The following is a 67598-nucleotide window of genomic DNA, read 5'->3' on the forward strand; positions in this document are numbered from 1 at the left end:
CAACATTATTCTCTCTCAGCATCTCCATCTTCTATCCTCTCCAAAATCTCCTTCACTTCAGCCTTGGCATCATCTCCTTGCTGAGGTACCTCCTTCATCGTTTTCACACTCACAGGGTCCACACTCTCTCTCATCATCTCACCACTGCTACTGTAGGTATCCACGTCTCCTGCTTCCTCTAGTCAGGTATTAAGGTTAGCTACAACCTCAAACTCAGTCAATGGCTCCTTCAACTTCAACAATTAACAATATTCTATATCTTTCTCCTTGACACGAGTTATAACCAGTAAGTGGGTGATCTTGTTATATGATCAGAAAAACCTCAGAGAGTTCATTGTTAAGAGTGAATTACTATTGTTGAAATAAAATGAACAAAAGTAGACATCAACTATTTATATTAAAATATTGAAAGCATTCAAAATGAACAAACAAAAACCATTCATAATGAAGCAAGAGTAGTTATTCAGATTTCACAAAAAAGTTATAATTTTAACCTAATATATTGTCATAGTGATAAAATTTGAAGCATAAAAAAGGACACAGGATAACATCTAGTATAAATTTTTTCATAAAGGGTTTTATGAAAAAGTATAGGCTCATAAGCTTGAAGATGTTCTGAATCCATCGGTCACTTCTTAGAAAGAAATATATTCAACAAATTTAATGATCAAGAAAAATTAATGAACTAAATACAAATTTTCTCTAGTGTAAAGCTCATAATTACATAAGATAAATAACCACATGAAAATGAAGACATACCAAATTAAAGAAAGAAAGTGAGAAATAGCGACTCATATGAAAGTGAATTAAAGAAACAAAAAACATGGAGTAGGCTATTGAACATGCAAAGATAACTTCAGAACTATGCAATTTTTTCACAAAATAACTGATTCATGCCAATATTTCAAAAAATAACTTATTCATGCCAAAATTTTCAAACAATAACTTATTTGATTGTTAAAGATGTGCTTATCGAAATATCTCGCTATCGATGATGTCTTTGACACTTAAAAATTTGTCTATGAAGTACCATCGCATGACAAAGAACAAGCAATAGTACTAAAGAATTTTGCCAAAAAAAATTGTCAGGAAAACATGTTGGGAAAAAATGGGTTAGGACCACTAAGACCCTAGTTTATGAGAAAATAGCCCCAAAATATAAACCATCGCTTTTGAAAAAATGAAGCATCATATTTAATGCTCGTACAAAGATTCACAACAAAATGAAAAATTTCGCTTAGAGTATTGAGAAAATTTATAAATCTCATGTCCAATGTGTGAATGTTCAGCACGTCTGTAAATGTGGTTAAAAGATTATCATATACAAAGGATGTTCATGACTCATCTTGAGAACATAACGAGGACGTTTGTACATGAGTGGCAAAATTCGCAATAGGTATTTGTGAATGTCGACACACATTTTTAGGCATACGTGAGGATCATTTAGTTAAATGAGGTTTGCATGTCATATTATATTTGTGAAGGTCTTACTGTATTTGTGAAGCTCGAATCAGAGTGCGAACGTTGGAGACAATTGCAACAAGTGACTGCAAATGTTAACATACATTTGCGGAGCTCCTTGATGATTATTTGCATAAGAGAGGTTCACACAGCATCTTCGCAAAGGTCATATTATATTTGCGAAGGTCGTACTATATTTGTGAGGCTTCATAGACAATCTCCTTGTTATTGAAGGTTGAGAACTTTCTACAGCGTACCTATATATCGCGCAAACCTCAACAAGGTTTCATATGCGATGGTCAAATTTTTTTTTAAAAATCAAGAACAAGAGATTTTGGATATGCGGGGGATTTCGTTAAATTGGTAGGCATTTTGAGAAGTGTGCCATTTTGTAAGGACAATACAATCATTTTTTATTGTTTATTTTTTGGTTAGAGTAACTCCGCTTGTGTATAACTGTTTAGTTATACACTGCCGGTCCCAAGCTCGGATAAAGGAGGAGGGTTGTGGTAGGCCTGTGACAGCCAACATAAAAAACTTAGTCATACCTTATGAATATGAACCAATATGAGAATTTTGTTGGGGCGTTCCCTACTGAGCGACGCGCTGTACTCTCTAGGCCCGGAGGCAGTGATAAATGGGCAAGGGTTGCTAGGTCGTCTCCCAGAAGCGACGCGTCACACCGACGCCCGGGTGTGGTGTCAAATAAGCAAGGGTTCCCTCACTTTGTTGGATGGGTGGGGGTAAAGAAGTTAGTCCAAGACCATAAAATTAGGTTAGCCACTTGGAACATAGGGTCTTTAACTGGTAAGTTGGTAGAGTTAGTAGATGTTATGTGTAGGAGAAAATTTGATATTTTATGTCTACAAGAGACCAAATGGGTAGGTGAGAAAGCAAAAATGATAGAACCTTGGGGATATAAGATTTGGTATACAGGAATAAATAGGAATAAGAATGGAGTAGGGATTGTTATGAGTCGTGAGTTTATAGATAATGTAGTTGAGGTCCGTAGGAAGGGTGATAAGATTTTACTTATTAAATTAGTATTAGTTACGAATATTTTTAATATTATTAGTGTTTATGCACCTCAAGTAGGTTTAGATGATTCCATTAAGCATCAATTTTGGGAAGATTTAGATGGAGTAATACAAGTGATATCTTATGGAGAAAAGCTTTTCATCGGCGGTGACCTTATTGGACATGTAGGAATTAGTAGGGATGGATTTGAGAGTATCCATGGAGGCTATGGTATAGGAAAAAGAAATGAAAGTGGAGAAAGGATTTTAGATTTTGGTTTGTCCTATGATATGATCTTAGCAAACACTTGGTTTAGGAAGAGAGAGTCTCACCTAGTAACATTTAAAAGTGGGGTTAATACGAGTCAGATAGATTTTTTCCTACTTAGAAAGAAAGATAGGGGTTGTTGCATCGATTGTAAGGTTATACCGGGAGAAAGTGTAGCTACACAACATAGAGTCTTAATTTTAGATCTTAGAATTAGACAATGCCGCAAAAAGGATAGACATAGGATAGATCCTAGACTTAAGTGGTGGGCACTGAAAGGAGCTAAACAAGGAATGTTTGTAGAGCAGGTAGTTAAGTAAGCTGATTGGTGTCTCGAGGAGGATTCAGAATCAATGTGGAATAAGATAGCGGGTGGCATGAGAAAGGTGGCTAAAAAGGTATTGGGTGAGTCTAAAGGTGGTGCACCACTAGGTAAGGATACATCATGGTGGAACAAGGATATCAAATTAGCTATTAAGGTTAAAAGAGAGTGTTATAGAAATCTAAGTAAGAGTCGTGATAATGAAAATTTGGAGAAGTATATGATAGCAAAGAAGAAAGCTAAAAAAATAGTTTGAAACGCGAGGGCTAAGGTATATAAGAAGGTTTATGACAAGTTGGATACCAAAGAAGGCGAGAAGGATATTTATAGGCTTGCAAAGATGAGAGATAGGAAATCGAGGGATTTGGGTATGGTTAGATGTATCAAAGATGAAACGCAAAGGGTTTTAGTCAAAGATGGGGAGATTAAAGAGAGATGAAAAGATTATTTTGATAAACTATTTAATGCAAGTCATGCTCAAGATCTTGGAGACTTCTCCATTCATTTTCATGAGATAAATCATGACTTCATGCACAAGATTCAAAAGAAAGAAATTGTAGATACTTTGAAGAAAATGAAATCAAGAAGGACAGTTGGCCCAGATGGTATACCTATCGAGGCTTGGAAATGCTTGGGAGAGAAAGGTTTAGAATGGTTGACAAATCTTTTTAACAAGATTTAGCGGATAAATATGATGCCTAATGAGTGGAGGAAGAGTACTTTGGTGCCTCTATATAAGAATAAGGGTGATATACAAGATTGCAAAAAACTATCGTGGTATAAAACTCATGAGTCATACTATGAAACTTTGGGAGAGGGTAATTGAGTCTAGGTTGAGGAAGGTTGTCATGATATCGGAGAATCAATTTGGTTTTATGCTTGGAAAATCAACTATGGAAGCTATACATCTTCTTAGACAACTTATTGAAAGATATAGAGAGAGGAACAAGGATTTGCATATGGTTTTTATTGATTTGGAGAAGGCATACGATAGAGTACCTAGGGACGTTCTCTGGTGGACAATGATGAAGAAAGGTGTTTCTCTCAAGTACATTAGTATAATTAAAGATATGTATGAAGGAGTAGTAACCAATGTCCACACTTGTGGAGGGGTGAAAACCAATTTTTTGATAACGGTTGGGTTACATCAAGGATTTGCTTTAAGCCCTTTCCTATTTGCGATAGTGATGGATGAGCTTACGAGATCAATTCAAGAAAATGTACCGTGGTATATGTTGTTTGCTGAAGATATTGTTTTGATTGATGAGTCTAGAGCTGGGGTTAATGCTAAGTTAGAATTATGGAGACAAACATTGAAAGCTAGAGGTTTTAAGTTGAGTAAGAGTAAGACTGAATATATGGAATGTTGGTTTAGTAAGCAACGAAGTAATGATGAGAGTGTAGTGAAGCTTGGTGAACAAGAAATACCGGTGAATGATTATTTCAAATATTTGGGATCCATCATTCAAAAGTATGGAGAAATTGATGGAGATGTAAATCATAGGATAAAGGTTGGGTGGATGAAATGGAAAAGTGCATCTGGAGTGTTGTAAGATCGTAGAATGCCTTTGCGGTTGAAGGAAAAGTTTTATAGGACGACTATTAGACCCGCTTTACTATATGGTACAGAATGTTGGGCTGCCAAGAGACATCATATTAAAAAAATGAGTGTCGCTGAGATGCGAATGCTTAGATGGATGTGTGGAAATACAATAAAAGATAAGATTCGGAACGAGGAGATACGTAAGAAGGTAGGCGTTGCACCCATTGAAAATAAGATGAGAGAGAATCTTTTACGGTGGTTTGGACATATTCGGCGAAGGCCTAATGATGCTCCAGTCAGAAGGATGGAGAAATGAGAAAATATATTAGTTAAAAGAGGTCGAGTTAGGCCTAGGAAGACTTGGATGGAGATGATAGGAAAGGATATGAATGCTTTGAACCTCACCGAGGACATGGCATTGGATAGAAATGATTGGAGGAAAAGGACTCATGTGGAAGACCCAAAATGAATTTCTTTGTTGGTTCATATCGCCGACCCCAATTGTTTTGGGATGAAGGCGTAGTTGTTGTTGTTGTATTTTTTGATTAGAGTCTAATTTTCATGCTCTGATTGAAATTAAACTTTGTTTTGGGGACTTATAGCTGGGATGTAAGTTTATGCATTTGACAAAGAATTGGTCAAACTACTTTGGTGATGGCTGTTTGGGAAACTGGCAGCTAGGTTGGGAGTTTATGCATTTGAGAAAGAAGCGAGACTATCTCTTCTTTGTATTTGCACTAAATCTTGGATTTATTAATTGCTACCTTCTTGAGGTGCCCAAGTATAATAAAACCCAACTCAAACCGTGCAAAGTGACCCACTTGCACATAGGGGCAGAGCCGAAAATCTTAACTATGGTGGCCATAAATGCACGGTGAAAAGAAAAAACAATTATTAATAAACTATACTAACAACATGTTTCCAAAAAAAAATCATAGAAAAGCCCTAAAACCACAACTAAACATTTATGTCATTTTACAAAAAAGCAAACTAGAACCTTAAATCCTAACAAGCATCATTAATACATCGGCTAATTGAAAAAAAATCAAAGCCTCTAAAATTCTAAATAAAATCACACATGTAGAAACATGTTTAATGTTGATTTAAAAAATACAAAATTACCTAATCAAGTATTCATCCCATTTAAAAAATCTAAATGCTAAAAGGAAAAAATGTAGAAAAAACTCTTAAAACTTAATTAAATATTCATGCTATTAAAATAAATAAATAAAGCTCAATCATAACAAGCATCTTTCATATATTGGTTAATGTAAAAAAAACAAAACCCTTAAAATTCTAACTAAAATCAAGCATATGGAATCATGTTTAATGTTGATTAAAAAAACAAAAGTACCTAATCAATAATTTGTCTCATTTAAAAAACCTAAATGTTAATTGAAAAAAGAAAAACAAAACCACTAAAATTATAACTAAAAGAACACAAAAATACCTAATCAAATATTCATCTCATTTAAAAAAACTAAATGCAAATTGGAAAAAACACCAAAACCCCTAAAACCTAATTAAATGTTCTTGCTATTTAAAAAAATTAAATAAAAAAACCTCAATCCTAACAAACAACATTCATATATAAGCTAATTAAAAAAGCCATAAAATTCTAACTAAAATCAAGCACGTGGAATCATACTTAATGTTGATTAAAAAAAACATATAAACACCCAATTAAATATTAATCTCATTAAAAAAACCTAAATGCTAATGAAAAAAACACACAAAAAAAATCTAAAATCTAATTAAAAACTTTCAAATAGGAACCTTAGGTTAATGTTTGTCATCTAAACTGATGTTTCAGAATTTTTTGATATCTAAATGCTTGGGCTTGTGAGCTCATCACAAACCAGTGCTGTTAAAATCGTTTGACTAGGTGAATCGGATTAAAAAAAACCTAAGAATCAAATTCAATCAAATCGTTAGCAAATCGACAACTTTTTAGTTTTACTATCAGATGACACGTATCATTAAAAATAAAAAATATTAAACAATAGGTCTCTGTTTGGCATTTTCTCCAAGAAATGTGAAGCCCATATCAGAAAAAACTGTTTTTGGAATAACCCCAGAAAAATTGTCAACCCAAATGCAATTTTCTCAAAAAGAAAACAGTCTATAAGCTAAAGGAGAGGGTGGTGAAGGGGGAGTGGGGAAGTTTGGCAACTACTGGTCCAAGGGAAGCAAGCATGGTAGTTGATCACCCAACTGAGCTCCTCATCTCTCCCTCCTGTAGCTGGGTAGAAAACGACCCTTTTTCATTAATTTATTACCACCATCGTCCCATTTCCACTCTTTTTGTATTTCCCCTCCTTCGATTTCCTTGTTTGGAAGTCGGCAGCATGCGCCGGAGCCTCTCACATCCTCTAAACCTTTGGAGATGAAGGGCGTCACCGGATGGATTGGAACTCAACGGGTGGCACCCGGCCACAACGGCTAGCCCCATTGAGGAGAGCCTTGTTGAACGGCCAAGTTCAGAATCGAGCCATGGTGTCGGAGACGCGGTCGTGGGCTTCTTGGGGAGGCTTCTTCCTGGAAGTGAGTTCTTGAAGGATTGCATTTTTGCTGTTTTGGTTGATTGGGCTGGAACAGTTTTCTTATTTTTTCTTTCTTTTAGGCTCTGTTTGGAAACCCGTGGATGGTGGTGTTGGAGTTGGTTTTGGTTCACGGAGTTGCCATCACCGTCAGCCGTTTGGGTGCACTTGTATTTGCCAAAAATCCTGGAGAGAATGTAGTTGCCAAATGCGGTGGCTTAGGCATTAAATTTTTGGTCTTTCCATATCTCAAGATCATCTCATAATTAAATATTTGTTTCTCCCTACTTGGGTGCTCAATTTATTAGGGGTGTCAACGGGTCTGGTTTGGTTCGGGACCCAGATAAAATCAAACTTGGATCAAATTTTTGGGTATGATATCGGGTTTGAACTCGGATCTAATCAAGTTCACAATTAGAAAAGCCATGCCCGAACTGACAAGAACTACATGAACCAAACCCAGACCAAACTCGGTGAAACCATTTTTTTTATTATTTTTACAATGAAAATTTGAGGGTCTTAATCAGAACTCAGGTCAGGTTCAAGTCTGGTATAAAATTTCACAAACTATACTTGAGTCCAAATCAGACCTTTAGGTTCATATCGCCGACTCCAATTGTTTTGGGATGAAGGCGTAGTTGTTGTTGTTGTATACTTGAGTCCAAATCAGACCTTTAGGTTCATATCCGTGTCATAATCGGGTCTTCTTATTTATCACCGTACCCGGACCCTATAGGGTTTGGTTCAGGTTGGGTCTGGGTAAACCAGGCAGTTGACACCCCCTCAGTGTAACAACTGTACTTGGGAAGAATATGTTGAATGTACTCAAAATCCTAAAATTGTCTCCCTAAGACTGTGTTTGGGACATTGCATTTGCACGGACTTGCAAAGAGTTGGGAAAATTCAAATACTGAAATTTATGGAAAGTGGTACCACCTGGTGGCTGTTTGGAAACTGGTAGCTGAGATAGAAGTTAATGCATGAAATTGACTTCCCATCCCAGCCACTAGTTTCCAAACAGGGCCTCATTGTTTGAAAGACCTATCATGGATTTCGGCTTTCAATTCCTCTTTCTTCCTGATCTTCTTGTTTGAAGGAGGCAACGAGTTTTTTGGTGGTGGTGGTAATTTCTGGTGGCATGAATGTCATGAGAAGTACTGTGTGGTGGTGGCTGGTGGTATGGAGGCTATAGAGAGGCCTTGGTGGTCACCGGGAATGGTGGTGGTATAGAGGTTGTGTGAAAAGACGAACGTTAGGCCATCGGAATCGTCTAGAATCCAGGATTTGCAAATACCACCTCTATGAGAATGAGTTGAAACCAGAGCAAATCAGGGATTCCGAAGCAGCGGATTCCATGCCTATTTTCACGTTTCATTCATCTCCCTTCTCCCAAACAACTGTCAACTTCCTCAAACCCAAATAACCACCTAGGACGCCCTCTCACTTCCTCCGACACCCTCCTCCCAAAAGCAGCCTAACAGATGAAGGATTTGATCAATCCTGTAGCTTCCAAATCCTAGACTTGAAAAAATCCAGGATTTGACATCTCAGCACTAAATACAGGATTCCAAACAGAGCCAAGTTTTTGTGAGGTTGGTTTTTGGATTTTTGTGCGGTGAAATGTGTTTTTGGTTTTGGATTTTTGTGCGGTGAAATGTGTTTTTGGATTGTGTAGATAAATCCCTGATTGGGGGTGGACCGGAAGAGGAAGTGAAGGTGCACGCTTGGTTGAGGACTCTATCACTCACTGAGAGAGAGTTGGCTTTTGAGTATGTCAGTTCAACAGAAAGAGGTGTGGTCATGTTGGTTATCTATTTTTCTTTTCTTTTCTTTTTTTAGTTTGATTATGGTATTTAAGATTAAGATTGAGGAATGATTTTTTACATGAGCGTGTGTGAAACTTGACGGAGGATTACATCCTGTACTGAACTTTCAGCGTGTTTTTTTTTTCATGAAGTTCGGAGAAACCATCCTAGTGGTCAGAGACCTAGTCGCACCGGCTAAGCCTGCCATACTTACGGTCGCTGTCTTAATGGTGTAAACTCATGGCGTACCCCTTGCCTCCAAGGAGTCGCCAAGCTTCGGCTGAGCAAGGGCTTATTCCTTGCCCTCATTAATGCAAGGGGCTGATGCTTATGCGAATGAAACCCTGATCACCTGGCTGGTGGCCAAGGCCCCTCCTCTGCACCAAACTCCTTGGGGCTTAAACATATGGTGTGTTTGGTTTTTGCTCGTAAACATGAATGAATCAGTGGTGAAGTAATGATAAAACAGCAGACAAGATCTAATGATAAAGTAAAACAGAAAAAACTCAGTTGCTCTTAAGCTAGAAACTTTGATTTTATTGTCCAACAAGTTTGCTTTATGATTATGGAATTGATGGAATTGTGGTGGCAATTCAAAAGAGAGAAGTAAAATCTTTGCCTTGGTTGGGTGATGTTCAGTTAATGAAATTTCGTCCCAATCTTGAAGTAACGTAGAAAACAGATATTCTGCCCTTGAAGAAATTGTTATCTTTTGCTCATTGTTTCTGGGTCGCATGCCTGAGATTCAACTATGATTTTCTTATTCTTGCTGAATGACAGGTTTGAGCTTCAAAGAAGCTGCAAGGCGATTGAAAGAAAATGGCCCAAATATTGTGTTTGATTATACGTTTGCAAGTTGGTGGCAGCTCCTCTGTCATGCATTCTTTCATCCTTTCAATGCTATTCTATTAGTCTTGGCAGCTTTGTCATTCATAGCGGCTGATAATGGAGATGGGTTAATTATGCTTGTGCTGGTCTTCATTAGTGTTGGCATTCGGTTTTCCCAGGTATTCTTAGGTTCTTGTCTGACAAGTTTCATTCTTGCTGGTAATTCATCTTCGATTTGGCTACAATGTACCATTTCCTATGGAAGTCATTCATGGAAATGCATTGCATGTCAGGAGTTCGGCAGTTTGAAGGCTTGCATGAAGCTTTCGGAACTCTTAAAAACACCCGTTAAAGTTCAGAGATGTGCTGGAAGAGTTGTTCAGACAGAATTAATAGTTCAAATAGATCAGAGAGATGTAGTGCCTGGTGACATTATCCATTTCAGTGAGGGAGATCTTTTCCCAGGCGATGTTCGGTTGATAACATCCAAGGATCTTGTTGTAAGGTTCGATGAGCATATGTGTGAAATTGCCAGGTGTTTCCTTTGTCTTAATTAGCATGCAATTGCTTACCATCTGATAACCTGCTTGCTTCTTTCCAGTCAGTCATCACTTACAGGAGAGTCTGGTACAATGAAAAAAATAGCAGATATCAAGGAAGGTCTAACCACTCCTCTACTAGAGTTGAGGAACATCTGCCTCATGGTAAATTTCTTATATGGTTTACTTATTGAATCTAAACATTCAAGTTTTCTGTGTTTTTTATCATCTCAGAATATATGCATATTCATATTATTTGTATGTTTTTTTTATATCCCTGTTTGTCTTCCAGGGAACAAGTGTTGCTTCTGGCTCCGGGACTGGGTTAGTTGTTTCCACTGGATCTAAAACTTATATAAGTACCATATTTTCCACACTGGGGAAATGGAAAACACCAGATGCCTTTGAGAAGGGTGTGCGACATGTCTCTATTGCACTTGTTTGCTTTATGCTGGTTGTAGTCCCTATTGAGGTGTTTGTAGATTATTGCTCATCACATAAGATAAGTGAAAGTATCATATTTGGTATCTCCGTTGCTGTTGGGCTTACACCGCAGATGCTTCCTCTTATTGTGAATACAAATCTAGCCAAAGGAGCCGTTGCCATGGCTAAAGACAGGTGCATAGTCAAAAGCACAGTCGCAATCCAAAATATGGGAGCCATGTAAGTTTCAGATTTTCTTTTCTACACTATTGTTGTTCACATTACTTCTCCACTGCTTTCCATGAAATTAATGTTGCTGGATGTTCATATCATGATCCCAATATGGTCAATCCTTCCATGGCATTACCACTCCAATCATTAATTCTATCAATCTCATGAATGCTCAGACTGTTTTGTCATCACTGGCTGCTCAGTTTATAAGATTAACCATCATTAATTTTGTCAATCTCATGAATTCTCAGTCTGTTTTGTCTTCACTGGCTGCTTAGTTTTTAAGATTTACCACAATATGTAATCACTTCATTTAAATTATCTTTTCTATAAAACATAAAAAATTTATTGACTTCAGTAATTGAACTCCTGGTGTTATAACTATTGTCAGCTCCTTGAAATTAACATTCTATGTTCTATCATGAAAAAAGTTCCACCATATGATGCTGGACAATCTAAGAAATGCCTTGCTTGGAGTATGATTGACCATTACCTAAGAAACACTAGTGCCAAATATCAATTCTAAATAATTGAAACTTTTTCTCTTATCCTAAAAATGTTGGTTTGTATTTCATTTGATTGGATTTGTAGTTTGAAGTTTATTATATCCTCTTATGGATGTTCTTTGTTCTCAGGGATATCCTATGCATGGATAAGACTGGAACTCTGACAGTGGACTGTGCTATACTGTGTGACCATATAGATGGTTGGGGAGTATCTAGGGAAAGGATTTTGCATTTTGCATTCCTCAGTTCCTACTTCAAGACAGTACAGAAGAACCCCATAGATGAGGCCATTTTGGCATATGCTTACACAGGAGGATACAGGTTTGAATCATCAAAGTGGACAAAGATAGATGAGATCCCATTTAATTTTGCACGGCGAAGATCATCTGTTATATTAGAGGCAAATGAGAGAAATACACTTGCTATTGATGTTCTAGGTTTACAAGTTAAACGGCTCATGATAACAAAGGGGGCTCTTGATGAATTATTAAGTGTTTGTACTTTTATTGAGCATATTGATAGTGGCATGACAATTTCACTCCATCCAATGGAGCATCAAAGAATCCTACATATGAGTGAAGGGCTGGGTAATGAAGGATTAAGAGTTCTTGGGATAGCAATAAAAAGCTTAAGATTGGTAAGATTTCATCCCTATCTGATGTTTATATGCCAATAACTTTATCATTATGCATGACTCATAGGTGGACTACCACTTGATCTTTTGTATGATATGCAGTTTGTTATCGTCGCCATGCACTCTACATTGATCTCTATTTACATTCTTGTGCTGAAAAAGTAACAGTGAATCACATAATTATAACATCAACATATGTGATTGAACTTGCTAGATAACATTATCCTGTGATTACATACAATCGTTATATCCATGTCTTCATCTGCTACAGCTATCTCTGATACTATAATTCATCACTCCATATTCAATCTATCCAAGCAGCTGTGCCTTTTGTGGATCTTATCATCAGCACCTGTGTAGAACAATAAGAGGGAAGTTAAAACAGGAAATACTTTATAAATTCCATGCTATTTTTCCCTCACAACAAAATATTACCACCTATAAGATCCAAAGCAGAAACACCTCTTGCAATGGTAGACTTTTGAAAGGTGTGTGTTTGAGATCTTCATGGTTACTAAACTCAGAATTGTGAGCTAATAGATCTGAGAACCAACAATTGTTGTTTTGTCTTGAATTCATCCGCAAAATCAGCTCCAATTTTACATCCTCAAGATGACATTGGAAACATAAGCATAACTTTATCTTAATTCCTATTTCCTACATCCTTGCAATCCTAATTTCTGAAGTTCAAAATCTTTGAATAATATTATAGCTAGTGTCATAAACACCTCAGATGTGTACATGACAATAAATGGTTCTGGCTCCAAAGATGCACTAGTTGATATAGTCACTTGATTTCATGCAGTAGACAGACACAGATCTGATCTTTGCGGCAAAGGTAAGATTGCAGTTTGCAGTTGTTCTCAAATGTCTATTAAGCAGTAACATCAGACTTGTTATTGTGATCCAGGCGTTCCATTTTCAGCATTTCTCACAGTTTTATCGTTCTCCAACAATCAGCACCATCTTGATATCAAAGTACTTTAGTGAACTTACTGTCAGAATCATATCCATGGAGTTGGAATCCAACATATTCAGGCTATATTAGCAATTGAAAGCTATGCATCACACACACACACATAAAGGGCAGGTTAGTTGGTGGTTTTAATCCTTTAAAGAATAATAATGTCCAAGATCTTTAAGTTAGCAAGAAATGCCAAGAAAATGTTAGTGATTATAAAAAAGCACTTCTTTTCTCAGGGTACGGTCAGGAGCAGTGTTGTTAAAAGCGTTGAGGCGTAGCGAGGTGCTCCACCGAAATCTGAGGCGAGGCGTAAGCCTCGAGGCACAAAGCGTAAGCCTAAAAAAAAAAAAATTTTAACTTAAAAAAAATTATAAAAATTATCTAAAATTATAAATAAATAAGAAATGCTTTATTGATGAAGCGCCAACCAACACGAAATAAAAAATCTCAAATAAATATGAAAAAAATATGAGATTAACATGTAAAAGTAACATTAATGCAACAACTTGATCTATATAAGTATCTAATTGCATAAATATGAGCATTCATTCAATAAAAAACTAACATTAACAACAAAATGCATATTAGCACTAACAACATCATGTCATAATTAAAAAATACATGTTAACATTAACAACCAAAGGGTGCGGTTGACATAATTAAAAAATGCATGGCATCAGCCTGCTCGTGGCCAGGCTATAACAACACACTTTCAATCCCTCTTTTCCTCCATTTAGTGAAGCAAGCATAGTGTTTTGCATGGCACCCATAACCACATTTAGGTTCCAGTCATCCATATCGCCATTCCTGTCATTAGGACCTCACTGATGCAAGTTGTTTTCATCAAATTGGACCCTGTGTATGTGATCTACATCATCCATTTAGTGAAGGTCGGCATTTGAATAGACAAAATCCGACTTATATGCAAGACTTTTTGCTGATTCAAAAATCAATAACCATTAATAAAAACATGGTTTTTTTGTTAAAGAACACTGTCAAAATAAATTGAAAATCATGTTTTTTTTTTTGTTAAAGAACACTATCAAAAAATTGATTTCTATTAAATCAACCGTGCTGAACCCATCGATAGGGCCAGATTGATCAAAATAACTTAGTACCAATGAGATCCCAGAGGGAGTTATGACCACAGAGGATGATATAGGGATGAGTGGAGCCGGGTTCCCCATAAGCGTAGGTTACACGGTTTCACAAAGAACAAATGACAAAAGAAGAAGCTGGGAAAAAACACACAGATCTTCGTCGACCCATCACGGAGAAGAAGAAGCAAAGAAGTTTACCTGTCACCGGAAAACGCAGAGGTCGCCGGAATGGACGGCGGTGGCGGTGAGTCGCTGGCCGATGGCGAGTGGTGGCGGGCGGGTCGCCGATGCCTTCTCAGCAGAGGAAAGAAGAAGGTGGAAGAGGCGATGACCGGCGACGGGTGGTGGCCGGCGACAGCAGTGGCGGGGGACGAGAGGGGATGGAGTGGAGAGAGAAGGAGTGAGGGCTTTCCCTCGCCCCGAAGCGCCTGTCTTTTTTAAAGACAGGTTCTCGATCTTTCGAGAATACGGGCCCGGATCTGGGTCGAACTCGGGTCCGGGCCATCCGATTTCTTAATGCGCGCCTCACTTTGAGGCGCGCCTCGCCTCAAGGCATACGCCGCCTTGAGGCGTACGTTTTTGCGTTTTTGCACTTTTTAAGTGCGCCTCAAGGCGAAAAGGCCCTCGCCTCGAGGTGAGGCGCGCTTTTTGCACCTTGAGGCGCGTTTTTAACAACACTCGTCAGGAGTATTATTCAATTCTGAATCATTGGAAAAATTCTGGCTGAAAACCATTCCATTGGTGAAAGAAACTCAGCTTCTTTTCTCATAACTAGCTTGTTCATTTGAAATCATCAGATAACTGCTTACTGAATTATCAGGTGACGGGATCTATGAATATGAGGATAAGCATTAGATACCCCTATGTTTAGCATTATACCAACCAAAAAGGGAACTTTCTTCCCACTCTTACAAAATTTAAAATAATAAGAATGAAAGAAGAAGCACCAATGACAGGTTTTGTGATGGTTCCTCTGCATATTTGATGTGTGTTTGCATAAGGAAAAATGAGAACAGGTAAAGCATAGATTACAGTCTTCTAATGGGTCCTATACCTATTTGATGTGTGCATGTGTCACCAGTCTCTTGCTTTCAGTTTTGCTTTGTGCAACATCTAAGCAGACAGACCAATACTCTGGTAAGTCTCATCAGGACATCAAATTCACAAACTTAGGCTACCCAAAACGTGTGTATAGTTTAAAAACCACCTCAAGACTTGTTCAGGACAACTGCATCTATAGCCCCTCTTACTGGATCAACCCGGTTGGCTGACCCTGTCCACATACGTATACCTTCATATTTTTTTTTAACATACATATGATTGATGTCATGCATAAGAATTATAATGATAGACATGGAGTATTATTTGTTCTGTGGTGCCTGAACTCATTCTTGTGTTAACTTTCCTTAAGGTACAGTCATAGTTTTTCTCAATTTTGAAATTCTTATAGCTATTCTAATGAATCTACAATCAAAACAATATCACAAGCATATCTCATATAATGGTAGTTGATTGTAGAACTGGGTAATTAGTTAACTGTGATGCACAGTAGTTATTAGTTAATTGTGATGCACAGTAGTTATTAGTTAATTGTGTTGCTTGATATATCAGTTTAATCATTCATAAATATGATTATCTACATTCTGTGATTATTTTGACAGTGAGATACTAGTTGCTAGTTACACCACTAAGTGCAACTTGATTGTTATTTTTTGTCAAAGATATTCTGCTATTGCACACATACATTTATATCTATAGAACATACTTCTTATTCTTTCATATAAAAGAAAAATTAACCGGCCCAGTAACTGGGTTGGGCCAGTTGAGTTCCAAATTGAGAATAAATGAGTAGAATAACGAACCATTTTGTTTCAAATTATGCATGCACATACTGTTTCTGTCAATTTAAGTTTCTGAAAGAACTAGGACATCTTTTTCAGGGTTCATGTTTTTGTTGTTGGTTTGATATTAGAATGATCACTTCTTGTGAGCTCAGTCTCTTCTGTATCTCCTTCCACAGGGGAAAAGCAATATTGATGCACATGAATCAAACATGGTCTTCCTGGGTTTTGTGTGCTTCTATGATCCACCTAAAGATACAGTTAAACAAGCTCTTTGGTGCCTGGCAGAGAAAGGTGTAAAGGCAAAAGTATTAACTGGTGATTCTCTCCCCCTTGCAATCCAGGTCTGCAAAGAAGTTGGCATCCGCACCTCCAATGTCATCACGGGGCCTGATCTGGAACTGCTTGATCAGGACACCTTCGATGAGACTGTTAAGAAAGTAACTGTTCTTGCCCGACTCACACCAACACAAAAACTCCGCATCGTCCAGTCTCTTAAGACATCAGGGAATCACATTGTTGGGTTTTTAGGAGATGGAATAAATGACTCCTTAGCATTGGAAGCTGCTGATGTGGGGATCTCAGTTGACTCCGGAGCATCAGTTGCTAAGGATATTGCAGACATAATTATGCTTGAGAAGGACCTCAATGTGCTTGTTGCAGGAGTTGAACGCGGAAGGGTCACTCATGGAAATACAGTGAAGTATATAAAAATGGCTGTGGTAGCAAACATTGGTAGTGTTGTATCACTACTCATCGCTACCATCTGGTTATCATTTGAACCGCTGAGTCCCACACAGCTTTTGACACAGACTCTTCTGTACACTGTGGGCCAGATCCTGATACCATGGGATAAGATGGATGAAGAGTATGTGACCAAACCTCACAGATGGTTGCCCAAGGGCATGTTTTCATTTATCATATGGAATGGACCTGTAAGTTCTATTTGTGATATTGGTACCTTTCTTTTCCTATGTTGGTATTATGAAGCGGACACCCTTCCCATGGAGAATTTTTTTCATTCTGCGTGGTTTGTTGAGGGCCTTCTTATGCAGACGCTTGTCATCCACCTGATCAGAACTGAGAAAATTCCTTTTGTACAAGAGACATCATCATGGCCTGTTATTTTATCAACTGTTTTAGTCTCTGCCATTGGGATTGCAATTCCATTTACTCCTCTACAAGAGGTGATGGGCTTTACCGCCCTTCCCTTGTCATATTTTGGTTTTCTTATCCTTATTTTATTCTTTTATTTTTCTTAGGACAGTTAGTAAAAAGGGCGTACATTCTGGTGTTTAAGAAATGGTTGTAGCTTAATTGGTGTACAAGATATTTTGCAGTGGAATGGTTCTTTTTCATATTTGCAACTTCAGATAAGAGGTACAATTTGGAAAAAAAAATGTTTATCCGCATTATATAATTTTTCCAACATCCTCAATTTCGAATCATCATCAGAAAATGAAAACTCTTGAAAATTTTATGTAGCATGCGTGGCAGCTTCATCATTGACGAGCCAAAATTCCTTTTGTTTCCGACTGTTACAAAATGCCAGTTTCGATGCTCTCCCCTTGCAATTCATGCTGAATGAGCAAACAAAGGCAAGCGAATGTGACTAGGAATGGTATCACACCGAGGTTTTTCCTTGAGCATGATCCTGCAGGAGGTATTCAAGAAAAGACCAAGTATATAAGAATAAGACCAGAATTCCTGGGGTAATAAGTGACAGAACAAATTAAATAGATTCACCCATCTTTTATCTAAATTTGCTATAACCGAATGTGTCTACTTTTCAAGATTGGTTAATTGATTCAAATGGACACAATTACTTGATAGATAGTACGGAATGGTCCCACAATATGTGTACCACTAATTTTCTTTTCTTTTCTTGTCTTTTTTGAAAGGCAAACTGGGGTTAGGCAGACCCCTACCAGTTATACAACTATACCATTGGGTTTTGAACCTGCAACGTCCCAAGACAAGGTGACGTGCACTAGCTCCTCCTACCAGACAAGCGGAGCCCCCGTTGGATAACAATAAGCTTCATTTTCATGACCAGTTTTGCCAACGTGATGCAAAACAAGCAACAGTTTTCAGGTTTATTATTTAATAGCCATTCTTTTTTCGTCTTGAATTACCACGGTTGGAGTTGGACCATGGGGATAATATGCTCCATTATTGGAAATCAAGATAGTTGATGTGTCTACACTTTTGATTAGATATAATATAGTCAACAAATATGGGCAATTAAAAGAAAGTATAGGACAAACATTCAAAATCAAAAGTGTATCTAAAGTTCTAAACTAAGCAAATAATAAGATGCTACCCTAATATTGTACCAATTTCAAGGTGACGGTTTTTGATGTTCCACTCAAAGTCCCCGTGCATTCTTTCATTCTTGAGAGCCCAATATGACCATCCAAATGAAGCTGTATTATATATCTGCAATTGAGCATTTCCATAGTCTTGGTACTGCTCCTTCTAACAATTAATTACATTCCACTCATTCACTCACTCCCCTGAAGAAACAGCGAGTTTGTTATTGTTCGTATCTTCAAGATGATGCAAAATGAATAATAAGATCTCCTTAGTGGGATAACAATGTTGAGGAAACAGGATGTCAGGAGCAACAAGAAAGCAGATACTGACATGCTACTTCATTTCACAGGATTAAAACCACGGCTTCATGTCAACTACTAAAGAAATTCATGCAGAACGCCGATGAAGGTCATGGACCTAAGCTTGTTATGCTTTAATCACCATGAAGCAATCTTATAGGCAGCTACTATGTGGGATATAATTTTAAAACAAATAGATGAAATCAACCTGATGCAACAGTTCAGTTATGCCACCATTTACCCCTTTGTCATTTCAAAACGTACGCATTGTTGAATTTTAAATTCATTGCTTGAATGTCAACCTTGTCACAGAAAAGTGTATGGGGAGTACTGGTCGTGGATATAAAATGTCATTTTGCTTAAAAAAAAGGAAAGTAACACCACTTGCATTTCTGAATGTTCAAAGTTTTAACATAAAACAGAACTATTGAAATTATTTGACATGATACAGAGCTGTTAGTTATTACCTGTTAAAAAACTCATCAGTGTTTTCATTTTTAAGGTTGATTTCTATCACCGAAATATTAAAAAAAAAAACTGGAGATACTGTTTTTCCCGCAAATAGTTTCCATGAGTCCTTGAATAGTAGGATCTCTACAAATCAAGGGTGCTTTCTATAATTTCTCCTACACATCAGGAAACATTGTACTCCTGTTTCCAAGTTAAGCTAGAGTACGTTACCAATAAAGACGAGAGGACAATTACTGTTGTTTAAAGCTTGCAGTTGAGTTTGTCTGCTCTGGTATATGTATCAAATGTTATCCTCAGCACTCATATTGTTAAAAAATTATCAAACAGATTGTAGAAGTGCAAATCCACCACAATATTTGAAAAACCAATATTAGCCTGATAAAGCTCAAGTGGATCAGCTTTGCCTATTCTCACAGAGTATAACATATGCGGTAGAAGAATAGTTGCGCACAATGTGATAGCCTTTTGCGTAGTATGAAACTAAGACATCAAGTGGAACTGAAGATGCAGAGGGTTCATTGAGAAGCTCAATGCCCAACAGAGCAGGATGGTTAGCATATCTGAAAAAAGTAGATATGTTAGTGGACTTCATATTCAATTGTTGATAAAACTAAATAACTCACAATGGCGGTTTAATAAGTATTGCACGTTGATGCTATAGATTAGTCATACATATTAAAGCTTGAAGAAGAAGATAGAAAGAAGAAGAGAATGAGAGAAGCCCGCACAGGGGAAAAGACTTCATTCATTAGAAAATGAGAATCAATGATGCAACACATAAGGGTCGACCCCCTTCTCCTAAAGCTATGACAATTCTGGACCAGCACAAATAAATAATAATGTACAAAAATACCCATATATTTACATGAAAATGCATGAATGGGTATTACCCACACTAGTAATACATCATAGCACATTCCTCAATAATACATTCCAGCAACTAAAAATTATTCCTATCATCTACAGGCAAGCTTTCCCGGTTTCCCCATCGCTATAGAACTTCATACTTGCATGTCAAGGCAATATTCTGCACGAACCAACTCTTTACAAAGATTTATGAGGAGGCTTCATAACAATGACAAAATCTATTTATGATGGAGGACATGGAAGAAATAATGAATTGCAGATAAGTAACGGGAGGTTAATGGTATATCCTAGTTTTGTCTCAAAATCATGTAACCAAGATCTAGCAGTTAATGTTTGTAAGTTAAGAGAAAAAAGACCATCACTGATTCTAGAAAGATCATCTATAAATCAAAATCAACTTATCTTTATGTATCAAAGAAGCATGAGATTGTTTATACCACCTGGTTTTAATGGGGCTGCAGATGACTAAAATTGTAGGTATATAAGAATACAATGACTAGCACCTTTTTAATTCCATTTCTGCCATGCGGATAGAATAACTCAGCTCTCCCACGCAAGAGGCTCGTTTCCAAAGCCAGGTTGAAGGGCACACTTGATTTAATTATCTCTAATATAAAATATAGCAACTGACATGATTCTAGGAAGATCACCAAATACAAATCAAAATCAGGATTTTATTGCAGTAGGCAGACATGATGTTTAGGATGTTCAATGCTTGGAACATTTATTTTCATCTTCTGATGTGTCCAGTTGAACTCAATTCTACATAGCAAGTTCACTTCCAAAACCAGGTGGAAGGGCCTGGATTAGAACGACTTCATATTTACTGATTTTGATTTAATAAATACTAGGTCTAAACTCATACGAACTGTGTCATGATATTAATCTTATTTCTCCCCACCCTTGAGAATATTTTCACTATCAGTTTTTATTTTCTATCCAGATTTCTCAACTTTCATTTCCTTTGATTGTTTATGTAGTTCATTATTTAACCTCTTTTGGCTTTGCAATTCCTTTGATTTTACAAAACTGCATTACCTCCACAGGACAAACAAAATCAATGAAATTGTTTTTTATCAGTCATATACTGGAATTTGATGAAGTTTTCAACTATCACGGTAAAATGCCTTTTAAATCATTTATCTCATGATAACACAATGATATTTTCAACAGATCAGAGATCCTTGTGGCTACAATTCATCTATACATGCTTATTTAACCATACCTTGAAGACAAAAAATCAATAACAACCAGAGTGTGAGATATATGAAGGGTTACTAGCCCAATCCGAAGAACCATTTCTACTAGCACTATGTTCCATCCCATTCTGGGAACCAGGCGCTGCATGAAGGTCAATTATGCACTTCAGTCCAAAGGCCCTGCATCCAAGATTTCCAAAATCTTCAATGATCAATACCCTGCATAAATAAGAATGCCCTACAAAGAATTATGCAATAAAATGCAGTACTTTTCTCCAGAATAGAAAATAAAATAAAGATAAAATGATTATCAAATCTTGGTTGAGGGAAAGGTGGAAACATGACCTACTGTGCCCATGAGTAGGCATTGTCAAGAGCAGCCAACGACCCACCAACAAAATGAGCTGGAGGGTTAGGACCTTGTGTTATTCACCATCCAACAGGAATTCTGACAGTATTAATACCATTTTGAGACAGAAATCTGAAATCCTTCTGTCTAACAAAGCTGTCACGATGTTTCTGCGGTTTTGAAAATGAAGAACCATGGCATAAGATGAAATTTGCATAAAGGATGCTGAAAAAGGTTATGGTCAAATTTTCTTTTTACAGAATTAATCAGAGCAGTTCACAGTTAAGACACGTAATTCACTTATCAACATCCGGTGCAACGTTTCCAAATGAATAATCTTTAATCTATTTTTATCTATCAATGAGACAAATAATATTTCAGTTCTTGGCCTTGAGGCTTTCCTTGGAATTCAAATAATGGCACAACAATTTGTGGCACTGTTCAAAAACTGCTAGATTCTCCTTGAAAAGTATGATAATGGTTAAGCCCCTTTCATTTTCATCTAGTTATAAGTTGAACCTAAAAATAGGTGAACTACATCATATTGATTGCTTTTGTAATATCGTGTATTTTGGTACTTAGTCATTTTATAATTTTGATGAGACAAAAATTTGGCTAAGTTTGAGAGAAAAATCGTTTGAGGCTCGATTTTTTAGACTGAAGTCTTTGAGTCTGGGCTTGACCCAGGTCTCATCGACAAGATCTAGAGCCAAACAAAACGTGAGAAAGAGTTTTATTTTCAACCTTTAAATTCAAGCGAAATTCAAGTTATTTTAAGAAGAAATTCGAAATTTGGTATTCGTGTAATATTTCGTTGGATGTGTCTTGAAATTCTGAGTGCAATGATATTTTACTTTTCTGAATTCGAGTCCCGATTTGCCCGAAAATCATGTTTTTTTGAAAATTAAGCAGTTTGTCGAAATGGATCTGGAGTTGGATTGGATCCAAGGCCTAAGATCCAAATTTTTATGGATTTGGGTTCTATTTAGGTCCTACTTAAATCTGAATTTAATCCAGGTCTTGATCCATTTTTGTTTTGGGTATAGGTTTAGATCTTGAATCCAGATCTGGATCCAGACCCAAATCCAAGTCTAATGTTTTTTCAGATTTGAATTCAATATAAAGCCTTAATTTGAAGTTTAATAAAGTTAAGAAGCCTTCGGGGTTAATTTGGTTATATTTGGAAGTTTTTAGATAATTTTAATTAATTAATAATTAGTAATTAATCAATTAATATTAATTCTGAATTTTATTTCAGGGGTGAGTAGGACTCCTTAAAAGAGTTCTTATTCCTACTCAAGAGAGAGTTTTAAAAAGAATTGAAAGTTTTTTTTATAAAAGTCAACTTTAAAGAAGTAAAAAAAAAAAAGATGGAAGAAGAGTTTCATAAAATAGAAACTCTCTTCTCCCGCCCTTTTAGAAAGGGATGGAGAAGGGGGGAACGTCACCCCCTCTCGCTCACTTTATAAAAGAAAAAAAAAGGGAAAGGGAAAAGGAAAGAGAGAAAAGAGAAAGAAGAAAAAGAGAGGAAAGAAAGAAAAGAGAAAGAGAGGAAGGAAGAGAGGAAAAGAGAGGAAGAAGGAGGAAGAAGAAGGAGAAGCCTTCTTCTCCCGCCCATCCACTCCTTCCACCGTTGTTTTCTTCATTTTTCGCACAAGGTACGAGTCTCCTCTCTTGAATAAAGTGGGATATTGAGTGTAGATGGATTTTCATGCACGGTTTGATGAAAACTCATGAGAAAAGGGTAGATCTATAAGTCTACACCGACATATACGAAAGAGGATCCATGAATCCTCTTCCATAGATGAGTTTTTCTTTATACTTCATTCTTTTAAAAATATAAATTTCTATGTATACCTTTTTTAATGCAAATATATAATTTTATTGGCGATGGGTTGCTATCTCTGTAACCATTTAGTTTTAGTAAGAGTCCCTACGTTACACAGACTGGTTACAATCTGTTGTGCTTGATTATTGTGAGGTCTTAGATTGAGCTATGAATCGGTGTACCAAATCTGAGAATGCAGTCTGGTTCCAGTTCAGTAAATCTGATTCCAGAAGACCACTATTGATTTCAGTATTAGAGTGTAGGTCTGGGTGTTAAATATTTGGTAGGGATAGCAGGAAAGCGATGCACAAATATTCACTTGTTAGGAGTACGATGTTGATGGATTTTATCTCCTCATTAAACCCTATAGCCTGACAAGATGATCGCCAAATTTATTTGTTACTTTGTAAATATCCTTTTCTCACGTCAATTATGTTTAGGGTTTGCAGCTGGTACTGAGTCATGTGAAAACATGCGTACACACATGGCCTGTTGCAACTTTGTTTTGGATAAGAAAGTTACCATTTGGCTTGAACAAGGTAAAAGCTGGGGAGATTTGGTCATGGCTAAGAATGAGCTCTCTAGATGCATATCCCAGTAGATGATATTTAAATCCCCCTCCCATGTTCATCTTGTTGGTCACTTGTTTTTTAGGACCACCAATTCTTAAACTCGGTGTTTGACCTATCTACATATCATTTATGTTAACAGGTTAGTACTTGAATGTGCAAAACTATATACCTAGTGAGTGCAAGTGACATGCCTGACTGGATGGCACCAACACCAGTTATGTTGGTAGACGGCTTTGGATACATCCAAACCATATTTTATGTACCTTTTTTCTATGTTCAGTAAACTTGATATTTTATGGCCATTGCAGGCAACTCACTAAATCCCTTTTGTTTCTAGCATATCTGATGCTAGCAACTCAATGCTTGAGCCTATAAGATGGGAACTAAGTTGCTTGATAGGACTGTCATAATGACATCCATATTGTCTGATCTGCTTGACAATCTTTTGATTATTGGTTCACTCTGTAGATACCACATGTTTAGTACTATGACATATGGGTGGCATTATTATTTAAAAGACTATCAGGGCATCCTAATTGCTTGATCTAATGCATGACTTATGGTGAATGGATCACAATAAACACATCCATTTTGTTTATTCTGCTTAACAATCTTTTGAATGATGGTGTTGCACTCATTTGAGTATGCATGCATGTGTCTACACATGAGAAATTAAAATATCTTCTTTCTTGGGAAATCCTGAAAAAATATCCACTATTTTTGAAGAAAATATAGATTAAAAAAAAAATAGAGGAGAATTTCAATATGCCCTGGATGTAGTTTAAACCAGAGAATTGTTTTGAATATGTATACAAGTTTTCAAATTTGTTATGAGCATACACTTTGATTTCTTTATCCATATTATGGACATAATTTCTTTCACGTGTTTGAATGGAATATGACATGCCTGAGTAGGATGATAAGTACAAGCTTGAGTATAATGTATGTGAATACATGAGATTCATGTGAGCTTACATGAGTGTAGTTGCATGAATATCCACCGTTGTGAATCATGAATGGGAAAATGCATGTGACGTGAATGTATGCATTAAATGGAATCATGCAGTTGACTCAAAAGGTGCACCGATCACATGCACATGAATTGAATACAAACATGCTTTTAAATATTCTTAATTTATGCGCATTATAAAGGTTTGCATATATGAATGTGCATTTAGAACATGTGATTTGTGCCATGAATGACATATTGCTTTGGTTTTTGCATATGGTACATCGATGATACAAGTGGATCATCGTAGGCCTGGAGGGCCTTGAGTACTAGATGCTCATTCTTTATTTACTTTTAAATGCATTGCAAAAATCATATTTATTTTTATTGCACTATATTGTATTGTTCTATGTGTTTCACGGGCGGGAGTCCCGTGATGGTTCTCGCAGGGGTAGATGTAAGCTTTTGCCTTTATTTTTCCATGCTGAATTACAAAACTCAATAATTGGTTTTTAATAAAAATATAATGAATAAGAATAATGTAATATACATTATGAGATCTTCCATCGAAAGAATGAGAATCTTAGAGATTAAGTTTTGGGGGAACACGAGGATACAAAAACTCTGTTTACACTAATGTTTACCCTTGAACCTGATATTAAGGTTCTTTTTCATGGACATGGTTTTAGAGAGAGTCTGCCACTTTACCTGGGGGTGGTGTGTTTGACACAACTGTTGTTTTGGTATACCAAGAAAGTGACACTTGTGGGCGTGAAGGGTTTTTGGTGTCTCGACATTAGATGTGGAGGTCTAATGTTCTGAAGGTGATTCAGTCGAGGGCTAAGTTTGAAACCCAGTAATAAAATATAACTTGTGTACTAAGTTACCCTGCAAAACCCTACTTAACCTCAGAAAATTTTACCTGTTTGGCGTATCCGCGGGCAACAATAATTAAAAAGAAAAAACTTAAATTATGTGTATTTAATAGGGCATGCATATGGAATAGAAAACTCTAAGGAAAGATAATAACGTGTTCATGCATTGCACATAAATCATGCATATTCCTACTATGCATTAGAACATGCATATTTTACCTATTTTCTTAATTATTACTTGTTGATGGAAACATGATGTTTAATTTCTAATGAATGTTAAATATCTTGCTTACTTAAATTGTGATCCTTATTATTTATTTAAATATTTTTTCATGCTTAATAAATGCTCCTTGTTGCATGAATGCTTAATTGAATTATGTAATTGTCATAATTGCATTCTCCTAAATTATTGCATAAGATCTTATTTGTATTCTTTAGCTCACTTATTTCATTAGAGGTACCTGTGCTCATGATTTCGGTTATGATACCCTACTTCTATTATTTTTTGTAGCCGCAGGTGATTAGTAAAGCGATTGACTTCTGAAAGAGCTACGGGTGTCACGCCTTTGCTAGACAGTTCATAAATGAATAACGTGGCTCTTCTTTTATTTTTTTTTCGTTTCATTTAGTTGAAACGACACTCTAAATTTTCTTTATGCAGTTGTCCCGTGACTATCATTTTTTATTCAATAAAAGTTTGGTGTGGTTTGGTATAAATGATAAGTGTAAGCTCTATTGTGGTTGGTTGTTTTATTCAATTAAGAGTGAAACTGTAAAATTCTCGAGTTTACGAGAAGATTTCTACCATAATTTAAAAAAAATCTGTATTTTCAATAGGTACGAGTTAAGGTCGTTATAACTTTTGTAACATCTTTGTCATGATTCTCTCTTTTTGTCCAGACAAGGAACAAGAACATACACAACTTTTTATATAAAAAGAGTTACCTCAATGGGCGCATCACTTTGTGCCCTCTTCCCGTCTCCAAGATTGAGGGGTTTTGAGAGGAGGGGAAGAAAAACCCCTCGCCCTGTGTGTCCTCTTCCTCTCCAACCCATGTCGTCGTTGCAACTACTCGCGTGTCTTACACAACACACCGAAAACTCGCTGGTCACCAGAAATTCTTAGGTATGCCCTTTTCCTCTCTCAAAACCTTCTCTCTGCCTCTTTCTTCATCTCTCTAAAAACCTTCAATCCCACCTCTCCCTCTCTCAAAACCCTCAATTTCTAAGGAAATTGATTGATAATGTTCTTGTTTTTCATCTTGGCTTCAGAAGAGCTCGGGGAATCCCCTTGTTGATAAAGGTAGTCATTTGTTGCTATTATTGTTGTTGTTGTTCATTTGAGTTTAGCATGATGATTTCTTGTTTCAGCTAATCACCATTTTTTTTGCTTATTTTTTAAGATGGAGTTTCCTTTGAATCCCTTAGATTTTTTTTTTTGCCATTTTCATTTGAAGAAAAAAATTGATGCCTTTATTTGGAATTTAGCGTTTTGTGGATGTGTTTGCATAAGCTAAGAAATTAGGGTTTTGGGATTCTAGTTTGATTGATGCAAGTTGGGGTTTGATATAGTTTTCTTGTTTAAATTTTTGTTTGGTCGTTGGAACTGATGAAGAAGAAAGTACAGAAGTTGGAGTAGGGGAGAATTGCATTGATGCAAGTAATCAAGGTCCTGAAAGCATCAATTGGCCATCTCGAGATGAAAAAAATGTGCTTGAAAGAGATAACAATATGCACACTATTGGTACCATGTTGCTTAGGCGTGACGACTCTTGTGTTAACGTTTAAGAACGTGTAGTTTGGATTGAAAATTGTCATCTTGCATTATTCGTCGTTCTTCACTTTATCAAATGAAAAATCAATCGATCTCAATGTGGTTATGAAGAAACCATGGTAAGTAAATTTAATTATCTGAAGGAATCTTTGGATGCCATCCACCCTCTTATCGCTAATGAAATGATAACAACTTATCCATGTTTTCTATATGAATGTTTGAATACAATGTTATTGATCTTCCCATAGAGAAGTGGGACAAGGTTTGTAATTTGTGTTGTGCTTTGCAATGTAATTTCCAAATTTATCCTGTTATTTTTGTTTATTTTGCTACATGTCGATAGGAAGTGAAGACGATGGAAACATTGAAGTTTTCTAACATAAATTACAGAAGTTTTGTGTTACTGTTGATTTTTTTTCTTATGATTATGCTAAAATCTTGATCCTTCGTGTTCGTTTTTTTCAGCTTTGAAGGAAGAGAGAATGTGTGCAAAATCAGAGCGAGAAGCTGCTGAAAAGGAGTTTTCTAATAAGAAAGAAGGGAAATATGCAACCTGAAAGAAGAGACATTTGAATTGCAAAAAATTAATGGTTCGAGTTTTCAAAGCAAAGATGCAGAGGGTAACTTGCTAGCTGTATATTAGAATTGGAGGAGGTAAAGAGACTCAATGGAAATCTTGAAAAAGAGAGACACAGAGGAGATTTGGCGAGCAAGAAGGTCGAAGCAACAAAGAACCAAGCATATGCTAAAAAACAGATTGCTGAAGAGGCAAAAAAGCAAGCAAATGCGAAAAGAATTATAAGGAGGCATGCAAACCTGGGAAAAAACAGAGCAAAAGAACATAGACGTGTTGCGGATGCAGCCACAAAAAAAATTGATGAGGAAAGAGCAAAGGTAGTTAAAAAGAGGGCAAAAATAGATGAGGCAAACAAACGAGCTGATAGAGAAAAGAAACTGTTGATTTATGACCATGTATGGTTGGAACAATTCTTGAAAAGAGAAAAAAATCTTTATTCTTGTACCCAATGTTTCTTTATCAACCTTTTATCTTCATTCTCAATGAATCTCAATATAGTTTACCTTTACTTTCATATATTGTTTTTTGTTATTTTTTTACGTTTGTATGCATTTTGTTAGACAACATGAAAAAATATTCATCACCACCATCGATGAAAGTGTTTTTTTGATTTTATACTTTTCAAAATAATCATAAAAAAAATAGAAGGGAACTGGCCCCAGGTTTTACTTTCTAGCAGGGTCTCCTTATTCTTGAAATTGATTTTTTTTTGTCTACACCCATCACCTTATGGAAAAGTTCTCAACACTTAACCGGCAGCAACATTTCATTATGCATGCATTCATAACTATCCTAAAGTCGGGTCATGATATTTTCACTAAATTATTGTCAAGTTTTTATGTTTCAAGGATGCACCCGTTGAGGTAAATTTTTTTTTAAACTATCCTCGATGGGTCATGCTATTTTTGCTAAAAAAAACTATCATAAACTTGTTAAAACATGTAAAATATGGACGGATCAGGTTATACAATCCAAAATGAAGTAATTCGACCCATTATCCATCACTGTCCAAGTTGTCCGCACATCATCATCAAACAACGGACATTTGGAACATAGCATCTGAGTATGGACCAAACAAACGTTGGACTTGGAATAGTTGTTACGGAACGAACATAACCAATGTTTTGTTTCATCTTTTTTGTTCATTTCTTCCAAACCTGGACAAGCCATCAAACGTACCCCAAAGGGACACCATTCAATTGCCCCACTAGAAGACTATCACAAAAACAAAGCCAAGGACAACCACATCCATCATTTAGCTAGAATTAGATACAAAACATCCAAATACTATTACAAAAAACAAAAAGATTTTACCTAAGCGTTTTCGTCCATAAATCAATACCAAAGATAGCAGAACTAGAGATACTAAATTGGTACTGATAAGTTGCATTCTGCTGTTGAAAATTGGAAGTGGGCAACCAAGTATAATGGAAACCGACGTCACCAAATGATTTCAACGAACCCAGTTGGTGGTTTTTGCTTCCATCCGTCCAATTCCATACAACGGACTCTTCTATCCCAAACTTTAGGTTTCCCAAGAGGGCAAACAAATACATATTTAAAAATAATGATAACCATTCGGTTTCCTTCTAGCAAAAAAGAGAAAAAGAAATAATAATAACCTTGATTGAAGGCACAATACAAGTATTTAACAAATAGGAATCATCCAGTGAGGATGTAAAAATGTCAACTTGGGTTGAAAGAACGGTTTGGTAGGCACCAACTTGGGTTGAAAGAACAGTTGCTTGCTTCATCCGATTTTAACGATGGGTTGAAAGAACAGTGAAAATGTCAACTTGGGTAGGCACCAAATGTGCAGAAGAAGCAAGCAAAGTGACTCAAAAGCTCGGATCTCCAAGTGGGGAAGCGAGAGAAGGGGAGCAAACAGCAGCCTTAATACATGGGTCACCTCCATTATTGATCTTGGCACTAAGGATTATGGAGAAATTGTATAGCCATATACGAGAAAGGACGTGAGAGCAACGTCCTTGAAGAATCAACAGCTCAGCATTGTGGTCTTCTTGCCCCTATGATCTGTGTCTCCTCTTTCCATTGTTGCTTTATCCGATCTCGTTACGAGTTGCCCACAAGGAATATGGAGCAAACAAGTTGAATTGGAATCAGAAATTTTGTCCTAAATAATTAGTTTCCATAATTGATTTTGGTGACTTGTTTTATTCACGCACTGTGTGTATATGGCATAATAGCATGATCCAACATGCACTAGATGCCTTGATTTTTGCATGTCACAGTTTGGAGCAGAGCGTTTTAAATTGCCAGAATCTAGTGTATACAAGTTTTTTATGACGCAAAAATAGTCAGTCATGAAGGCATCGAGTTTTTTTTTTGACAGAGAAAACTAGGGTTAGTCAGACTCCTACCAGTCATGCAACCGTACCATTGGAATTCGAACTTGTAATGTCCCACCACAAGATGACATGCACTAACTGCTCCTGCAAGACAAGCGGTGCCCCGTTGGTAAGGCACCAAAGTTTTCATAACTAAAAAAACGTTTTTTTATTAAAAAAATATGATCAAAAGGTCAATTCTCATTAATTAATTATGCTAAATATATCTACCAGGTTAGATCGAGTCCAAACACTTGCTAATCAATTGTAGCAATATCTATATATATATAAATAAAGCATGTTGGAAACACACCGCTGTAGAAGACTTCTGTTCAATATTTTTGTTTCATTTATAACAGGCTAAGGTCCTTTTTTAACCTCTTTGATGTGTCTTTATAAGTTGCTGTTATTTTCAGTTTTTCAACACGTTAAAATATTTTTAAATAAAAGAAAAAATCATGATTTCAAGCTTCTTGGTTCCATGATCATTATGGACAACGATTTGGTGGGTGGTAATGATTGCAGATTGCACTGATCTATTGTTCCTGGCTCTTCAGCCTTCATGGAACTGAGGTGTATGTATTTCACTTTTCATGTTCTTTTTTTCTCCTTTTCCTTTAAAAGAGAGATGCAAAGAAGGAAAAAAATTAAAGATTATATTAAAGACCCTCGCTAAAATGTTGCTCATGGATCACATCTAGGGGTGTCAACTGGTCGTGTTTGGTTCTCACCCCGGTTTTGGACCTGGTTTTTAGGTATGGTATTGGGTCCAGACTCGGGTCTACTATAAGAAAAACATGCTAGGACCCGATAAGAACTACATAAACACGACCCGGATCATACCCAAAAAACCACATTTTTTTTATCATTTCTACATTGAAAATTTGCCCGTCTTAATCCAAACTCAGGTTGCGTCGGGGTCTGGTATAAAATTTCACAAACTATACCCCGATCCATGTATTAATCGGACCTTTGGGTCCGGATCTGAGTCTTAGTCAGGTCTTTTTACTTTTCACCATACCCGACCCTATAGGGTTTGGTACAGGTCGGATCCGGGTAAACCTGACCCGTTGACACCCTTAGTCAGATCTAGATGGGGTCTGAAACGAGTGGAGTGGAGTTTGAGCCCAGGCTGTTCAAGCACTCCTTAGCAATGTTGTCAGAATCGATTTCTAAACCAAATCATTTTTCCAAAAGATTCAGAAAATCAGCTTGAATCAGAAAGAATGGGATCATTTTCTATCGGTCTATTTTAAAAAATGATTTACAAAAATTAAAAAATCACGAAATTTTATCTAAAAAGAAAAAGGTCCAATCAAATTCTAAAACAGGCATTTAATGCTTACCTTCTAGTTTCCACTAGGTCAAGCTTTGGTAGTCTTGAGTTCAATTGGACTTAGGGTGTGTTTGGATTCATGCTATTAAGTTGAATTGGAATTTCATTCCATCAAAATGTCCTTTTCCCTAGTTTTTGATAGAAGAAATTTGAAGGGATTGGATTCTGATCCCACCCAACTCCATGAATCGAAACGTACTTTAAGAAAGGAAACCAAAAAAATACAAAAAAGAAAAAAGATTCTAGACAAAAAAATCTTTTAAATGATATTTTATTCACTAGAAAATGACAAAACTAAACGTTCTTAAAACAAGAGATGAACAATTGCGTCTAGCCTAGAATCAAGGAAAACAATAAAAATAACAGAAGAAGATCAAGATGTTAATTTTTCAATGCTAATAAGATCACATCATCTGCTGAACAGTTGGAGAGAAACACTTTCTAGAATATAAACTGTATAGATGTGATAGTCTACATGACAGTTTTCTGTTCTTGTTTTGGATCTCACAAATGAGAACCCTAAAAAGGTTTTTTGTAATGCCCCAAATTTGTAGCGGGAACTTAGGCGTTAAAGGGTGAAAGGAACAATTTTGAACCCATGTCTGGCATACATATTGCTTGTTAGGCTATAACCCTTTCTTGTGTTGACTATGTATATGGGTTAATTTTTTTTATCAGGTGACGTTTACATCATAATGAGTAGAAAATGTCATTTTCTGTCTTTTTTTTTTTTGGCTTTTTTAGTAGGTTAGACTATACAGCTATTATATACAAGGTTTGGTTAGTAGAAAAATGAGTTTTGGGTCATGTGATTAAAATGTGTAGGCAGGTTTCTCAAGGGCCAACAACGTTCAAAAATTTCATGGCTCAAAAGTGTTTTTCACTGAAAAACTACAATTCAAGCTGTGTTTCTCAGCAGATATAAACATGTTGAACACATCTAAAAGAAGCATGTAATTTTGTGCTTCTAAGCTTCCTAGAATGTGAGCTTGTGAGGTTTTGAGATGCTTCTGAAAACTATGTTAGGATCCTAAGATAAGATTACAAGCTTGGAAAAATTTGCATCACCCATAAAAGGTTCTTCATAACAATCATTACAAATAATATTCTTTGGTTTTAATCGGCAACCGAAAAACTGAAACGAATTCTGCAAAATTGTTTCTCCGAGAGAGAGAGAGGGAGAGAGAGAAACTCCAGAATATCTAAAGATAATATATAAAGTAATAATATATGAAAATATAAATAAAACAAATTTGTTAAAATCATGATATTCTGAAATAACGATTTGATTTGAGATTTATTGCAAATTTATGGAGAATTTTATCTTTTTTGAATATACTGTGATGAATTAAAAAATATCACTATTATTTATTTGTGTCGTAGCTTCGTATGTTTACAAACAAATATATCGTTATTATTTGTGTCATAGCTTTGTATGTTTACAAGCAAATGTATCTTCATGCTACAATCATGCTACAATCAAGCTCCAGCCATTTTGATAAAATGTAAACAAATGAGAAAGCATTACCTTGCTTGCCAATATACATTCTCTTTCTGTAGAGTCAAGGTCTTCACAAGTTTATTATGCTATAAAAACCTTTACTTTAAAGGAAATTATTATCTGAATTTAATGAGCCTAAAGTAGAGTTGTAACGGGTCAACAGTCTATAGTCAATTCGGTAAATGTACTACTAATCTAAAAAAAAAAGTAAAAAATAAATAAATAGGCAAATGTACCCAACTTTATATTGTATATGCTAGGGCCACAGTTTGAAAAGGCTCAAATGGACACGGTCAATTATATTGCAGCATTTAGAAATTAATAGAAATAAGGCCTAAAGAGGACATGATGATAAATGTCATGGGATAATAGAGGGAAACTACTGTCACCGGCCTATTTCCTTCAATGGGCCAGCACGGCGCGACAATCCTTCCCCACCGCCACCAACCTACTTGTTAGCTCGCTTGCTGATCGCGGAAGCTTGTAATCAGAGTGCAAGAGAGCAAGAGAGAATAGAGGGAGAGAAATTGCAATCATAATAAGCAATCACAACGAGGGTGAACAAAAGAAAACTCGACACATTTACTTCATTCACAATTTTGCCCGCAGGCTATTACAGTTCAAGTATATGGGCTGCCCCTTCGGGGTATTGATTCACCTGAACCGGGCAGCTTACATCAGACTTAACAAACGCAAAACAGACTCTAAGCGCAACTGTACACTGTAAGTCACAAGGGAACATGCTCCCCCCTTCAAATCATGCGCTGTCCTCGGCGCCATCTGTTTCGTGGTAAGCCCTGACTTCAGTCGGGTAGCGGCTGTTCATTCGAAATGCAGGCTCCCACGTTGGTTCCGCTGTTTTCTCCCACTGCACCAAGTATTTCTTCGCTTGCCCCCAAGTAGTTGACCTTATGGCGAAAGATCTGACTGAGGTGCTTCTTGGCCCGTTGTGCTGCCGGGGCCCTCTGCATGATGGGAGCGCATTGTGGCACACTGCGTTCTGGGTCTCTATCATCTGGATGAAACTGCTTGAGGTTGCACATGTGGAACACCGGGTGCACCTTGAAATCTGAGGGCAACTCCAGCTTGCCCACCTTCTTTGTGATGGTGAAGGGTCCCTCATACTTTTTGAGTAGTCCGCGGTGCCGCCCGCGGAATATGCCTGTGCGACCAGGATATAACTTCACCAACACTTGGTCCCCAACTTGGAACCCTGTGGGCTGACGGTGTTTGTCCGCCCACTTCTTCATTCTCTTTGTCGCTTTGTGTAAGAATATCTTCGCCAACTCATTCTGCTCGTTCCAGTCGCGAATAAACTGATAGGCGAAGAATGACCTTCCCTTTTCTTGTGCGGCAAGAGTGTGCGGGGTCAGTGGCTGCTATCTTGTGGCTATCTCAAACGGACCGTGGCCTGAAGACTCGTTCTTCTGCAGATTATAACCAAACTGTGCCATATCAATGAGCTTCACCCATTTTTTTTGATTGGCACTAACAAAGTGCCTAAGGTACTGCTCCAGTATCCCGTTGATGAGCTCTGTCTGCCCATCTATTTGCGGATAAAAGCTTGTTGAAAACAACAACTCAGAGCCAAGTAGCTGAAATATTTCATGTCAGAACTTGCCCGTGAAGCGAGCATCGCGATCACTCACAATGCTCTTTGGTATGCTCTAGTGCTTTACCACGTGCTTTACAAACAACTCTGCAGTCTTCTCTGCAGGGCACTCCTTGGAAGCTGAGATGAAGGTGGCATACTTTGAGAAACAATCCACTACAACCAAAATAGAACTGAGGCCCTCTACCTTCAGCAAACTAACAATAAAGTCCATGAAGATGCTATCTCAAGGACGTTCTGGAATTGGTAAAGGCTCAAGGAGACTGACAACCTTCTGGTTTATCCCCTTATCTTGTTGGTAGATGAGGCATGTCCGCACATACCCCTTAATGTCGTCTCTCATCTGCGGCCAATAGTAGTCGCACTCAAGGAGTGCTAAGATCCGCTCCTGACCAAGATGCTCGGCCCATAGTGTATCATGACACTCCTTAAGTAGCTCTCGGCGAAGGCTTCCCTACCGTGACACAAAGATGCGTCTTCCTTTTGTTACGAGGAGGCAATCCTGTAGCCAAAATCGTCGAGTCTTCCCTGTCTGTGCCAAAGAAATAAGGTGTTGTGCGGTCAGATCCTGCTACGTACCTTTGCGGATGCGGCTCAGCAATGCGCCCTCCAAATGCACTTCAGAAGGCTCCGCGCACGCAACTGCCAGTTCAGCCCTATGGCTTAGAGCATCCGCCACAACATTGGTCTTTCCAACCTTGTACTCTAAGGCAAAGTCGAACTCAGCCAAAAACATATGCCATCGAGCTTGTTTAAGCGTCAACTTTTTCTGCGTCTGAAAATAGCTCGTGGCCACATTGTTCGTCTTGACGACGAACTCGGCACCCAAAAGGTAGTGCCGCCAGGTCATGAGGCAATACACAATGGCGATCATCTCACGTTCATGCACTGTGTAATGCCTCTCTGCATCTTTCAGCTTGCGACTCTCATATGCGATCGGATGACCATCTTGCATAATAACTCCGCCAATGGCAATGTTTGAGGCATTTGTGTGGATTTCAAAGAGTCTCGAATGATCAGGCAATCGCATCACTGACTCCCTCACTAAGGCTTTCTTCAAGCCATCGAAGGCATCTTGGCACACTCCTGTTCAGAACCATACCCGATTCTTCTTTAACAAATCTGTGAGGGGTGCAATAATGAGGGAATAACCTTCGATGAAACACCGATAATAGTTTTCCAAACCGAGGAATGATCGCAAATCTGACACTTTGCTTGGCGGAACTCATTCTTGGATGGCCCTTATCTTCTGCCAATCCATACGCAGCACACCACGCCCCACAACGTGGCCAAGGAAGCTGATCTCCTCCTGCCCAAAGCGACACTTCTCTCGTTTGACACAGAGGTCATTCTTCTTCAGCACCTGAAACACTGTTCGCAAGTGCTCGACATGTTCCTCCATGTTGCTGTTGTAAATCACAATATCATCCAGGTAAACTACTACAAACTTGTTTAAGTAAGGGTAGAAGTTCTGGTTTATTAAAGTCGTGAACGTGGCTGGAGCATTTGTGAGCCCGAATGGCATTACTAGAAATTTGTAAGCACCATAGCGGGTGACACAAGTTATTTTCGGCTCATCACCTTCAGCAATCCTCATATGCCAGTAACCTGATCACAGATCTAGCTTGGAAAAGATACGGGTACTGCCTAGTTGATCGAACAAGTCTGCTATCAATGGCAATGGGTATTTGTTCTTCACTGTAACCTTGTTCAAAGCACGGTAATCCACACATAACCATTTAGAGCCATCATGTTTCATATGGAAAAGGACTGGGGCACCAAATGGGGCTTTTGATGGATGAACAATGCTTGCATCCAACATCTCGTCTAGCTACCTGCGCAGCTCCTTCAGCTCAGCTGACCCCATACGGTATGAAACCATTGTGAGAGGCTTCGCTCCGGGGATCAACTCAATCTTGTGGTCGACCTCACGCCTTGACGGATGATACTTTGGCAATTCCGGAGCCATCACCCTCTGAAACTCCTCTAATAGTGAGGCTAGGATCGGCGACACTGCTGCTTCTACCTTCTCTTCTTCTGCGCGCACTGCCACTAAGAATGTCTGCTCCCCATGCTTAACACCCTTTTTCAGTTGCATTGCCGATAACACTGAAGACTTGCCTTTCTTTGTAAGGCATTGTACTATGTGGGACAGGTCTGACCCCATGATCGTCAACATGTTAAACTTTGGTAGCATCATACCATTCTGGCTTCGCAGAAACTCCATACCCAGAATCACCTTGAAATCATTCAGGGGCACCACAGAGAAGTTGGTTTTGCCGACCCAACTCCCCACTTGAGTAGCCACATCTCTTGCTTCATCAAGGATGAGCTTGGCCTCAGAGTTTACTGTTTTGATAATCCTCTGCTTTGGCCCAGTTTTTAAGCTCAACCGCTCTGCCTCTTCCCGCGAGACAAAGTTGTGTGTGGCCCTAGAGTCTATCATTGTTGAAGTAGACTTTCCATTCATAATGACTTTTACGTACATAAGTTCCTTACTGACCTGCATGTTCTTAGCTGCGCAACTTCTAGCTGCGTTATTCGATTTCATGACCCTCATCCTTGGTTGCATGGTCTCAGTGTCACTGCATTCAGTATCGCTGCATTCTTCCTGTGCAACATTGGCTTGTCTGTTGTCCTTTATAAGGCGCTTTGGGCACAGTCTGACGATATGTCTATCGCCACAGAACCAACATGTCACAACCGCACCCTTATTGATGTTGTTATGCTTTGTGAAGTTCTGTTTATTTTCGAATTGATGGCGTGTTGACGCCTCACCTTTATCATTGCGCTGCTCATCCTTCTTGCCTCCGTGGTCAGGCTTCTTCCCAACTTTGGTTAATGGGGTGAAAGGCTTGCGCTGAGTGTCAACTAAGCGCTCGACTGCCACATATGCATCTTCCAAAATACGGGGGTTGCTCTTTTCCACTTCAGACTGTGCCCATGACTAAAGTCCCACAATGAACCACTTGAGTATGTCATCTTTTGACATGTTAGGTATCTCCATCATAAGCTTCTGAAACGTTCTGACATAGTCTTGCAACAAACCAGTGTGTTTGAGCTCACAAACCATTCAGTATGCTTGTCTCTACGCATTTCTTGACATGAAGTAGTTGCACAATTCCATTTAAAAGTCATCAAATGTGTCTATCACACATTGACCTCTCTTTATGTCATTGTGCTTCCGCCTCCACCAAGCGATAACATCTCCATCAAGTAAGGTCGTTGTAGCCTTAATTCTCAGATCTTTAAGGGTCACATTTTGAATATCAAAGTAGTCTTCTACTTGGAACAAGAAGTTCTCAAGGGCCTTGCTGTCACGAGAACCATTGAATTTTGCAGGTCTTGGCACATCAATCCTTGATGGCCTCTCACCATTTTTGCCATTTAGAGTCACCGTTCGCTGCAACGTACGGTTCTTCAACTGAAGCTCCCCTACTTCAGTCTGCAAGTTAGTCACTGTAGTCGTCAATGAAGTGACCTGCCTCATTAGTAAGTTTACCTGCTCTTGCAGGCTCGCCACGATATCATTCAATCCATTGAATGATTCAAATGCGCGTGAAATCGCTTCCTTATGCAAAGTCACCTCTTCCACCAGCTTGTTAATAGTTGCAGCCAACTCTTCTTGGCCTTGAGGTGAACCCATCTCCTCAGCTTCGACAACTGCCTTGCCTTTGGTGTTGTGCAAGTTTTGATAAGGCGCCATGATGTCTTGCTCATAAATCGCAGCCTGTCGGCGTGTCTGTCGACAATGACTCCGGAGTCCCTTCTCTAGCATGAGAACGAGCTCTGGTACCACTTGTCACGGGCTTATTTCCTTCAATGGGCCAGCGCGGCGCAACGGTCCTTCTCCACCGTCGTCAACCTACTTGTCAGCTCGCTTGCTGATCGCGGAAGCTTGTAATCAGAGTGCAAGAGAGCAAGAGAGAATAGAGGGAGAGAAATTGTAATCACAATAAGCAATCACAACGAGGGTGAACAAAAAAAAGCTCAACGCATTTACTTCATTCACAATTTTGCCCGCAGGCTATTACAGTTCAAGTATACGGGCTGCCCCTTCGGGGTATTGATTCACCTGAATCAGACAACTTACATCATACTCAACAAAAGTAAAATAGACTCTAAGCGCAACTGTACATTGTAAGTCACAAGGGAACAACTACAATCTCATTGTAAAAACCCCATGTTCTCCTTGCTCACTAAGGGTGTGTCTGATTGCTTGTTCAAGTTTGAAAAGAACAAACATAACACATGTTCTATCTGTTTTATAACAATTGTACTATGTCTAGTGTTTGTTTCAACTGTACACAGAAGTTATGCTCCTAATGTTTGGCGTTTGATTTACGCTATATGGATAGCTTGGACATATGGATAATGGGTTAGACACCATATAAGATTCAACACATATAGCATGAAATTCATATAAAGTATACCATAGAATAAAAGAAAACTCTTAATCAAGCAAAAGACCCAAAAGTAAATCCTAAACATAGTAAAAATCCAGCTATCCACAATGATATTCAACACATATAACATGTCATTCATATCAAATATACCCTACAATTGAAGCAAAATCCAAATCAAGCAAAAGCCCCAAACGTAAACCCTAAACCTAATAAAAATTTGTCTATCCATAGTGACATTAAGCACATATAGCATGCCATTCATATCATATCAAATATATCATACAATTGAAGCAAAAGCCCTAAATGTAAACCCTAAACCTAGTAAAAATTTGTCTGTCAACAGTAAGATCACATATAACATGTCATTCATATCAATTATATCCTACAATTGAAGCAAAAGCCCCAAATGTAAACCAAAAACCTAGTAAAAATATGGCCATCAACAATGAGATTTAACACACAGACAGGGATACACACACATAGACATGTGAAGGTTGTTGAAGGAGGGCTCACAGAGCATGCTTGAAGGGTCGACATTAGAGGGAGGCTCACAGAGGATGTTGAAAGGATCGCCAGAGGTGGACAGGGGAGATGCACATAGGGGGGAAATGAAGGCTTCATGAGGTATTACCTCATGTCCGATATATATATATATATATATATATATATATATATATATATATATATATATATATATATATATATATATATATATATATATATTTGTGTGTGGGTGGTGGTGGTGGTGGGGGGAGGGGAGCAGGGGAGATGCACATAAAAGGGAAATGATGGTGTCATGAGGCATTACCCCCTGATCGATTCTCGGCCGTGTTTGATGGTGCATCTGTCACATCCAGTGTTTGATGAGTGCGCCATCAAACACACCCTATGCAGCACACCTAGCTTTGGTCTTGCGCCAAGGGACACATACTCATGGGTTCCTAACAATCAATGTCCTTAGCTTTGTGACTTTCACGAGTTGCCCTACTAGATGAACAAAGTGCTTGTGGGAAAGTCTCATGGGATCTAAGAAGCTATCAAACATTGGATCTAAGACTTCATTGATGTGCCCTTGCTATATAATATGGACAACAACTAGTCATCATCAATTATAAAGGGTCATGATGAACTCTATCAAGGGCATTAATCCGCAGGATCATAGGCATCCTACTCCAAAGTCAAGAGCTAGGGCTTAATATACTGTGATGTACCATATATTAATAAAGCTTAGAACATAGTCATCAGAAGCTTCTTGCTATATGGAAAAGCTCACTTTGAAAGTGGGAAGCTCCTCCCTTCCCTAAAAGGAGAAAAACTTTGAGAAATCCACTTTAGAAATATGAAAAACTCTATTCTCTTTAGTGGGAAGCTTTCTTCCTTTTTGTTTCTCAAATCAATTCACTTCTTTAGCATTTCTTTCTCTCTTCTTATCACTTTACATTCACTTCCTCCTTACTTTTTACATTTTTCATGATAAAAAACTAATAATTTTCTTATAACAAACTTGCATGTTAGTTTTACATCATTTTATAAATATATTCTTATTTGCTTTTACTTATGCTTCTTGTTCATGTGCTTGTATAATCACTTCACAATTGTATCTTGCTTCCCGCTTTATACTACTTTTAATACTCGCCTTCCTGCCTTTGCTTCTTATATTCATTTTGTTTTCTTACCTATATTTGGATCCTCATATTTTTTAAAACAAAAAGGAAGTTTTTTTTTAAAAAGAGTTTTTCATTCTGAATAAAACTAGTTATGAACTTGAGATTTGAGTGAAAGCTATGGGGTTTACTATTTAAGTTGCGCACATTTTCTCCTCAGTCGAGCAGGAATCGACTGCACCAAGAGAACAAAATCTTTAATGCAAACTTTAGCTTGCGGGTGTTCGTACATCATACACGGGTTCTACAAAAAAATGAGAGCCTGATGGTGTGAGCCCCCAATAGGGATAAAAAAAAGAAATACAAACAATATACAAAGGTTAGGAAAGTCCACACTTATGAAATAAACATGAAAGGAAACAAAATCTCAGTTCGGGCTTAGGTAACTCTTTTCTACAATGATGGTGAGCTCAGTCACACTCGAGCAGTACTCTGGCTAGGCACGAGCTCCAAAGATGGGTGAGATAGGGGATTTGGGTCTTAGCCTATGTTAAGTAGGTTGAGCTAGGTTGGGTACTAAGTCTAGATAAATAAGGATTTTGGTATAATATGATAATCTCTAGATCACGAATTTCAGATGCTAGAACGGGGAGACTAGGCCTCTATTTATAGTTTTTCTTGTAAATGCTGGCACAAAGCACAAATCCTATGTATTTGGGATTTGAGGGTCTAAATTGTTTCAACGATGAGATGACGGGATCCAACTAGCAGGGGGTTTTGAAGTGCTCTTTTTTATTGAATAAGGACTTTTCTAGCCTAGTATGTAGGGAAGGGATACGTTAGATAATGTGTTGAGTTCTTAAGAATAGAGTAGATAGTTTTAATCCTATCTCACTACCTTGTGAGATAAGGAACTTGAAAGTTTTTAAATAGCATACATTTTTGGACCAAATAAGCCACTAACAATGCAAAGTGCTAAGCACATATGCTGCTAATAATACATCTCACTAAGGACAATCAAGATCTTGTAACGATAATCCGTGTTGACAACACATCATACATTCGGCTGGTTACTAATGACAATCCACGTGTTGTAAGATATTGATGACACATCATGGATTAGGTCAAGTGCTGACGATAATTCAAGTGTAATTACTAATACTACATGTGTAGTTAGGAGCTGTAAATTTGTTTTGGTCATGGTTTTTTATTTTGATATCGGATTGACTTGGTTTTTAGCTTGTTTGGAAGATGAGATTTTCTAATTCAGTTTACCTTTTAGACAAAAACCTTGAGAAAGTCATTTTTAAGGTAAAAAATGATATTGAAGTTAACATTATTTTGAAATAAGCCGAAAAGCATGAGATTTTCATTCTATGCTGAGATTGAATGTGATTTTGTATTATAAAGTTTTGTATGCAACTCTACAGGTTGTCTTTTATTTTAAGGCTTTTGATTTGTAAGATGTTAAAGTATTGTCAACACCTAAAACATTTCATTGTTAAGCACAGTAAAAATATCTTTATTCATGGATTGCTTATTTATTGCATTTTGTTCTTATGCCAACTATCTACCTGTACACTTTAAGACATTCAAATGCTTTCAAATCAGTGTAACAAGTCTTAGCTATGATGGAACACCCGCTGGGTTGCCTAAGGGATTGTGGGCACGGGGTGAAGGATCTGATGACCCTGTGTCCCAGGTTCGACTCCCACTGGGTGTGTAGGTGACATTCTCTGGTGAGCTCCCGTATGTTGGAGTTCTCAAGAGGAATCTGCACCTAGCAAACTTCCTGCTCCGTGCAACTCCAAGCTTGATTATCAATATGATGGGTCGATTGGTAGGATGACTAGCCTATGATTGTGGACCATCAAGTACGGAGAGACTGCACTTAGGTGCACATTTAATGGGTTCGGATCTGTGTAACAAATATCGTGAGATTTATGAAAATCTCACGCAAGAGACTGAAAGTTCAAAATGGCAATTTCTCGTGAGATTTTCAAAATAACTCAAGATTTATAAAAAAAAAAACATAAATACCACGATTTAAACAAGACGTTTATTTTTTAAATGGCTATTTATCGTGAAAAACCCATGTATTTTTATTTTTAAATAATTTTTATTAATATTTCCTTATGAAAAATAATTTTTATATATTTTTAATTTATTTTTTTAATGCCAAGATTTTTCCGAAAAAATGTGAGATTTATGAAAAATTTTCAATTTCTCGCGAGTTTTTTGACAAACGAGATTTTACCGAAAAAAACGTTTGTCACTATGGTTCGGATCAGGTCATTTGTCAAATGAGGAGTTTTCTCATTTGACAATCCTGACCGTCCACGTGGCATACTGTCATTGCCAGAAAAAGTTAAACGATGTTACGCTGGTAAAATATATAAGAAAACATACTCATGATGATGAGTACGGGTTACGTCTAATCAAGTCTAAAAGGCAGCCCCTCCTTCCCATATCTCTCTCCTTCCTCCATTACAGCCTGCAGTCGCCTCTCTGCTCTGAAGACCTACTCCTCTTTCGGATGTCATCACAGCAGCCCCTCCATCCTCTATCAACGACATCACCAAAGCTCCTCTTTCTCTTCTTTCGAAAGTCTTCATAAGAGCTCAGAAGAGGGCTCCATCATCAAAGCTCCTCCTCCTCCTCCTCCTCTTCCAAACGTCATCACTGTCGCAGCAGAGCTACTCGCCCTGTGGCACACATGGTATTTATATGTTCCAGAGTCTTCCTATTTTTTTTCCCTCCATTTCAACATTGAGTAATCATTTTTATTTTGTTTTGGATTTTTATTGGCTACAAGAACGGATTGTTGGGATAAGCCACGTATCGTGGCAAGTTAACCACAATATGGTAACTTTTCCCTTATAGTGTTTCTTTTTATAAACATAAGGAAATTGAGTGAGCTTAACTGTTTCTCTGCTACAGCTATAAAAGTACTCATGAGCGACCTTGCATAAGCATACAGAGTAAAACACAGAAGAGGGTTAAAGTAACATACATTTTCTGAGCTTTTTCGACTAATGAGGGAAAGAAGGATCCTACACACCGACTGCTGAAAGAGCCTGTGCTCATCGGAGGGCTGCAATCCTGAGGAGCGAAGCTCATCCCGATCCAGCCACCAGCGCCTACCGCCAGCCACCGGTTCAGGTTCACCGATGGTGGCACCAGGTACGTTTTTTCTTTTCTTTGTTTTGTTATAGGCAGGTCCCTGGAGGATCCCAAACATTGGGTTATGGGCCCACACCCCGCATCCACTGCCGGCCCGATGGCTTTTTCGGGCGACTATTGTCATGAGGCGACAAAGCTTTTCCGGCAAAACAACATCGCCCCATGACGACATTGAGGTGACGGCAGTCAACGACTGTGGGTGTGGGGCGACAAAGTAACAAACAACAACAACAACTACGCCTTCATCCCAAAACAATTAGGGTCAACGATATGAACCAAAAAAGAAAATCATTCTGGGTCTTTCACGTGAATCCTTCATCTCCAATCATTTCTATCCAATGCCATGTCCTCGGTGAGGTTCAAAGCATTCATATCCTTTCCTATCACCTCCATCCATGGCTTCCTAGGCTTACCCCGACATCTTTTAACTAATATAATTTCCCATTTTTCCATCCTTTTAACTGAAGCATCATTAGGGCTTCGTCGAATATGTCCAAACCATATACCACCGTAAACAATTCTCTCTCATCTTATTTTCAATGGGTGTAACGCCTACATATCTCCTCATTCCGAATCTTATCTTTTATTGTATTTTCACACATCCATCTCAGCATACGCATCTCACTTATTTTTTGAATATGATGTCTCTTGGCAGCCCAACATTCCGTACCATATAGTAAAGCGGACCTAATAGTCGTCCTATAAAACTTTCCCTTCAACCGCATGACATTCTACGATCGCACAACACTCCAGTTGCACTTTTTCATTTCATCCACCCAACCTTTATCCTATGATTTACATCTCCATCAATTTCTCCATACTTTTGAATGATAGATCTCAAATATTTGAAACAATCGTCCACCGGTATTTCTTGCTCACCAAGCTTCACTACACTCCCATCACTACTTCGTTGCTTACTAAACCGACATTCCATGTATTCTGTCTTACTCTTACTCAACTTAAAACCTCTTGCTTTCAATGTCTGTCTCCATAATTCTAACTTAGCATTAACCCCAGCTCTAGACTCATCAATCAAAACAATATCATCGGCAAACAACATACACCACGACACATTTTCTTGAATTGATCTCATAAGCTCATCCATCACTATAGCAAATAGAAAAGGGCTTAAAGCAGATCCTTGATGTAACCCAACCATTATAAGAAAATTGGTTGTTACCCCTCCACAAGTGCGAACATTGGTTACTACTTCTTCATACATATCTTTAATTATACTAATATACTTGAGAGAAACACCTTTCTTCATCATTATCCACCAGAAAACGTTCCTAGGTACTCTATCGCATAGGGCCACTAGTTCTCTTGCAAGTGATGCTTTACATGCTGCTCAAAAGCAAAAAATGTATCATTGTTCGTGGTTTGAGTTTTTTTCTACCTCATGACTTGGGTTGTGGGTACATCTACTTCATGACTTGGCTTCAGCAGATGGCGGTTCTACGGTGAATTTGCAAGATGTGGTAGAGATGATTGGGTTCTCTCATCAGACCCAACAATTTAGGAAGATCCTCCTACTTAGAGAAATTTGGTTTGTCATGAAGCATCCACCAGTGGGAAACCAACATGAATTTGGTACATCTTTGGTAAGAAGGCATGCTGTGCAAAATTTATTGTAGACTTGGTGAAATCAATACTTGGAATCCAGAGATGGTGGGCTCTCATTTTACCCCCTTTTCTGCTAGTATTATTAATGGTCTTAACCAAGATATGTCACAAGTTCGATTTTCTCTTTCAGTTTCATTGTTATGTTTCAAACAGTTATCAATTATTCTCTATCAGCAATATGCTGCCTTTTTGTTCTCTGTTCAAAACTTGTATTGCCATATGATTATAATAAGGATTCTGATGTCACCTGAAATTTCAAATGCAATTTAACCATTTTTCTGTTCCTATTTTATTCATTACACCTATTTTTCATTGTTCTCAAGTTTGATTATATTTTTATAAATGTTTATGAGAATGCATTATGGAGAGAGATCAACTGGGAGAGAAGTTCATTGTACTTTATGAAAGCTAATCTAAATTGGTTGCTTGTTAGAAATTCTAAAATGCTATAGTGAAGAAAGCTATTGAAGTTGCTACTAGCTTCTTTTGCCATTTCACGTGGTAACCATCAAATAATATCTCACCAAAATCAGAAGAAAAACATAATTTCCACAGTTTTAGATTCATGAAACAATTTTAGTTTATCAGTGTTTTGATGGCATGGAAACGAAGTTGTTTCTTGAACTTGCTCCAAGATTGGTTTGAACATCAGAATAAAATTTGAAAAAACTAAGCATGTTGTGATGCTTTTCATCTTTGATGATTCTCTGGACCAGTATTACTAACTTTAAAACCAGCAAAATCATCAAGTTCAACAATTTATGAGATGTCTCTGACATCTTTACATGTTGCAAAATCCCACTCAAGATTCATGAAATACAAACCATGGGAAATGCAAGAACAATGATCATATCTTAGCAACACCAAGATTGCAAGAACAATTATTCATGCACTCAGTTGTAATGCCCTGTGATGGTGCCATTATAATTAGCTACTTATCAATTATTCATGCACTCAGTTGTAATGCCCTGTGATTTTTGGATTCTCTTGGCTTGTGATTGATTGCAAGTCGATCTCAGCACTTTCTCAAGTTTAGTGAAACATGACAAGCTACATTATAGCGATAGATAAAATATCTTCAGTGTTGGATGTCATGACATTGTAAATCAAAAGACAAGTGAAAATCGTAAATTAGAACAAAAAAAATGTATGCCCCATGAAGACCAACAACTTCTAAAACCAATAGTATGATAGAAGTTAAAAAAAAAATCCCGTCAAATCGAATGTTTTACATACATGGACAAATGAACAAAAATGTGGCTAAATATACATGCTTGGTACAATATGATAGTTTGTAACAATCGGATACGGGGACACAAAAACTCGATGACTAAGTGTAACAGAGAGATCGACTTGAGCAAAGGAGTACATGAAAATCCGCATCAAGCCATGTCAAAAATATCCTTAATATTTTAAGATCACAGTTTTATGGCAATGTATATTAAAATTTAATAAAGCTGCTATTCTTTCCATGAACCTTTACACACTTACATAATCATGAATATAACAAATATTTTTAAGATATTTGTTAAAAATATCACCGTACCCAATGTTAACCTGATAAAAATCACTTTTGCTATTTTTTGTTTTACTATTTTTGACAAAAAGTAATTTATCATGAGATTTTTCACTGAGATAATCGTGATAGTGAGATATGTGATATTGGGGTCACGACAAACTTCTTGAATACGAAGAGTTAACAAAAAAATTGTAGATGCTAGCATGTAGCAGGCAGTAGCTGCAACAAAAGAAATAAAAAAGACGAACAAAAAATCATAACAATATAAGAGAGAGAGAGAGAGAGGCGACTGCATGCTGTAATGGAGGAAGGAGAGGTATGGGTGGGGAGGATGATGAGTTGTAGATCCTGATTCAGAGTTTTTGCCCTTGCAGTAAAGGGGGTCCAGCGTGGGTGCCCTTGCCTTATAATTTTTTTTAGGGGCTTATGTTTGAGACCCGGTTTCTTTTGGATCGGACCTAACTTGTTTAGGTTTAGGGTTGTTGCCCTTGCCTTATAAATTTTTTTTTCTCCTGTAACAGTCGAAAAGAGCAATAAATTTTTTTTCTAAGCGGCCGTGGTTTTTTACTTTCTCTCAGTTTTGAGGGAAGGTTTTTTCACATAAATCTTTGTGTCCTTGCTGTGTTTGGTTTGATCATTCTTGTTTATTATTTTCTTTAATTATTTTCTTTAGATTGTTTCTTGCTTGCGGCTTTCCTAAGAAAAGAGGGGCTGCCTTTTTTTCTTGATTAAACGTAACCCGTACTCATCATGATGAGTATGTTTTTTTATATTATATTCGGCATGACATCGTTAACTTTTTCTGAGCCAGAACACTATGCCACGTGTTGTGCATCGGCGTTTTTATTCAACGGTCAGCCTTGTCAAATGAGGAAAATCCTCATTTGACAAATGACCTGATTCGAACCCACGTTTAATGCCTTAAAGAAGGAAAATAAATTTGCCAATTTGAATGACCAGCAACACCTTAGTTTGACAGTTACGTTGGCTTGTTTAATTGGCCACCATCCGTCAGTGTGCCTGCCCACACACACACCCTCACATATGCAAGGGATGTAACACATTGCTAAGTTTTTTGGTGAGATTTGTGAATACTTGACACAAACATTCCTACAGAAATATGGACGTGTTATCAAAATTTAAATCTGAAAGAACGATTGATGCCCATTTACTTTAAATTCTCAAAGTAAAAAGTAATTTACTTTAAATTCTCAAAGTAAAAAGTAATTGGAAATCATATTTACGAGTATGCAAAGTGTGCAGTGATTGGAGCAACAAACTATATACAAGTAAATTCCTACAAGAAATATCAACCACCTGTTGAGCCAAAAGAACCTAAAATTGCTCACCGTGGCCTTTTTCACACTTTAAATATCAGACAAAAAAACAAAAAAAAACAAAATGTCAAAATCAGGAAAAAGCAACATAAACATTAGTTGAGCAACTCCTGATAAAATAGTGCAGGATGGAACATCACCCTTCACAAAATTTATCTCTAAGTTTTCATAATTGTTGTACACATTTGACTTGATTGAAATATCTTAACCAATTTCAACGTGTATTTGCAGACATCCAACTTTCTTGCCACATTTAAACTTGTACTTGCATCCATATGTTCACTTTTTCTGCAAATATTTAACAACAAACTTTGTTAAGCAGCCAATAAATCATGAATATAAAATAGCACATGCAATCATACTAACAACAACCCTATTGAAATGCAGTTAATCTCAGCCAAAAAGCAAAACTTGTTTAATAATGAGATAGATTATATTAAACCTACCCTTTTTCCTACAAAAAAGTCTAAATGATATGCTTGACACAATTTAACCCAGCAAACAATTTGTAACAGTCAATATATTATCTAGTTGAAATTTACACATACAGAAGGATACCACTTTTATAACTCAGCTTAACCAAGTTGAAGCTGAGAGAAACTCTTAATTTAGAAAGCTAAGCTTTAGGCAAGCTAGAACCGTCAAAGGTATGTGCGTGTCTACACTGCGAAGATGTTGCTTCTATGCCAATGAATTCAGAATTTTATCTATATTTAGCAATTTTTGGTACAAACCAATAGATCATTTAATCTCTATTGGTCGTAAGCACACATATGAGTTTGAAACCAATAGAAGATATATTTTGAGTATGAAACATACAAAAATTGTTTCTTAGGTATCATATTGTCAATTAAAATGTGAAACAAAACATCAAACAAAGAAACTTGTGCACCAAACATCATCAACCTCCTAAAATGTCAAAAATGGTACTAGTGCATGTGGATAGGTATTAGGATCGCATGTTCCCTTTTTCTGCTTTCATTTGTTTTAACTGCGCAACTCCGTTATCTGTGTTTGAGCGAAAAAGTAACAAACACGTGGAACAATCCTAGAACCTCTCTCAACGGTCAAGATTGTCAGATGAAAAAAATCTCATTCTATAAATAACCTGATCTGAATCCTTTCTCCTATCCTTTTGCCAAGAGAACTAATTAATCCACCGTTTGGGATATTCCAAGATAACACTAGCAAGTTGGAACACATTTGCATGCAAAATATTTGAAGCCACCCTACTTTTTATAGCAATCCATTGATTAAGAATATCAAATCTTAATTTATTCCACATACAACTCAAATTGACAACTAACGTGACTAGAGCAGGCAATCAGGGGACTATCATTTGTAGTTTTTTTTTTTTTGAAAGGCAAGCTGGGGTTAGGCAGACCCCTACCAGTTATACGACTATACCATTTGGTTTTGAACCTGCAACGTCCCAACACAAGGTGACGTGCACTAGCTGCTCCTACCAGACAAGCAGAGCCCCCGTTGGTAACTAGTATTCTAGCGAAAACTGTCACCTACTAGAGTGTTCTACCTTTCTTTCTTTTGGTTCAAGATCATCTGTATTAATGCCAAAAAGAAAGCAACAAATAAGATATCATGTCGTCTGTATTTTGGATTCCTGGCGACAAAAATTTTGTTCCCATTCCAAGTGTTCATCTCTTTACACAATAATAGCACCAACCTGTTGTACAAACATACTTTCATGTATTTGAATAATTCAAAAAACGCCATGATTTCCATTCCATTCACATTCATCATCATTGTGGCTCATGAACAGTAGTAGCAGTGGAAGTGAGTGTAGTACAACAGTGGAATATTATGGTATTAATGTATTGTACGAAGCGTTTTACAAGGAAACCACAAAATGGCTGGTTATTTTAGGAGTCTAAAAAGAGTGAGAGGAGATGGCCATCTAGGTGAAGAATGAAGAGCCCACTTTAGGCTCTTTTTCTGCAAGAAAAAAGAGAGAAAGAACCAACTTCACTTATGCTAGACCAGACTCTGTATGAATCCTCCTCATGATTTGGTGCACGGCTGTGGCTATTTCATCGACGGATGCAACCTGGCAATCTTCTTCCACCTTCACATATCATCAATAAGAAAAAAAGATAAATTACCAATTCAACCTAGATCTCTCTCTCACACACACACAATCATGCTGCCATTGATGCATACTTACCGGAAGAGCCTCCCTAAGGGGGGAAGGAAGCGCGCTTCCGAAGCGGGAAGTGCCCCGTGAGAGGAAACTCACATTTTCATTTTGGGGAAGCGTGCTTCCCAAATCACTTCCGCCTTTCATTCTTTTCGTTTCCCACTCATTTTTCTTTGGATTTTCACTCACTTTTCCCTTGTTTCTCCTTAGCTTCCCCTTTGTTTTTGTGTTTTTCATATCATTATATTTTTTTTCACTTTCATTCAGCTTTTCACTCACTTGTCCCCTCGCTTACGCACTCGTTTCCCCTTTGCTTCTCCCTCGTTTTCTTCACATTTTCTTTTTCGCTTTTCACTCTTCCACAATCGCTTCCAAAACGAATTCTAGCTGTTTCATGCTTCATACTACTTTTTAACACTCGTCTCCCCGCATCTGCTCCACGCATCCCTTCTTGTAGCTCATGTGATTAATTGGGTGACCACCAACTAGGGAAAATGAAAACCATGGATAATTTTGTCTTGCATCCTATATCCACGTCACTAATATCAGCAACATGCTATGTCAGAGGGACACACAATTGAGGGTCCCATGTCCACAGGATGCAACATGATACGTGGGCACATCACCTAACAGGTTATGACATGTATGAGTAATTTTATGTTTTAATAGTTTGCAATCATATTTTCAATGATAAATATCTCTTTTTATATATTAAAATATCAAACAATAATTTTAATTAATCTAAATAATAAAACATCCGCATCCTCATGTCCCATTTTGTAAAAAGAATCTCAATTTACATGTGATTCGTGTCTGTGTTTGTGGCATAGGTAAGAAGTGAGCTCGTCAACTGAGGAAAGAAAAGACTAATGACCTTTCTAGTTACCCAAACGAGAGGGTACAAAGAACTCAGACAATGTGATTATATATATATATATATATATATATATATATATATAGAGAGAGAGAGAGAGAGAGAGAGAGAGAGAGTAATGGGTAGGTGCTAAACCCATTTGGTGCTAAATATCGTGCTAAATGGGTTTTTGGGCTTTTTTATTTTATTTTTAAATTCTAACCGTATGTAGTTGATTTTATAGGGATCAGCTCTTGAAGAACTTGATTCCAACACAAGGGTGGGTTTTTATAAAGCTCGAAAAACCAATGGTCCAAAATCTTTGTAAATTTTTGAGACTCTAAACATCATTTTTTTCATCCAAAACACATGATCCAAGTGTGAATTCTTAGTAAAACGACCATGCCCAACACATTTATAAGGACAAAACCGCATAAAAAGCACAAACCCATTTAGCAAGCGGTCTAGCACCAAATGGGTTTAGCACTAACCCATTATACTCTCTCTCTCTCTCTCTCTCTCTCTCTCTCTCTCTCTATATATATATATATATATATATATATATATATATATATATATATATATATATATATATATATATATATATATATATATATATATATATATATATATATATATATATATAAAGGCAAGTTGATTTTCTCAGTCTGACCACACAGATGCAATCAACATGGTTTGATTGCTAACGAATGAACCTTGAATAATGTTTTTTCTACGTAAAAATATAATTTTTTTGAGTTGTGAGCCGTTGGAAAACCTGCTTAGGTGTCATAAACACGTGATTTCAAACCCATTTCCTACTAAACAAACATTGTAAATCACACCCATAAAAACTGATTTATAAAAAATAATTTTAAAAAATATATAAAAGTTGATTTCTAGCTCTATAGTTCCCTACCTTCACTAGTATCAACTATATAAATGTGACATTCATCAAGTTGACATGATAACACAAGTTGGAAACCCACAGTTGGCTACCCTTGCTATACGCAGAGGGCTATACATCTACTGTAATGATATGGAGCTAGATGAACACAACGTTAACCATTGTTTTCAAGCTGTAATATTCAAAGGACGTAACATAGACCCTACTATGGATGGAAGTGGACGGGTGGGGGACAAGGTCTCCACCCCCACCCCCTCTCAAAATTCTGCCCTCCATCCTCGCATTGGTTTTGATTTTAACCTCCATTCCCTGCCTCCATCCTCATTTCATGTCCTCCATCCCCGGTCCAAACGAGGTGAGGCGGAACGGGGCCCCATTTTCCCTCGATCCACTGCCACCCCCAAAATATCGGGGACGGGGCAAGGCGGGGATTGAAGATGGAGGCGAGGCAGAAAAATAAGTTCATCCCCACCTTCATCCCTGCACTGGTTTTCATTTTAACCTCCATCCCAGTTTCATGTCCTCCATCCTGGGTCCAAACGGGGCAAGGCGGAGCGGGTCTCCAATTTTCGCAGGTCCACAGCCATCCCTAAACCCTACCTTGACTTAAGGGATCCCACATAAAAACCAGAAGAGGCTCATGATATATTTAAAAAATAAAAAAAAAACATACAACTCGGCCAGTTGGGGTATTGTGTACCTTCATCTTTTTTTAACTTTTTTTTTATCTCGAAGCTCAACAAAATGCAATGACGATAGCCTGCCATGAACTTTCAAAGACCATACGACTTTTAGAAGAAATGTCGCATCATAAGAACGGTTTCCCAAGAGGGGAGCCGTACTGAAGAGAACAATAGCTATTGTAACGCACACACTCACTAGGGCCCAAAGAACCCAACAGAGGTTCAAGCTTGCTTCATTTTTTGTGTCAATCCGAGCCCAGCTTGATCTCGTAAAAAGCTCAAGCTAAGTGAGCTCAGTACCAGCAAGCTCATTATTTACAAGAAAAATATATTTTTAAAAAGTTGAAAACAATAGAATTTGAACCCTAAACCTATGAATAATTGTTTCAAACTTGTAAGGAAAAGGATTTGAACTCTAAACTTATTTCTTGCAGGCCAAACACTTCAACCAATTTCATTCTATAATATAATGTAAAATATATTCATTATTAATAAACGAGCCCAACCGAGATGCACATTGGTTGTTCATGCTCGAGCTTGTCAATACTATTTCACAAGTTGGAGCTCTTTACAGGCTGAACATGAGCTGAGCCACGAGTGGCTCATCTTGTTTCCCAACCCTATGTACAGATAAAAAGTTTTTTTTTCTGATAGAAAGACATAAATAAAAGATGAAGGTAGGGAGGCACTTACTTTGGCACTAACAGAGTAGAGGACCATCTCATCAATGGTGGTCACATTGAGGTGAAGGATAGTGAGCTGCAGACTTTGAAAACCAGCAACCAACTTGAGCAGTTGGCGACGTCGCCTTCTAGACAGTATCTTCAGATTGGCATGGCTCTCTACCAGAGTCACCTCCACATCTGCAACCGCCGACCTATTCTCAGCCACCGGCTCGCTTGTCACATTGCCTAGGCTCGAACCAGGCACAGTGGAGGAGTTGTATTGAGGGAAGGTGAATAGGTCACCAAAGGGAGGTGAAACCCCACTCCCCACATGCTGCTTGATCCTCCTTTGAGCTTCCAAAGTATGCAGGAGTTTCTCCAATTCCTTCACAAAATTGATTGCTCCCCCAACTATGGATGCCTGGTCCCCCTATCAAACACACACACAAAAGAAAGAAAATAATCATCAAGGACTAGAAAGGAGGTTTTCAATGAATAAACACATTCTATATTGAAAACTAAGACTATTAAGAAAGAAATTTTGGTAATTTCAAATTGTTTTAATGAGCTTTAAACCAACTCTTCTTTTTTCTTGAATACTGGAGCTTGGCAAAGACTAAAATCCCACTAGTACATTCATTCACGATAATAGTAATCACGAATCATGTACATCAATAGGCTTCACTGGGTACACACTACATACGCCAGTGCAAACCCCGTCTTCAAATGTCCATTACCATTCAAAGGGTAGAGTTTTCAGGTTCTGTTCACAAGCCACATTCGAAAGTTGTTCTTTCTTTGATACACTCAACTTGGGTGGCCCCCTTTGATTCAGAACAAGTGTTCACCTTCCAATAATTCTATTAAAGTATCTGCAATAGTGTATTAAAAAACCCAACCAATTTTGGTTTTACTAAGATATATATAAACATGGTGTATATACATAATCTCATATGTATATATATTACTCACAACAAACATGGTGTATATACATAATCTCATATGTATATATATATATTGTTAGGAAAAACCCCGAGCAAGAGACAATCAAAAGGAAACAAAGAACAAGAATGATCAAACTAAACACAAGAAACACAGATTACACAAGAAACACAGATTTTACGTGGAAAAACCTCTCCTCAAATCCGAAAGAGTAAAAAACCACGGCGGTCCAGAGAGAAATATTATCACTCTTAACAGACAGTTACAGCTGGGGAAAGAAAAGCGAGAATATAAACAAGGCAAGGGTGACAACCCTAACCCTAACCAAATCGGGTCCACTGAAAACTGATCCCAAACATAAGCCCCAGAAAAAATTTCTTCTGGGGCGCTGCCTCCCTATAACCCCCCGCCAGGGGCGGCCCCCGTAAACCCCCACCCGGACAGCGGGACCCACGCCGGGAGAGCCCTCGGACCCATTCCTGCAAGGGCAAGAACAGTGAATCAGGCTCCACGACTCATCATATATTACTCACAACTACCAACACACACTTAGCTACATATATTTTAAAGCTATATCCATTAGCGAATCATAAGAACAGTAAATAACAGACCCTTTGAACGTAGGATGGGGGCATCAAAGAGCGTAAGACAGCAAGGTAGTCATTCATCTGCTTGCGGCGGTTCCGTTCCACAGCAATGTGAGTCATCCTCTGGTTCTCCGCCTCCTCCTTGTTCTTGCAACCCTTGGACCTTCTCCTTTTCCTCCTCCCCACATTTACTGCAGCGTCCTGCTGCCCCCCTGCTGCAGAAGCCACCCCAACAACACAATTCTCCGAGGGGGATTGATTCTCACAGCAGACAACAGAAGAAAGGGAGGGGTCCCAATTATGAAGACCAACATGAGCATTATTCTTGGGCATCTCTTCTTCTTCCCTATTGAAGAAGAGGGAGCCGAACCCTGCATCCTCAGCTGCACCAAAATCGGCGCTAAAAGACGCTGCTAGTGAGTACAGATCCTTGCACCCGTAGTTGAAAATGTCATGGGGGAAGCCAACCGCCTCAAGTGCCATCCTCTTTTCTATCCTTCAAATCCCCCACAAACTGAGCTTAGTAACAATCTACAATCCTCTCTTTCCTTCTCTTTTTCAATCCATTCACTAAAATCTAAACCGAGTCCACCAAAGTGAAAATGTCAGCGTTTCTATTAAAGAAACACCACACCACACCACACCTCATGAAAACCACCTTTTTTAAAGGGTTGCCCTCTGTATATCAGAACTTCCTCTTCTTTCTCCAAAGAATGGTGTCTCCCCGAACATATAAAAAGAAGAGAGAGAGAGAGAGAGAGTAGAACAGGGAAGCGGTTAAACCAGAGAGAGATGCACGTGGGAATGCAGAGAGAAAACGAAAAGGCTGTGATTGGCGTGGGTGAGAGGGGGAAAGGACGCACAAGGAAAGAGGAAGATGAGGTCTCCCCCCTGCAAGACACCATTAGATGACAAGGACCGACTAGTGAAAAAAGGACGTAAGGCCCGATGCAGAAAGGACCCTAAAAAGGCTGACACCCTCCCTTCCCCTCTAATGTAGACTCAGATTGACCGGGGAATCCATGTGACTCTCCTTTTGCACAATCTGTGCCCTGCAATCATAAACATTTAATGGCCTTCTCCATTTAGATTGATCTCCCCTTCCACCCTTCTTCAGACTTCCCCACCTTACACATTTTTTTCTTTGTATATTGCATCATTTCATGTGCGTGGACTACGTATGAAAAGTATATTATATAGCAACAGACATTCTTAGATTTTTTTTTGAGCCATTGCACATTGCATGCATAAACAAAACAAACAAGGAGCAAAGGATCTAAGCCTATGGGCCACCATAGCATTTTCTTTATAGGGTTTGTGATAGTTGGCCTAAGGAATATATTGAGACAAAGGATCTAAACAGCCAGGAAATCTAGTGTAGTCTTCCCTCTTGCATGATTTGAAACCACCCCAAACAATTGGGGATCAATTAATCGATTTGGGCTCACATCATACTAATAAACGATGTTTCGCAAAAAGAAAGAAAAAATAATTCACAGAAATGAACTGTCTCGAGATGAGGTTTTCTGCATTTCTGCATGAATCATGCCTTATTCCTGCTACCGAACATAGGCGTGACCTGTCATTTTTCATGGTACAAGATGCTAAGGTGGAACTATATACTGTGCCACATGAATACTCTATTTTGGCTCTCATTCTCTTTTTTCATATACAATAGTTATATTAAAAACTTTATAAAAATTGTGTTTTTCTGTCCACAACTGTATCCATGTCGCATAAATTTATATATATATATATATATATATATAAGAAAGTGCTATGGTGGTACATTTTAGCATAGAAGCAGAGGGGATGGGTCTCCTTCAATCACCAAGTTGTCTCTTCCCACCATTACATAAATCATGAAACTGATGCACAATATAATTGTGAGGTGAGCAAATCTAAGGCTTGATTATTATTTTCTGTCTTAACGTTACCACAATGTACCTGGTGAAAGTGACACGAGGTGCACTGGGTTCATGGCAAATCCAGGTTGTTTCATGAGTCATTTTCTCTTTACTGGAGGGTACTCACATGAAGTCGAAATGGGTTTGGTTTTGCCTTTCATGAAAAGAAAAGCATCAGCAGAAATAATTTATTAAACAGTAACAGTGGGCTCTCTTAAGCTCAGACGATCAATGAGCAGGGCCCAATTGGCTAACATAGAACCACACATTTCTAGGTGACGAATAGTGTAGTGGAATTGACACCACAGGCTTTTAGGCCATGGTGCCTTGGATACCGAGCTGTGCTGCAGCCTTCACAAGCCTAATGTACGTGCCAAAAGGGTTCACAGAAATGCATAATGAGCCTTTTAACGTGATTGGTATTCCAATAATTGAAGATGGTAATCCATGGAGAGCCTCAAAAGGGTTGAATTTGTGAAAAAATGAAGGTTGAAATTCATCATCTGATCACGTGATCAATCAGTCGAAGAAAAAGACCCCAACTCTCTCTCTCTCTCTCTCTCATATGGAAGTAAACCACTTTTAGCATATTCTTTATTTATAGAACAAAGCACCCATCATCTTTACCCTTTTTGTTCACATTATTGTCAAAGAAAGGTCAAATTGCAACAAATTCATACCTGTTAAAACATTGCAGATGGTCAATAAAAATAGTCATTCTATATTCATTTTTTCAATCTATATTCAATAAAAATGTTAGTGAACACAAACCATTGTTTTTCTTTACAGAAAGAAAAAACGCAAACTATTTTAGTTTTCATTCTATATTCAATAGAAAAATCTCAGTAAACAGAAACCAATATATATTTAAAAAAAAAAAATACAAACCACTTATTCAAAAACTTTGGTTTTTCCAAAATCTTTTATAACAACACTTATGGTATATCTAGAAAATGCTCAATCTACGTTGTTTGTGCGGGGTCGAGATTCCGAGTCACCGAAACTGACAAACGATTTCCCTATTTTTCTAGTTTTTAGTTTTTTTTTTTGAGGAAAAGACAAAATAAACCAGGAATTTGCATGGCTGGCGCCCCCAACTTCTGTGATGTAGGCCTTTGTCTTTTTCTTCTTGGAATGGTACCTGCGGCGGGGCCCATTAAAGGCTTCCACGTGTCAGATTCTGTGGCCGCCAATGGCCAAAACCGCTGCGCCAAAAACCACTGGGAGAAGAAACCGGGCGGTTTGGAAAGGTTGGTGGTGGTCACATGGGGTTGGGAGGGGAAGGGGGACCAAGGGGCCCACCTCAGCACAAGGGGACACTGGGACTCAGAATCGAGAGCAGATCAGGCGATCTGTCAAATCACTTTAAGAAAGTGATTTGACATCTTGACCGTCCACTGCCATTATCAACGGTGAGGATACCAAATCAGTTTTCTAAAAGTAATTTGGCAGATCTTATTCAATCTGAAGAATAGGGGGGAATTATCTGGAGATTGTGGACAGGGTAAGGGAGGGGACAGTGGTAGGGAGATGAGATTTAATCTGCCCCACTCCCACCCATGCAAGAAAAGTCCCAAGATATTCCTTCCCTTTAGACCTAGCTTGGCCCTTGGACATGATTTAAATATTCAGCATAAAAATGTCTCTCTCTCTCTCTCTCTTTCTCTCTCCATGATAAATAATATGATGACCATCATCTTTCTATAAACAAGTATCATGATAGTACATCTCTCTCTCCATGGTAAATAATATGATGACCATCATCTTTCTATAAACATGTATCATGAAGTACATCTCTCTCTCCATGTATGATGATGGTACCTCTCTTTCTTGTGTGTATGTTATGGATATATGGTGATGGGCATCCTTCTCTCCATGCATGTATGATGATTGCCTCTGCCTCTCTCTCCCCATCGATGCATGTACAAGGATGGTCATTTCTCTCTCTTATTAATTATGATCTAGGGCTCTCGTACAGGAGATTGCTTCTTTTTTCTTTTTCTTTTTTAAGAAGTGCCTGAGCTTTCATTCTTCTGTCAAACATGCAGAACGTAGCTACATGCAATTTAGTGGGACAACTCACGTCATATAAATACTCAAATTTCATAAATCTCCTGTTTTTTTCGGAAAACTTTCTGCAATAAAAAAATAAATTTAAAATATAAAAAATAAATTTTATAATAAAATATTAATACAAATTATTTAAAAATTTAAAAAAATATGGTTTTTTTATGATAAATAGCCGTTTAAAACATAACTATCACGTTTAAATCATGGTATTTATGTTCTTCCATAAATCTTGCGATATTTTGAAAATCTCACAAAAACTTACCGTTTTAACTTTCTGGCGATATTATAGATTTTCATAAATCTTACGATATTTGTCACTATGCTCTATACCATCTGACCGTACGAACCATGCGCATCTCATGCTTCAGCACTGGTTTAATTCAAGTGGATGGGTGAGGAACCCTTACTACCACTTTAACTCACATGAAGATAGGGGCAGATTCAATTAGTAATTTACCTTCTGTTCCTAATTCTGATTTTCTGAGCAGATTAAGGGTGTAAAAGATTCTAAAATTCACTCACATTATATATATATATATATATATATATATATAACCAACAATAATTGGATGGCTCCCCTTCTCCAATTCTTAAGCATCTTGTCGATTATATATAAAATGCTTGTGTACCATAATACCATAGGGTGGTACTGCATCCATAGTGATAAATATCATGAAATTAATGAAAATCTCACAATAATATGGTGAGAAATCACCTGAAAGTTTAAAACTATAATTTCTTATGAGATTTTCAAAATATTGTGAGATTTATAAAAAAAACATAAATACCACAATTTAAATGTGATATTTATGTTTTAAACAGATATTTATTGTGAATAAAGGTGTGTTTTTATTTTTAAATCATTTTATTAATATTTTCTTACAAAATTTATTTTTATATTTTTTAATTTATTTTTTTATTGCCATGATTTTTCCAAAAATAATGCAAAATTTATAAAAAAAAATTAAATTCTCATGAGTTTTTTAAAAACGATATTTTTTCCATTTTTAACTTTTGTCACTATGACTGCATATCATTTTATATATAATGCTTGTGTACCATAATCAGAGGCGGAGCTTGGGGGGGGGGGGGGGGGGGGGGCGAAACAGTTATAATTTTCTTTTTTTTTTTAAAGCCCAGTCCTAGCCCAGCCCTGATTCCATATGAAATAGATTTTTATCCATTTTTTTAGCCCAGTCCAGTCCTAGCCCAGCCCTGACTGCAGCAAATAGTTTGATTTGTCCATATGAAATAGATTTTTATTAATAATTGTAGCCATTTTTTATTTTATCTCAAAAAAAAATCGGGGGAGCTGCCCCCCCCCCCCAAACCCCCCACCAACTATCGCACCATTTTTTTTTTTGCTACACCCCTGTTTGCTCCCCCCTCACATGAATCCTACCCCCCCCCCCCCCCCCCCCACCAACTATCGCACCATTTTTTTTTTTGCTACACCCCTGTTTGCTCCCCCCTCACATGAATCCTAGCTACGCCACTGACCATAATACCATGTTTCTATACAAATAAGATCTTGTTTGTATAGATGCATGGTTTATTTACTATATTAGAAGGTTTTGTCATGTCTAATATACCATAATATTTTATTTTTAAGACGATAAAATCAATGGCTCACAATTCATGAAAATAAGAGTGTGGTTTAAAAATGATAGTGGGATGAGGCATAGACTGTTTGGCGGGCAATCTATGTTCAAATCCGATGGGCGTCACTCCCTACCTAAGCCGAAGCTTGGTGACTCCTTGAGGTTGAGGGGGTAAGCCCACAGAGTTTTATGCTGACATGGATAGAGACCGTAAGTACGGTAGGCTGAGCCAGCACGGCTAGTTCTCCGCGCCTGAAACGATTTCTTTGAGTAAAAAAAAAAGTGGTTTAAAAATGGTAATTAAAAAACATCATATTCAAGTTAACATTGACACATGATAACAATAAATATAACATGCTAAACATGATATGATACAAACTGTTAGATTTTGCTTTTGGAACTTAGATCTATATATGTAAATCAAATGCACTCCTAAGAGCTAGGATTGCCAATTGAGAGTCATACATTGAATTTCACAAAATCTTAAGCCTTATCACTCGTAAATTGTAATGCGTGGCACGTATTTCAAGTTGTGATAACAAAATCCAACTTCCAAGTGTATCTTGGTAATGGAAGAGAGTGCAAACTCTTTCCTTTATTTTAATGTCTTAATTTTTATTTTTTGGCGTTTGTTGTCTGACCAATATTCCCATTCTAGGAATTTACCGAGATGTGCTTAATGAAAATAATAAATATAAGTTTTCTTGGAAACAAAAAATGTATCTCAAGAAATGTCAAGTGTCTGGTGGAATAGTTGTTGGTAGAATAAATGGGGAAGAGAGTAGTCCCAATCTCCATACCTCCATTAATTAAAATGTCGACATCCTTTGTTTTCTAATGGCCCGGCTATTTTTCACGTCTCTCTCTCTCTCTCTCTCTCTCTCTCTCTCTCTCTCTCTCTATATATATATATATATATATATATATATATATATATATATATATATATTAGACCGTATAATCAAACACTTAAAGTTTTTTATAATGGTAGGATGTCTATCCGCAGCTGATCATAGTGACAAACGTTTTTATCGACAATTTCTAGTTTTTTGAAAACTCACGAGAAATTGAAAAAAAATCATAAATCTTGCTTTTTTTTGGCAAAATCTCAGCAATAAAAAATTAATTAAAAATATATAAATGATTTTTATAAGAAAATATTAATAAAAAATATTTAAAATATATATAAATTATTTTTATAAGAAAATATTAATAAAAAATATTTAAAATATATATAAGATTTTTTTCATGATAAATAGCCATTTAAAACATAAATATCACATTTAAATCGAGATATTTATGTTTTTTCATAAATCTCGCAATATTTTGAAAATCTCATGATATTTTGAAAATCCAGCGAGAAATGGCCGTTTTAAACTTTCAGGCAATTTCTCGCGATATTATCGCGAGATTTTCATAAATCTCGCGATATTTGTCACGCTGCAGCTTATCTGCGTGATCGGGGGGGGGGACATTTTTTTTTATAAAAAAAAGGTCTTTAATGACAGTTCTGCCCACCGCTAAAGACCAAAAAAAAATAAAAATAGAATAGCAAAAAAACTATAGAATTGAAAACGCAGCCCGGGTCCTAGGATAGGGCATTCAATGATATATATATATATATATATATATATATATATATATATAGGTGTGAAATGATGGGTACAAAATAATATATGCTAAATGAATTTTTTTCATGCTTTTTTTTTTAAATTTGACCGTACAGATGTAATCTATGTATTTGATTTTATAGGAATCAGCTCTTGAAGTGTTCAATTCCAACCCATGAGTGGGTTTTTATAAGGTTCAAAAAATCAATGGTCCAAAATCTTTGTAAAATTTTGAGGCTCCAAATATCATTTTTTTATCTAAAACACATAATCTAGGTGTGAATTCCTCGTAAATCGACCATGCCCAACACATTTATGGGGTTGAAAATGCAAAAAAAATACCGAAAGGGCAGAAAAACCCATTTAGGACTTATCAATTGCGCACCTACCCATCTCTCTCTCTCTCTCTCTCTCTCTCTATATATATATATATATATATATATATATATAGAGAGAGAGAGAGAGAGAGCCGAAAAGCGATCAACGTTACTTAAAAGTGAAACTCAACAAAGCGTTGAGACCCACAAGCACAAACACAAACACAACAGCATAACATGAGAACACCAATAACACAAAACAGAACACTCATTGAGGACCACAAACATCTATATGAGGATCGGTTTGTGGCAGAGGCAGGTCTTTGAGATATATGCGTAAGATAGCATACACATCAGCCAAGACCCTATGGGTCAACCGGTTAAGGTTGAACCGGACATCCCGAAAAGTAGCATCATTTCTGGCCATCCATATGAACCACCACCCTGTATATATATATATATATATATATATATATATATATATATATATATATATATATATATATATATATATATATATATATATATATATATATATATATATATATATATATATATATATATATATATATATATATATATATATATATATATAGATAGAGAGAGAGAGAGAGAGAGAGAGAGAGAGAGAGAGAGAGTTTAACAATTTTAAACCCCTCCCAATCCTTTTTTTTTTTATGAGGAACCTGCCTGGAGATGGGGGGTCGTCTAATGGCCCCCCTACCAATCCTTTTAACAGTCTAGAATGCTTTATTTATTTATTTAGTAACAGCGAGAAACCAGCATTACAGTTCAGATGCCCTGGCTAAGAGGTGTCATCTTGACCATGGGCCTTGTTTCTGTGCCTGCAGTGTAAAATTCTACGAGTACTCCCTCCTCTTATCATTGGGCTTAGTTTCCAGTTGGCTTCAATCTTGTGACAAAGGACAGACTCATCAAGTGCCGAGCTTGCAATGTCCTTCAGCTTGAATGCCTTAAGTCGACCCACCTAGCCAGGTGCGCTGAGCCCTTGTGGTTCACTGTCTGGGTTGCTAGACAACTTCACATGAAGCAATCTAACAAAAGGAATCTAATAAGTTGCATCACAATGCAAAAAAAAAAAAAAAACTAAGATTATGTTTGGTTTACAAAGGACCCTTCATATTCTTGTGCTGATTTCATAAACGTACTTCACTTTGCTTCATGACAACTTTACGTATTACAAATAGCTTCATCTGTCTCCACTTATGATAGTAACATCCATTGGGTAAATCAATACCATTAAGCCCCAAAAAAATCAGAAATTGAAGGATATCTTGAAGCTGATTTATCCTTTCATTACAATTATTTCTCGACCAATAATGCAAATTTCATGGCCCACTAAAACTCAAATTTTCCAAAGTTTTACAACCAAAGATCTCCCATGAGTGTTCACAAGTGATGAAAAAACTTTTTCTTGAGTCATGTGAAAGAACATTATTATCACAAATTCAAGTGTCAATCATAAAATTGCACACTTGAATTCGATTGTCAATCATAAAATTGCACATATAAAACAAAGAAATAATGGGCCCGTTTGACAGGCAGCTGGTCCCACAAGAAACTATTTTCAGCTGGCATTTGTTGTGCTGCATATGTACATGGTATGATTCACATAATTACTAATTTGAAAAAAAAAGAGCTACAAAGAATGAACTTTCCTGTATAAGCAGCAAGGGAGGACACCTTAACGGAACATTTTATTAGCAAGAAAAATTATCACAGGAAAAAAAATTGCCTAGGAGAAGTTTGATATGATAACTTTTCTAAATGAAAAATTTTCACTTGTTTACGTTAGCACGAGAAAAACTGAATGAAAAATGAGAGGGGGGAGGGTTCAATCAGCATATATAAATTCACAGAATGTTCATCTTCAATGCGGGACAACATCAACCAATTCAGCAAGAACACTGCGATCAGACATAAGATCGCGATATTTCCTCTAAATTGTCACCTCCTTGTGTGCGGCTTCGACCCTGGGGGAGTTAACCCCGAGAATCAGACCTCCAATTTGCCGCTAGAACCTCCATCTTGCCTTCGATCTAGCATCGCCGAAGAACCAAATCTGCGGGCCGCCGGATCGCACCGTAGAGGTGATTGCCGGCTCCTCAATATCGAGATGATGGATCTGGTGTGGAAGGAAAAGGGCGCCCCATCATGGCCGAATTGAGGATCTACGACCCCCTTATTCAATTTTTTCTTTCCTACTCTCACTTTTCCTACTATTTTCTCACTTTCAAAAGTGGCAAAAAAATAGTGAAATAAATGTAAATAGGAAAGAAAAAATGACTACTTTTTCAACCATTCCAAACAAGAGAAAAATTTGGAAAGAATTTTTCTTAAAAGTGTAATTTTTGATAGAAAAAATTCCTCCACCCCTATGAAAACTCTTTTTAATTAGGGCAATCATTCACCCACAACACATCTCATCCCATGCCACAAGAAGAACATCGTCCATCTTCATCTTCCTCCCACCCACCAGCATTTGCAACTCTCTCTCTCTCTCTCTCTCTCTCTCTCTAAGAGGGCTGACTGACCCTCTCCCTCTGTGAGGGAGCTGGTCGACCCCTTCCCCTCTCATTTTTTTCATATTTTCCATTATGTTTTTCTTATGCTACACAAACATGTGAAAAATTCTATTTATAAAAGTTATAATATCAAAACTTATCATAGGCAAAATTTTCTATTCCTATGAAATTTTTTCGTGCTTTCAAACGTGCCCTAAAAGTGTTCATTTTCACGTGGCCTTCACTTTAACTGATAAAGAATTCAAATTTCCTTGTTCAATTTTTTTTTTCAATGCAGTCAAACGCAGCAGATCACCAAACATGAAGCAAAACTACATGGAATAACCAAATTCTTGCAATAGTCTTTGGTTCAGATCCATCGTTTGCAAGTAGCCTTTTTTTCATGCAGTCAAAAGCAGCAGACCACCAAGCATGAAGAAAAACTGCATGGAATAACCAAATTATTGCAACAAGCTTTGGTTCAGATCCATCTTTTGCAAATAGCCAGCTGCCTACTCTCTTTTTTTTGTTTGGAATAACCAAAGGTAGTTGTTGTTGTTGTTGTTGTTTGTAGAAAGATTTGATTTGACTTGAAACGCTAGCATTAATCCCAGGATAATAACAAAAGGAGATGGTTTGCTGCTTGTCATATAGTATTCAACTACCTTTTTGTGTTTCTAGGCAAACTATTTTAGCTCATATGGCTTTAAAACTCTCAAAACAGGCAATAACTTTTCAATTTTTTAAATCATACTTGCATTCTATGCATAGAAATACTAACTAGAGACAAACCATAATTTGGAAATTTATGTGGAACTCTTGGACAATTTCAAGCATTTGAACCTATAACGTTTCAAACAAAATCTTTCTCGAAAAAGAAAAAAAGGGAAAAGAAAGTATTAGATCTAGTAAGGATTGTCATTGAGATTATTGAATTGAGAACCTAACATGGTTGAACTATTCAAGATGATGCTTTTTCTATTTTTGGCATTCATCAAAGTGACACATAGCAGAACTAATAAAAGCTCTAATTGCTTACGAAAAAGATAGCTCAAGTCCAAGAACTAAAATACAAATGGAAGCTGCGAAGCTGCAGAATAAAGGACAGTGCAGCTTGATGATGTTTTATTCTGAAGGTGGAGACAGTGTCCTAATGGATCACTGTTGACGACATGTTACAGTCACATCATGAACATGGAATAATTGCAATCCTCGTCACAATGTCAGAAAAACTTGTCAGATTCATGGGAGAAAGGAATATTTAGGCTCAATTAAGTCATATCATCAACACCTACAAGCACAATCATGCAGTACCTTCAACAATGAAAAAAGAAACAGCCAAACATCCGAGGAAGGAACATTTCCAGACCCCAAAATTGGCAATAAATAATTATCACACTAAAGACAGTAACAGAAGTTCATGATTTCCATTTCACACATCAAATCATTGCCTTCACCATCAACAGCCCTCTCACAAACTCTATTTGCGCTTGCATGGTTGCACCGCAACTATCCTCTCTTAACCAGAAAGAAAACAAGACCCAGCACAACAAGGCTCTCACTTGGGCCTTTCCTTAATGAAGCTTCTTTTGATCTCAGGAGATTCACTTCCACTTGAGTAGTAGAGTCTTCCAAAAAGCATTTGTTTTCCTTCTTGCTGCACATTCTTGTCCAGTATGGCTAGCTCGCTAAATAGCGTTAACTTTCTGCTTCATTGAATCAGGAAAAAAAACCAAGTAAGATGATGGTCATTTCACTCGTGGCTGGTAAAAAAACACAAACCACAGAAAAACGAATCACAAAACAATTAATATGATCATCTTCACTAAGTTAAAATGCATTTTGCCCACAAGAGGCTTGTCAAAGAAGCTATTGCTAGCTAACTGCAGTTATTTTTAAAACTTAAAAACCTCAATACATTGTTGCTTACTATGGGATGAAACCTATGAAACATAAACAGGCATTCCAAACATACCCATATCTTTTGTCTCAAAGATCCTGCCTAGAGTACAGGGACCTTGAGTACTTGGTGACCTGTGACCCTTAGCTGACATGTGGTCTGTGACTGAAACCTTACATTGACAAAAGAAAACAGGAATCATTCTCCGGAAGCAATGTATTGGCAAAAGAATGCGACAGGTTCAATTGGTTACCAAGCAACCTAATGGTCCTGCTGAGGATCAATAAGTAGGGATCAAGAAAGGTTTCAC

General features: G+C 37.4%; 1 protein-coding gene and 2 pseudogenes across 1 annotated transcript; 1 reads left to right on the top strand and 2 right to left on the bottom strand.

The window, feature by feature from the left end:
• Nucleotides 1-7013: 7013 nt before the first annotated feature.
• LOC149812251 (uncharacterized) lies at nucleotides 7014-17377 on the top strand. Its single transcript, XM_089993012.1, has 10 exons — nucleotides 7014-7154; nucleotides 7234-7363; nucleotides 8247-8327; nucleotides 8826-8942; nucleotides 9736-9962; nucleotides 10077-10288; nucleotides 10385-10487; nucleotides 10615-10985; nucleotides 11612-12119; nucleotides 16201-17377. Exons 1-10 carry the CDS (start codon nucleotides 7014-7016, stop codon nucleotides 17281-17283), a joined length of 2973 nt encoding a protein of 990 aa, XP_089849138.1. The 3' UTR covers nucleotides 17284-17377.
• Nucleotides 17378-17596: 219 nt separating this feature from the next.
• LOC149812252 (putative glucan 1,3-beta-glucosidase A) lies at nucleotides 17597-44259 on the bottom strand (annotated as a pseudogene).
• A 6294-nt stretch (nucleotides 44260-50553) lies between these two features.
• Nucleotides 50554-55841, bottom strand: LOC149812253 (transcription factor bHLH94 pseudogene; annotated as a pseudogene).
• Between the last annotated feature and the right edge of the window lie 11757 nt (nucleotides 55842-67598).

Source organism: Nuphar pumila, chromosome 17 (assembly GCF_984573655.1).
Source record: "Nuphar pumila chromosome 17, dmNupPumi1.hap1.1, whole genome shotgun sequence".
NCBI lineage: Eukaryota > Viridiplantae > Streptophyta > Magnoliopsida > Nymphaeales > Nymphaeaceae > Nuphar > Nuphar pumila.

What these genes read in the sequence shown, in the direction of transcription:
- LOC149812251 (XM_089993012.1), top strand. Translation starts at nt 7,014, where the DNA reads ATGGATTGGAACTCAACGGGTGGCACCCGGCCACAACGGCTAGCCCCA. An exon ending in GAATGTAGTTGCCAAATGCG is followed by an intron (nt 7,364 to 8,246) that starts GTGGCTTAGGCA and finishes TCTTGTTTGAAG; the next exon opens with GAGGCAACGAGTTTTTTGGT. An exon ending in TGAGGAACATCTGCCTCATG is followed by an intron (nt 10,488 to 10,614) that starts GTAAATTTCTTA and finishes TTTGTCTTCCAG; the next exon opens with GGAACAAGTGTTGCTTCTGG.